The 72,089-nt window shown below is 41.2% G+C and overlaps 3 protein-coding genes and 3 pseudogenes across 3 annotated transcripts; 3 read left to right on the top strand and 3 right to left on the bottom strand.

Annotated features, from left to right (window-relative positions):
* Positions 1 to 6,085: 6,085 nt before the first annotated feature.
* On the top strand, positions 6,086 to 10,229 carry LOC100053467 (E3 ubiquitin-protein ligase TRIM68-like; annotated as a pseudogene).
* A 5,018-nt stretch (positions 10,230 to 15,247) lies between these two features.
* Positions 15,248 to 16,304, bottom strand: OR52I2 (olfactory receptor family 52 subfamily I member 2). Its single transcript, XM_005612298.4, has one exon. The coding sequence runs from the start codon at positions 16,238 to 16,240 to the stop codon at positions 15,248 to 15,250; it is 993 nt and encodes a 330-aa protein (XP_005612355.1). The 5' UTR covers positions 16,241 to 16,304.
* Positions 16,305 to 24,527: 8,223 nt separating this feature from the next.
* LOC100066950 (E3 ubiquitin-protein ligase TRIM68-like) lies at positions 24,528 to 29,645 on the top strand (annotated as a pseudogene).
* A 5,017-nt stretch (positions 29,646 to 34,662) lies between these two features.
* OR52I13 (olfactory receptor family 52 subfamily I member 13) lies at positions 34,663 to 35,727 on the bottom strand. Its single transcript, XM_005612297.3, has one exon. The coding sequence runs from the start codon at positions 35,632 to 35,634 to the stop codon at positions 34,663 to 34,665; it is 972 nt and encodes a 323-aa protein (XP_005612354.1). The 5' UTR covers positions 35,635 to 35,727.
* A 7,895-nt stretch (positions 35,728 to 43,622) lies between these two features.
* On the top strand, positions 43,623 to 46,677 carry LOC100066912 (E3 ubiquitin-protein ligase TRIM68-like; annotated as a pseudogene).
* Positions 46,678 to 51,878: 5,201 nt separating this feature from the next.
* OR52I1 (olfactory receptor family 52 subfamily I member 1) lies at positions 51,879 to 52,853 on the bottom strand. The gene has a single exon (NM_001391716.1). The coding sequence runs from the start codon at positions 52,851 to 52,853 to the stop codon at positions 51,879 to 51,881; it is 975 nt and encodes a 324-aa protein (NP_001378645.1).
* Positions 52,854 to 72,089: the final 19,236 nt, after the last annotated feature.

Genomic DNA, 72,089 nt, shown 5'->3' with positions numbered 1-72,089 from the left:
TTGCCTGCACGTCATGGTGGAGCAGGAATAAAGCTGAGAGAAAAAAGACAACAGATACAATATAAAAAGGTGGTTTTTTAAAAAAAATTTTAGTGGCAAATGATATAGAGATAAATGGAAATATAAAAAATCAGAATACTAACTGCTCCCAGCTCCCCAATTCCTCAGCAGAGACATAGTTACTAGTTACATACATAGTGAGAGGCCTTCTGTTGCCTTTTTTAGGAGTGTGGGGGCACTTCATGCCTTCCTCAGCCAACACCATCCTAATGACCAGGGGGTGGTTTAGGTTCAATTTACTAGGTGTAGCATCTATTAGAAGGCTCAGTCTTCAGCTTGCAAGAGAGCTAGTCTCCAAAAAAGCTGTACTTAAAACTTTAAACTTTAGAGCATCATGGCTGAGTGGGCTCTACCAGTCATCCCTCCCCTCAACAATACAATTAAAAAGACATTCATACTTCAACAGAGGACACTCACACAACACAAAAGACATCTGAGAGACCCATGAAGCCATATGTCAGAGGGTGGAGAGACTGGAGCCCACCCTTGGAGGAGGTGGAACAGGGTAAGAGAAACCACTCTCTCCCCAAAAGACTGAGACCTGGGATTTCATGCAGCCTCTGAGAGAGACTGAAAGGGGAAGGGAGCACCTGTTAACAGGAACATCAAATACCCCTGAGGTCCCTCCAATTTAGGGGAAAGTCCCCTACAGAAGTGTAAGCTATTGTGGGGGTGACTTCATCAAGCCAACACCCCAGGAGAGCAGATAGTGAAGGCAGAGTGAGTAAGCTTGTGAGAGCATGCAGAAGAAAGCACCCCTCCCTGCCACCCACCCAGCACTGGCTCCAGCACCTGGAATCCCAGAAGAACACAGAGGTCTCAGAATATGCCGCTCTTGACCCCAACCCAGTGGTGATAGGTAGATAGGGAGTAATGGTGATCAATAGTAACAGGATGTGGAAAAACAGAGCCATGCCCTCTAGCAATACCAAAAATTATACCAGAGAGAAAATAGCAAGCACCCAGAAATCAGTCGTGAAAACACAGAAATATGTAATCTAAATGACAGAGAATTCAAAATAGTTGCCATCAAAAAACTCAATGAGTTAAAGGAGAATGTGGAGAAACAATTAAACAAGTCCAGGAGCTACTCCACAAAAGAGATTGAAATTATAAAGACAAACCAATAAAAAATATTGGAGATGAAAGACACAATGGATGAGATAAAACAAAATATGAATTCCCTGAACACTTGAGCAGACATCATAGAGGGGCAAATCAGCATAATGAAGGATATACATATTGAAATGCTCTGGATAGAGGAGGAGACTAAAAAGAAATGAAAATAGTCTTTGAGAAATATCCACCTCAATTAAGAAATGCAACATAAGAATTATAGGTATTACAGAAGGAGAAGTGAAGGAGAATAAGCAGAAATCTTGTTCAAAGAAATAATAGCAGAGAACTTCCCAAACCTGGGGAAGAAGATGGAAATCCATGTGAAAGAAGCTATCAGATCTCCTAAACATGTCAATGTAAAAAGACCTACTGCAAGGCAGGTAGTAGTGAAACTGGTAAAAGTGAATAACAAAGAAAAATACTAAGGGCAGCAAGGCAGAAGAAAATAACCTACAAAGGAACCCCCATCAGGCTTTCAGTGGATTTCTCTGAAGAAACCCTACAGATTAGGAGTGACTGGAATGACATATTCAGATCCTTGAAGGACAAAACCTCTCAGCCAAGAATACTCTATCCAGCAAAAATATCCTTCAGGTATGTTGGAGAAATAACAACTTTCCAAGATAAACAAAAGCTAAGGGTGATTGTAGCCACAAGAAACCCCCTACAAGAAATCCTCAAGGAGGCCCTCATACTTAAAAATTTAAAAAGGGTGAAAGGGATTAAAAAGCATGGAGTATGGAGATAAATATGTAGACAAAAATCAGAAAATTATAGCTATACCTCAAAACAGGTTAGCAAGTACTCAAGTATAACATTAAAGATAAAGGGAAGGAAAACATCAAAAACAAAGATAATCTTGTCATTTTAACCACAAACTCACAACACAAGATGCAATAAGATGTGACAAAAACAACACAGGAGGGGGAGAGGCAGTGGACTGAATCAGTTTAGTCTAAGGAAATAAGAGGGCGTAAGAAAATGGACTATCTTATCTATGAGATTTTGCATAAGATAATCAAATCTTTTTTTGAATAAAAACCACTTGATCATCTCAATAGAAAGAAAGCAATGGAGAGAAAGCATTTGACAAGATCCAACAGCCGTTTACGATAAAAACTCTTAACAAAATGGGGATATAAGGAAATTACCTCAACATAATAAGGGGCTATGACAAACCCACAGCCAACATCATACTCAATGGGGAAAAACTGAACACCATCCCTCTGAGAACAGGAACAAGACAAGTATGTCCACTATCACCACTCTTATTCAACAATAGTACTGGAGGTTTTGGTCAGAGAAATTAGGCAAGAGAAGGGAATAAAAGGAATCCAAATAGGGAATTAAGAAGTGAAGCTTAATAAACAGTGAAACTCTCACTGTTTGCAGATGACATGATCTTATATATAGAAAACCCTAAATAATCCATCAGAAACTATTAGAAATAATTAACAACTACAGTAAAGTTGCAGGATACAAAATCAACTTACAAAAATTGCATTTCTATACTCTAATGTTGAACTTACAGAAAGAGAACCCAAGAATATAATTCCATTTACAATCACAACAAAAAGAATAAAACATCTAGGAATAAATTTAACCAAGGAGGTGAAGGACTTATACAATGAAAAGTACAAGCCATTATTAAAGTAATAAATGATGACATAAAGAGATGGAAAGAGATTCCATGTACATGGATTAGAAGACTAAATGTAGTTAAAATGTCCATACTACCCAAAGCAATCTACAGATTCAATGCAATCCCAATCAGAATCCCAATGACATTCTTCACAGAAATAGAACAAAGAATCCTAAAATTCATATGTGGCAACCAAAGGCCCTGAATTGCTAAAGCAACACTGAGAAAAAAGAACAAAGCTGGAGGCATCACAGTCCCTGAATTCAAAATGTACTATAAAGCCATAGTAATCAAAACTGCATGATACTGGTACAAAAATAGGCACACAGATCACCGGAACAGAACTGAAAGGCCAGAAATAAAACCACACATCTACAGACAGTTAATCTTTGACAGAGGTGCCAAGAACATACAATGGAGAAAAGATACACTCTTCAGCAAATGATGTTGGAAAATCTGGACAACCACTTGCAAAAGAATGAAAGTAGACCATTATCTCATGCCATACAAAAATATAAACTCAAAATGGATCAAAGACTTGAAGATAAGTGCTGAAACCACAAAACTCCTGGGAGACAATATAGGTAGTACACTTTTTGACACTGAACGTAAAAAGATCTTTTCAAATACCATGTCTTCTCAGACAAGGGAAACAAAACAAAAAATAAACAAGTGGGACTTCATGAGACTAAAGAGCTTCTGCAAGGCAAAAGAAACCAGGATCAAAATGAAAAGACAACACACCAATTGGGATAAAATATTTGCAAATTCTATATCCGACAAGGGATTAATCTCCATAATATATAAGGTACTCACACAACTTAACAGCAAAAAAACAAACAGCATGATCAAAAAATGGACAGAGGATATGAGCAGGCATTCTTCCAAAGATATATAGATGGCCAATAAGCACATGAAAAGATGTTCAACATCACTAATCATCAGGGCAATGCAAACCAAAACTACACTAAGATATCACTTTACACCTGTTAAAATGGCTATAATCACTAAGACTGAAAATAACAATTGTTGGAAAACGTGTGGAGAAAAGGGAACCCTCATACATTACTGGTGGGAATGCAAACTGGTGCAGCTACTATGGAAAACAGTATGCAGATTTCTCGAAAAACTAAAAATTTACATTCCACAACTAGAATGACGTGCAGCTAACATATACAACTGTGTATGGGGTGGGGGGGTTTGGGGAGATAAAAAGGAAAAAAAAAAAAGATTGGCAACAGTTGTTAGCCCAGGTGCCAATCCTAAGAAATTAAAAAAAAAAAAAAACCTAAAAATTGAAATACCATGTGACCCAGCTATCCCACTAGTGGGTGTCTACCCAAACAACTTGAAATCAACAATCCAAAGTGACATATGTACCCCTGTGTTCATTTCAGCACTATTCAGAATAGCCAGGACATGGAAACAATCCAAGTGCCCATCGATCAATGATTAGATAAAGAAGATGTGGTGTACATTTACAATGGGATGCTACTCAGCCATAAAAAAAGACAAAATCATCCCATTTGCAACAACACGGATGGACCTGGAGGGTATTATGCTAAGCAAAATAAGCCAGACTGGGAAAGACAAACACCATGTGATTTCACTCATATGTGGAACATAAACAAACACATGGATGAAGAAAACAGTTCAGTAGTCACCAGAGTGTGGGGGGTGGGCAGAGGGGGTGAAGGGGAGCACTTATATGGTGATGGACAAGTAATAGTGTACAACTGAAATTTAACAATGATGTAAACTATTATGAACTCAAGAAGAAAAATTTTAAAAAACTTTAAACTTTCAAACCTGTGGGTCCTGTTGCATATAGGATAATTCAGAGAACAGGACAGGATGTACACCTAAACAAGGACATGAAATGTGGATAGGGAAAGTAAGCAACCAAATGCATAAGGCAGTAGGGTTCCTACTTAAATAGCCCCAGCATGAGACAAGGCAGCTAAACTGTGACCAAAGATGGACCACTTTCCCCGGGATTCAAACTGGCTCCTGCTGACGTAGTAAGAGCTGTGGTGGTTCCTCACAAATCTGTAAAAGAGCAAGAGAATGACAGTTACTACTTAGAGTTGTGAATCAAACTGAATTAATCTGTGTAAAATGCTCAGAAGAGTGCCTGGCACATAGTGTAGGTTCTTAAGGAGTGCTTTCTATCATTATTAATGTATACTATGCTCTCAATTACCTAAAAAATTATAAAAACATATTGAGTTTTAGAACTATTTTCTGTCTAGCTGACTTATTCATTCAACCAATATTTATTCTTCAATAACTGCATAGCAGGTGCTGTTGAAGTGCTCAGGACACAATAGTGACTAAAACCAACATGGCTCTTCCCTTTACAGACTCTAACTGGTAACACAAACCTGCAAAATAAACAAATAAATAAATCCAAATGTGCCAAGGGACTGCCATTGACCATTCAAGTTCTGTAGCCATATGTGACCCTGGCAGAAATCTCAGATTTCTTGCTCGAGTAGTGAATTCATCAATATGGGTTTCATTATCATCAGATGACCTTTGTTTTTATCTTCCTAGGGGCATTTGTTCATATCTGCTTCTATCATATCACTAAAGAGAGTGTCTTGGCATCTTAGTGAATGTTAGTGCTGGAGGAGTGGGCAGAGGTTTTACAGGGTCTGGGGAAAGTATTGCTGGTTCCCTTATACCTTACACTTCAGTGTACAATAGAAGAAAACAAATTGAGCACATAAGCAATGGGCTTCTGGCATATTACCTTTTCTGTACCTTCAAGTATATAAATATACATATAAACATGGCAGAGAGTGAGGCTAGGGGTATTTCTGGCCTTTTTTGGATACTGAAACACCACATTTTATGTGACCTCACCAACGTTCAAGAGAAACAATACTGATTTGGAAAGCAGGATTGAGGTGGAGTGGGAATGGTCTGGTGAGTGAAACCAGAGACAATCAGAGATGATAAAGTGAATGAAAATTGAGAACTCTGAACATCCACTCACTTAGGCATCCCCACATGTCCCTTGTGTCATGTGAGTAATATGACTCAGGCAGAACTTCAGTTGAGAAGGCCACTGCTTATTAAACAAGATCAATAAAGGATCAAAAGGAGGAAGTTGTTTTGTTCAGTCGTTAATTGTCCCTTTTTCTGATCCCTCTACTTTTCTGTTACTTTTTTCTCTTCCTTGTTTTTCTTTTCTTCTTCTCAGCCTTCACTACCTCTACCTAGTTTCATTCATGTTTTGAGGAGAGTGTGAGAAGGACCATGGATCCTGCAGCATTGGTGGAAGCCATTGTGGAAGAAGTGGCTTGTCCCATCTGCATGACCTTCCTGATGGAGCCCATGAGCATCGACTGTCACCACGGCAGTCTCTCTGGACTCTGGGAGGTCCCAGGAGAATATGAGATCTGGGGTTACACATGTCTCCTCTGCCAGGCTCCTGTCCAACCAAAGAACCTGCAGCCTAATTAGCAGCTGGCCAATGATGTAGAAAAAGTCTGTCTGCTAGGGCTGCATGCAGGAATGAGGCTGAAGGGGGATGTGTGTGAGCTCTACTTCAACAGCTAAAGATTTTCCGCAAAATGGATGGCCTGATCATGTGTGAGGCCTGCAGCCAGCGCCCCCAGCATGAGGCCCACAGTGTCATGCCCATGGAGGATGTCACCTGGGAGTATAAGTTGGAAGAAGGAGTTTAGCCAGCTCAGTCTCTCATCTGCTCCTCACTTGGCTATCTCTAGATCAAGTACTTGACCAGGGGCCCCAGAGACAAAACGAGAGCTCATTCCTTTAGCTTCTCATACCCCTGGGATCCCACCCAAGGATCTTGTTAAAATTCAGATTTTAATTCAGGAGGTCCAAAGTGAAGCCTGAGATTCTGCACCTCTAACAAGCTCCCGGGTCACGTGGTTGCTGCCAATGCACTTGGGCCATGCTTTGAACAACAAGATTTCAGGAGGCCCTAAGACAACAAGGCAGATAAGAATAACAAGAGGCACAGAGAAGACAGTCCAAGGTAGTTTTCTGAGAGGGTTGGAAATGGACCTTTTCTTAAACTTTACAGAAACTTAGAGTCTGTGGGAATTGAAATGATTCTCAGATCGACAGCTACCTTGGGTGTCATCTGGGCAGGATCTATTCCCTCCATGGCATTCTCATTTCTCCCAGCATTCATCCTGGCCCATCCTCTGAGGGACACTTGTTTTCTCATCACTACCGTTACTAGGAAGCCTCATTATCAACCCAGGCTTCCCAAGGTGGCCTCACGAGGTTTTTATCTCTTTCAGTGGAAACTCCATGAGGCTTTGGAACATCTGAGGAAACAGCAAGAAGAGGCCTGGAAACTGGAAGTTGGTGAGAAGAAATGAACCACCAACTGGAAGGCAAGTGGCCACTTGGAGAAAGGAGTCCCTGTGGTCCCTGTGTTGTCCTGACCCATGGTAGCTTCCTCATCTCTGGGAGGCAGAATGTGGGGTTTGAAGTCAGATAGCCAGGGGTCCTCTTACCAGCTTTCTCTCCCAAGTGTGAGGCCTTAGGCAGGCTATGGAACCGCTCGATTCCATTTGCTTGATTATGGTAGAGGATAAATTCTGGCATGTGTCCTCATATGTGAGCAAGGAAAAGTACAAGCCTCACTAATGCAATAGCTCACACTGGTACCATTTGTTTAATGATTAGTAAAGCATGTTTTTGTTTCTCTTTCCCTAGTTAGTGCATATTTACTAAAAGTTAAGTTATTAAAATATTGGAAAATCACCTCTGAAATAAATTTGAGGCCCATAACTACCAAACTATCAGAATTTTTGATCAATAGAAGATAACACTGAACCAGCCTGAAACAGCATATTGAGTTGGTATAATACCAGTGAGAAGCAAAAGCATCTAACAGCGTAGTTACATTACACTGCCTGAGAGTCTTACGTGTAATGCTTCTGGTCTTTAGAATGAGAACACAACATATTATTCTGAAAACAGAAAATAGTCTAGAACATATAGCACCAAGATATATTTTGGGCCCTACTGGGGTCAATGAGATTAGGAATAGGGACCCAGAAGCATGTACTATAGCTTTGGGGACAGAAAGGTAGGGAAAATAATATCCTTTATCTTAGCCTCTACAGTGTCAGGCACGCAGTTGGTAACAGAACATTCCAGAGCATGTGTGTATGCATTTGACAGTGTCCTCCATGCTGAGTGGCCGTTACATGAAGAATATCAGTGCTGATTTTCAATCTTGGCTCTTCAGATACAGGTGGAAACCTGAAAGCAGACTATCATGTGGGAGTTTGAGAATTATCTAGATTACCACAGGAACAACAGCCACCGGGGCGGCGGCTTGAGGTAGAGGAAGCAGCAGCTCTGGCCAGCTTAGCATGGGAGGAGGGGGAGACCAAGCAAAACTGGAGATGAATCACAATGAGCTCCTCTAGCAGAGCTGGGTCCTGTGGAAGATGATTGCAGAGCTGGAAGAGAGGTCTCAGAGGCCTGTCCGCTGGATGCTGCAGGTGAATAGCAGGTTGTCCTGGGAAGCTTGAGTGACAGCTGAAGACAACCTGAGATTCCAGGAGGGAGAATTCCCTAGTCTTCAGTGGGGCCTGTGAGCCAGACACGGATCCCATACACCGCCCACTAATGCCTGCTGTTCTATCCCTGGGTCTGTTGATTGACGGGAAACTCCTACTCCCTGGCATGAGAGTCTGGAGATGAAGCCTGAAATCGGCCAATCCAGCCAGAGCTTGGCCCGCCTTTCTCCACTTCTAAGTCTTCTCCCCCTACATCCGCATGCCTTCCCTCCAGCCCTGCTGTCTGCCTCCCTTTCCCTTAGAGGAACCCACTCCTAAAGTTCAGTGTCTCTCTGGTCCCTCCAAGGAGCATCACTTACTGGTGCGCTGCTTTTGTTTCTCTTTCTAGAGTATTGAAGAAGTCTTAAACAGGTATGTTCCTATCCGTGGTGCTCCTAGGCAGCCCTATAAGTGATAGTGGGTCCTGGCAAGAGCCAGAAGTGGGGAAGGAACAGACCCAGTACCTACGGTAAAGTGGGTGCTGAACCATAATCTTCTCCCACTTTCGCTATATTGGCTAAAGAACTTTGTTCATCCTCCTTTTTTCTTCTTTGTACTTGATCAAATTAATTTCAAGTATTAGTAATAAGAATTTCAGATAAATTATAAAATGCACAGTTTCAAGTAAATCTCCCTAGGAGGGAAAAAGACTGCAGATGTCTCCACTATGCTCTGAGCTCTGAGTATCAGCCTTTCCACTCTGTGGCACGCTTCTTCCTCTCCTGATGTCAAGTGTACATCTGACCCTTCTCATATCACAGGAATGCAAATGCCCTCTTCTCTGTGCCACAAACTGTTTGGCTTCAGTCAAATAATCACCACATCTCTGCTGTGCCTGTTGTTGCTGTAGAGGGGCACCCCACCAACTAGGTCCCTGGTCAAACCCCTCTTCCTGTACTAAGGGAAGGACTCTATGGCAGAGCCAGGATTTTTGGTCTCCAGGCTTACCCCTCCTCTACCAGGAGCAAGACTTGGAGCCTGCAGTGGCCAGAACCAGTGTCCATGGAATTGAAGACAGATTGCCATGTGCTGGGGCTAAGAGAGGTCCTGAAGACGTATGCAGGTAATAAATGCTATGGGAGATTGTGATGGGCAGTGGGAGGGACCCTTCTAGAGAAATAAAATACTTCACTGTCCTCTGCCTTCCCCATCTAGCCCCCCCACCCAATCATTGAGAAATCTAGGCTGTATTTATTGGGGAGACCTCACCCACGCCCACTGTGTCAGTGTATGTGTATAGAGTGTACCACTCTATCAGGTCTGGCTCTGTATTGGTGTTACCACCCAAGATCTTTTTCCATAGCTGATGTGCGCCTGGATCCAGACACTGCTTATTCCCACCACATTGTGTCCTGGGACAGAAAATGTGTGCACTATGGAGACACCAAGCAGAAGCTTCCAGACAATCCTGGGAGATTTTACCGCTAAAATATCATCCTGGGCAGCCAGTGCATCTCCTCAGTCCGCCACTACTGGGAGGTGGAGGTGAGAGACACGTCTGAAAGTGTCTAAGAGTATGTAAGGAAAATGTAGACTGGAAGCTGGTGGTCTGTTTATCCCCCCACTATGGATTCTGGGTGATAAGGCTGAGGAAGGAAGTGAGTATCAGGCAGGCACTGATGAAGACCCCCTCCTGTCGTTGTGTGTCCCTCCTTACAGTGGGGCAGTCTTCCTGGATTATGAGGCCCATGATATCTCTTTCTACAATGACTGACAACAGCTGCCATAGTTTAACTTTCCTCCAATATTCCTTCCCTTGGTGCCTCCTGCCCTATTTTAGTCCTTGCTACAGCATTTGTGCCAACAACACTGCTACTCTAGCTATCTGCTCCCTGAACGGGGAGGACTAAGAGAGCCTCCATCCTAGCCAGAGTCCTTGGAATTTCACCTGGACTGCAGGGGTCTTGGAGGGCCCTGCCACTGACAAGGGTTCCGTTGAACTGAGCTGAGTCTGGAATCCAGGGATTCCACTGCCTGACTCAGTGCTCTGTTGCTCCTGGACCAAAATGTCTCTAAATCATTCAGGAGAAAAAGCAGAGGCTCCATCAAATGAGCAATGCACTCCTATGAGGGAAGTGTGGCTGATGGTGAAGGTCAGGTACTTCTCAGGATCAGGACTCTGTACTTTCTGTAGCTCATGCCCCTCTTCCCCACCCTTCTTGGTGCCATAATTAAGTTAGTAAGGACGACGAAGTAGATCCAACGGGCAGGACAGCCTTTGGATAGGGTTGACCAATAAACCAAAGAATACTGTCCATGTCCAGAGCCGTTTGCTGTGCTGATACCAGTGGGATGATGCTTCATCTGAGTTTTGCTACTTCTGAGCTACCCATAATTGACCCCAGCTCTCTGATATGCTAACTAGAGAAATAAATGCATTGCAGCATTGCCAAGACCACCCCGGGGGCCGTGGTTTCTGAGCACGAGCTAGGTGAATCACTTTATCCCACACTCTAAGGAGACCTGAGTTCTGGTCCTGCCTTTTTCTCTAACTGTCAGGATCAGAAATCTTGTGAGCCTTGTTTCTATTTTCCCTTTATGGATGAAGAAACTGAAATGTCCTTAATGCAGCAAGTTATTTCTCACAAAGCTTCTGAAAGAAGATTATAAAATATTTCACACACTCAAATGAAACAAGATTGACACACTCGCTTCTCAGGTCACATGTCTGCATGTCATTCATTACATTCAGGTCTGAAACACCCCACATGTTTGAAAGATTTTCAAGGGTCCTCAGTGGAAAAGTGAGTACAGTAGCTGCATACTCTCCTACCTCACAGGATTGTTGTGAAGATCTCAGATCCATCCTGTACTTTTGTCCTTTCTTAGGGACGGAGGAAGGTCACCCATGGATTTTGCCTGTGTCACCTTCCTATCTCAACTTCTGACAGTCAGCATTTGAAAGCAGGAACTTTGTTTCTTGGGGCCTTTCTGACAGTCTAGACCCCTTTAGACAGAAAGGTGCCCATTCCAGTGAAAACTTCAGGCCACAGTGATATATTGTGCATCTGTTATATGTGTTTGTCTTTGGATTAGAATTTTTGACAGTGACATTAGGGCACAGAATGGAAATAATAGAGAAAAATGTAAAACAAATGCATTGTTGGGAAGGCTCACTCACAAGCTAGTTGGGCCAGAGTTCATATTGTTTTATGTGATGAAGGGAATCTTCATGGTTCTGGTAACTACATAATATTCTGCCTTTCTCTTCTCTACTTTTATGACAGAAGGAAGAAAGCAGCAGGAAAGTGTGGGGAGAGAGAACTGGACTAGGTACAGAAAGCCAGTTGTGGAGCCATATGTACAATGAAAGGGAATTAAAACTATATATCTGGGCTTTTGACCTTAAAGTAGTTGTTGCACGTGGCAAAAATAATTCATTACAGCTCTTAATAGTGTTATGTGGCACTTATTGTGGCTAGAAACAAACTTCAAGGGAAGCACATGAGAACTAACGGCTTTGCCTATTGCAAGGGCTACAACATACACCTTACATATTGTCACTCTGATGATGTGTAACACAACCTCTGAGGTAGTCTATACTTGAAGGTAGTGGCTGTTGTGGGTTAGGATTGAGCAGCAAAGTAGATACTAGGTTAGATATAGGTAGAAGCAAAGTAATTTCTGCAATAAAGAATAGCAAACATTCTCATTCTACTTTTATTGTATTGGCTATTCATATATGAAGGAGGTAAAACTGGCCAAAATGGAGAAATAAACTCATTCTGCCCACCATGTTTCCAAATTGTTCCTTGACTATTAGAAGTAGAGGGAAGAAGTTTCCATCATCTTCTTGGAGTGGAATGAACTGGTAAGTCACAGACCTGGTCTTGCAAAGGGTTGAGCTGACCAACATTAGAGGGACCTTGTGTCTTTATGAGAGGCCTCCCTGGGGAATTTTTTATAGATTTGAGAAATGGATCTTGAGGAACTGCTTCCAGTTATGTCCCTGGACACTTAGCAGAAGAGGCTAAAGGTCAAATCAATGTTATTCTTTTACTACGGTTTTATTAGGACCAATCTTGGAAGTTTCCTAGAAAAGGAATATTATTAGTGATAAATTCATTCAAATCTAGAATGCATTAAGGAGTGGAATGGCTTCATTTGTAATGTGTTATTGTGGGGTTTCTTTGATTTTTATAAGCTGATGATTCCTTATTAAAAGAATTACAAGTTTAAACACATTGTTTATTTCACACTGTCTGATTGTTGAGACTAAAGAAGAAGACCAAAGTTCTTAAGTATATGTAAACCCTTTTCTCTAGGGTAGTTGCTGACACTCCCTTCTAAGAACCCCATGAAGACAAGGACCTTATTTTTCTGGTTCATCATTGTAGCCCCAGTCTAGCACTCTGCATGTGTGTGTGTTGATAAATATCTAAATGAGGACATTTTCATTCATATGCTTTGAATCAAAACAAAAGTAAGCTCTTCTTGCCTCATAGGTGCATGAAAGACTAGATGGTACTAAACCATATCCCTGTTCAGCAACTAATTTGATGGATAATTTCAAAAGTCCTCCAGAAGAGGAAGAGGCAGATAGTTGTATGGAGAGTAGAGTGCCTGCACCACCGCCTGTAATGCCTGGGGTTGCATTTCTGAATTGAAGTGATCATTAATTATAGGGCAGGGATGAGCTTGGCCCATAGTTGTTTTACTAGCAGAGAAACCAAAGGGTGAAATTCCTGAGCCTTAAAGGGAAAGGCTACTAAAAAGGTGAGATGCTTGGGTCCTGCAAAAAGTAGAGACAGAGGGCACACCCTTGGGTTTGTAACTCCCCACAGGAAATCCAGTCTCCCTTTTTTTCAAGCAGGATTGGTTGTCATCTCTTAAGATCCAAACTCTGAGAGTCCGCTGTGGGTCCCAGGCAGTAGTTAAGTGAGCACACATTGCTTCTTGAGATGGGGCAGGGGTTGGATCTGAATATACTGGGAGAAGCACAGGACTTTCTGTTTGGAGGCAGCCATGGCAGGGAACCAGTCCACTTTGGGAAATATGTAGTTCAATATTTGAGTACCAGCGGTGTGTCCCAGGTAGTTTCATGGAATACTAACATGAATGAAACACAAAACTGGCAAGCAGCTTTGTTCTGATGAAAATGCTGGCAAGAAATGTCTGTTTTGAGTGCAGGCTGGACTATACCTTTGTGGCTTTGCATCAGATTCTTTAATACGTCTAATATTCTTTGATTTAATGGGTACAGCCAATCCTTTGGGAGTTTACGGAGAAAGAATAATAGCACTTTTCAAAATCAAAATCTTATCAAATATGCTTAACCACTTCCTGATCTTGATTTGTTTTTATGTTGGGGGGGCAAGGGGAGGAGAGTTTTTTTTTTTTTACCACTTTGGGACCTCAGGGCATCAGTATCAGAGCTGTAGAGGCTGATTTCTACTCTGCTGGTATTCAGAAATAGAATACAGTCTAGTGAGTAAACAAGTTCAATATTAGCAAAAGTTGCGGGTGCTGAGTTGTTAAGCAGCTGATCTGTTTGGAAAAATTAACACTTAAGTACTTATCGACACAGGACTGCGGTTTCAATAGTGCCTCAAACTACACCTTAAAATGTTGAAAATTAGACATTTATTGTGTGTATTTTTTAAGTACATGCAATATATGAATGTTGTATGGTGTGCTTTCCACTCATTATTTTATTTAATTTTCAATACCCTCTATGATTTAACATTGTTTCCCTCATCAGTAGAAAGGAGATATTAAGACTCAGATACAATAACTTGGTATCAATATTATTAGGAAATTATCTTCTATTAACATTTTCAAATGCACCAGAGTGAAATGTCTATATATCTAATATATATGAAATCTTTTTCTTTTAACATATACTGATTACTCAGTTTAAGACTTTCTGAAAGGGGAAAATAAAAACAAAAACCAATTAAGTATCTGGTGACCTGAAGAAGAGTCATGACATTTCAGCTTCATCATTGATATTGTTCTCCACTGACCTTTTCATCCCAGAGCACACATCCTTTGAGGTGTCCAGAAAGAAAGAACTGTATCAGATTTGAACCTTGTCTTTTGTGTCTTACAAGTCAGTTACACAAACAGGACTCAGAAGCAAAGAGAAAAATATCAAAAACCAAACTCACATTGCACTATCTTCTGTTGCTTAAAATCAAAAATATCATGATTAGTACATTGACTTCAGCTAGCTTGACAATAGGGGATCTATTAAAAGGATATAGAGATATCTTACAGGACTTAATAACAAGGATGCACCCAAAATGAATCCAAATGAATTAGAACCAGTGACTCAGTTTCCTCATTCCATCTTGCTAATCTGCTTCTCTTGCTGTAGAACAGATTTTTCTTTCTAAGTTCATATGTTGGAAAATAGCCACCATCAGTGATCCAAGTTTATATCTCCGCGGATAAACTGGAATACATTTTGCATGGAGAATGACTCTGGTTCAGGTGAGAGCACATGACCCAAGTTGAGTGTATTCATCAACAGGCCAGATGGCAGGGTTTTATTTTAAATTTTACTTCCCTGTAATCACATAAGGAGATGAACTGCCAGGTGTTAGGGGACCAAACAATTGGTATCTACTGCTCAGGAACTTGTAGGATATTAAGTTGGAAATATGGAGCAGAAGTTAAAGAAATAATAACCCTACGTCTGTATCCCCTGCCCAAACTTATTTATGATTTACATGCTAGTTGATTGAAACTGTTAAACCTACTGTCAGAAAATTAATCATTTCATTCACATTCTTCGAAGAAATTAAAAACTTATGCAAAGATACACTTTACAGCTTCATCTTAGAACTTCTATGGTGCCAGGTAAAGCAAACCAGCTTCACAGATCTCTAAGGCATCCCTGAAGTTAGCTGGGATGCTCAAGGCCTCAATAGACTTTGTGCCATGAACCCATGTTGGAGTGGTCAAAGAGGCAGTACAGCAGCATGCTCCATGTACGCTCTCGTATTTGTTTGATCCTCAGGCCGTAGATGATGGGGTTTAAAGTGGGTGGGATGACCAGGTATAAGTCAGCTAACAGCACTTGGGTGTGCAAAGGCACTATGTCCTTCCCAAGCCAGGCCACATAGATGGATGCCATCCCGGGTAAATAGTACAGAGCCATAACCCCCACATGGGAGCCACATGTGCTTAAAGCTTTCAACTGAGCATTCTTTGAGGATAGACCAAATACTGCCCGGAGAATCAGATTATAAGAGACAGCAATGAAGACCACATCAGAGCCCACAATAATCGAGGAACCAATCAGACTGTAGAGAAAACTGGGCATAGGGTCAGCACATGCCAACTTGGCCACAGCTATGTGCTCACAGTAGGAATGGAGAACCACTGTGGAGCCACAGAAAGGTAGATGACTCACCATCCAACTCAATGGAGTCATGAGTATGACAGCTCTGGTGATGATGGCCACACTCATTCCCAGCATCACTTGAGGCGTGAGAATTCTCTTGTAGCGTAGGGGCTTACAGATGGCTACATAGCGGTCAAAAGCCATGGCCAGCAGCAGCCCTGTCTCCACAGCTGTGGCTACGTGGACAAAGTACATCTGAGTGAAACAAGCACTAAAGCTGATGGAGTTGTCTCCTGAGGAGAAGATGGTCATCATCTTGGGCACTACAGAAGAGGCCATAACAATGTCTACAGCAGCAAGAACACAGAGGAGGTGGTACATGGGTTCTTGTAGTGTGAAATCCATGCAGATTACAGTCACTACGATGGTGTTTCCTAACAGGGCTATGGTATACATGACACTCAGTGAGATAGCCAGCCAAAGATGTGAAGACTGCAAACCTGGGATGCCCACAAGGAAGAAGGTGGCAGGGTTTTTCATTGTGTGGTTATAGGGTGGCCCCAGCATCATAGATGAGGCTACTTTCCTGTTAATGCACAAAATGATGTAAGAAAAGGATGCAATCCTGTAAGACTTGTTCCCAGTTGTGGTGTTGGGAGAGCCTGGTGGTATTCTTAGCTCAGTGGACCACAAAATCAGAAAACTGACATTTGACGAAGTTCTCCTGCTCCACGTTCTTTTCTCCTCAGTATTCTTTGCCCTACAAATTTCTAATTGTCATTCAAAGATCAGCCTACTGGTTGCCTCCTTTGAGAAGTCCTCTGCTCTATCTCCTCCCTCATCCCATCCAAAGCTAAATTAAGTAACTTCTGAGCTTTCATAGAATCTCCCATACTGACCTCTGAGGGACCTAAATGGTCAATTCTGATACCCTAGCTATTACTTTATCGTTTTCAGTCATGTGTGTCTTGTTCATGACCTTACACCTTCTATCAAGTATTTGACCCATAAGAGTGGTGCACGAGTCCATTAAAAGAAGATATGTGTACTCATTATAGCAGTTGAATGAATGAATGATAAATCAGAGGAAAGACTTTTCTTTTATTGTTGTATGTTCAGTTCCTAATGTTTAAAAAGTGTTGAATGAAACAATGAACTTCCTGAGATTGAACATGTCATATTTTGTATCCTCAGTATAGTGCCTAGGAAAAGATAAATGAAGCATCCTTCTGATTGAAGACAGATTAATGGATACAGGAAAATAAGGTCATTAGAGAACAAAATTATAATTTTCCAAATGGATACTAAACTCTCTGGAAATATTTATAATCCCTACAATCCCTACTTTCTATTAGTTTCAACCAGATTTCCTGTTGAGCTAGATTCAATGAACACATTAAATAGCTACAAGTAAAACTTTAGGGCTCCTTTATAGATGAACCCCTCATAGGTTTTTATGGTTCTTCAATATGGATAACTTTTCATGATAAAATACCAAGACATTCCAAAGAACAATGAAGCTTTATCTTTTAAAAGGAAAGCACTCTTTAATGAGCATAGTATGTATCAGTAGTATGTTGAAAAATGTAGTATTCACAATCTAAGTGTATTTAACCATTTAAAAAATAGGACAAACATCCTTTCCATATGAATTGATCTAATTAATACGAGGTTAAATATTTTGTCCAAGATTACATAACGAGTATGTGGTAAATTTAAGATTCAAGTCCAGGCCTTTCGAACTCCTATTGACACCTGTGACTCCCAGAGTGTCCATCCAGCTCAAGACTAATGATCAAGGAAACAACTATGAGCAATGGCACATAAAATGTTAGGAGTCGGGGCCGCCGGGCGGCGCAGCAGTTAAGTGCGCATGTTCCGCTTTGGTGGCACAGGGTTCGTCGGTTGGGATCCCGGGTGCAGACATGGCACCGTGTGGCAAGTCATACTGTGGTAGGTGTCCCACATATAAAGTAGAGGAAGATGGGCATGGATGTTAGTTCAGGGCCAGTCTTCCTCAGCAAAAAGAGGAGGCTTGGCAGCAGTTGTTAGATCAGGACTGATCTTCCTCAAAAAAAAAAAAAAAAAAAAGTTAGGAGTCTCACTCAGCCAGTTTTGATGGAACAGATGTGCACTACTCTGCACAGCCAGGAGCTTGTTCATTTCTGTTTATTGCTGCATTCAGTCTCCATCTGCCTCAATCAGGAGTTACCATGTCATATAACATGTGATACTCTGGCTGGATAAACCTGAAGATAAGGGGTCAGTGTTGACTACCATTCCATTCCTGTGTGATATCCCTTAAGCTACTTTCCAGCTTCAGATGGATTGTTTCCATGACTTCACATGGGGTTTGGGCATGTGCACGTTCCCACAACCATCTGAGAACATCCTTACAAGGGGCCCTTCTTCCTCTGGTGGTATCACTCAGCCTTGGGAGACTATGGTTGAACTTCAAAGAACCTCTAGTTTCTCTTTCCTTTGACTTCAGCCTAGAAATCCTGCATATTTCGATGCACTCCACTCAAAATGTAGGGTTGGTCCTACATCTTCAAGAGACAGGATAGCAAAGTGGCTGAAAGCATTGGTTCTAGATACATATTCCCAAGACTGAAAACCCTAATCTGTCACTTGCTAGCTGTTTTGCCTTGGTCAAGTTATTTAAACTCTCCAAGTGTTACTTGCTCCTTGTTAAAATGGGGATAATAGTTCTTGATTCATAGAAATGTTTTGAGATCTAAATGAGAAGCTATTTAAAAACACTTAGCATGATATGAGGTACCTAGCTGCTGACTATAATATACCTAATAAAAAAGGAGACAGTTTTTTAATCCTGTAGTTCTAGATTGCTCTAAAAAGCATATTCAAATGGAAAAGTGTCACTTGGAGGCCAAGTTAAAAGAAAAAAAAAAAGGCAGCTTAACCCTGTATTGCCTAAAGCTTTTCCTCCCATCATCTGTCACTGAAGATGTGCCTCCCAGTGACTATAAACAGCAACGTTCTAATCTGACCATGAGGAGGAGCTCACTATCTGTTCGTTACAGGTTAATTCTCAAGGTTATGGTTTTGTTTTGTTTGTTTGAATTTTTTTGTTTGTTTCCTTGCTTTTTGCTTCGTCACTTTTGTGCAAAGTGCTCCCTTAGATTTGCCAAAAACCCATCTCTAATGAGAAAGCTAAAGAATGGTTAACACCTCTGCTGGCATAGAAAAACTCTTGCCAAATTGAAATAGTGAAAGTGCGTATGACAAATATTCTTTATCCAAGCTAAGTTGCTACTTCAATTGTTTCTCCTGTGACTATCAGATCATTTCTGTTCCTAGAGACGTGGAATTTGGCTTGGTGTCTGATCTGGGCTCACGGTCCCAAGTGTGAATCAGACTATATTAAGTACGATTGATCTTCTCCTTCCTCAAACTCTTATTACCCTAATATTGCATCTCACAAGGCTTCAGCCTAGTGGATCACCACACCAATTATGTGGCTTGTGTTGACTTTACAGTAGCCTTATAGAGCCCAAGAACTAACTCCCAATTGTCCAGGCAATCTGAAATGAAGGGTGCTTAATTACCAAGCCTCAAGACTAGCCTGCCCTCAACTATCATTTCCTGTCCCTCCCTTCAATAAGGGGCTTCCAGACTAAGAAGTTCCCATATCCCTACCCTTGGACACTCGTTCTACTTAACCATTTTTAATTTCTCATCAGGGGCCTTGTCCCTTTCTAAATAATTGGGTATATCAGAATGATGGAATACTGGACTCAGGATCCCATTAGCTGCCGTAACATTTTCTCTGTTAACCAAGCACTAGACAAACATTCACCTGGTTCTCAATCCAAACCATGTGACATACATTTGCCACTTCCATTTTTCCCCTGGAGAGGCAAGCATTGATTGACTCCACACCCAGGTACCAACAGCAGACTTGGTGAGAGTCCTCAGAAGTTTTCTAAAAAGCCGAATTTCTGGAATGTGATTACAAATTGTGATCTCTATTGAAACAGAAAAGCCACTATTGAAAGAAACAAAAAGACCCTCAATGAAAGAAACACCTTATAATGGAACAGACTGAGTAAAGTAGTGAGCTCTGCTTCATAGTCAGATTAAAAGAACGTCGCAGTGTATAGTGACTGGGTGAGACATCTTCAATGATAAATCATGAGAAGACCAGGGCAAGCTTTTTAAAGTAGAATGGTAGTGAAGTGTGGAAAAAATAATGCAGGATATCATTAACACTGCTGTGTGTCTTCTGGATGCTACAAACTCAGAGTTGAGGATCACTGCTTAAAGAGCTGAAGAAGAGCCTGAGGGTCCAGAATCTCTCCTCTCTCAACTCTCCTCTGATCCAGGGTCTTCCTCCGCTGCTCTGTATAAACCCATCTTTCTTCTGAGGGCCATTTCAGCTGGTGAGCTGACCATCTTTCCTCTCTCTAGCCCTGGCAAATTATAATTAGTAATACCTTTCATTCCCTTGAAGCTTTTATTTTCCCCATTTCTTCTTCTTGATTAACAATGCTAAAGGTTAACATATTTTATTAGTCTTTTCAAATGACAGGATGTTTGATTTCGTTGGTTGTCTTTTTTTCTTCACTCTTCAATCTACTGCTACTGATAATTTTATTGCTAAGATCAACAATGATCTCCATCAATGAACTGTTGCCAAGCCAGGGATCTCTTTTCATTCTTTATTTTACTTGACCTATCCAAAAAATTTAACATTACTGCCTGCTCCCTCAGTTTTTGCTTAACTTTTGGATCAAAGTATAACATACACACCTTAAAAATTCACAAATTGCAACTGTACAGCTAGATAAATTTTATAAAGTGAACGTGTGCACACACCAACATAGCTCTACCCAGATCAAGATAGAGACTTAATTGCTTCATGGCTGTTGAGATGTTCTTCAGAAAGCTCTGACCAAGCTCTCCTAGGACATTTGCAGCCCAGAATCTGCCTCTGCCTTCAACCCTACAGAGACATTCACATGAAGACCAGGAGGACGAATCACTAAAGAAAAGTTTAGACAAGTCACCTAATTACAATAAGTAAATAATATGATATGTGAGGATTTTTCACTGTTATTTAAAGGATAGAAGATATACAATTCAAATTAAAATTGTCCAAAAGGTAAAAGCAGTAACCCATGACTCATTTGATGGAGACTTCGTGTTCATGATAACCCTATCCCTCCCCATACAAACAAATAAACATACTCCCAATCAGCCCTACTGCATGGTCTCTTTGCCCATAACTCCCTGGAAACGTCTCTCCATCATCCCAAGATTGGACTTACCCCTTTCTCTCCCAGATTTGAACCAAAGTAGTCACATGTTCCCTGTTCCCTGTCTCTCTCCCATCCTTTCTTCATTTCCAGAAGGTGATCCTGGTATCAGTAGTACCCATCAGACCTGGAAAGCCCTTTTTAGTCCAGTCGAGGGTTTATATCCTCCTTTCTAGGGTGATTCTCACCTTTAGACACCATCAGCCCAACACTCAGTCCCCAGGTCAGTTACCTACACCCCAGAAATTTTTCTACTTGACTTCCTGCAATGTGTCTTGTTCCTTTCATTCAAAATGAGAGATATTTCTACAGGACCCTTCAGAAGGACCAGGAAAAGTAACATAAGATCAAAGATGAAAAACAGACAGTCATGATGAGGAGTATTGTCACTTTCAAAGACTCCCATTGGGGAGCTATCTTTCCCCTTTAGATTCTCTATCATCCTGCCTTTTCCCTGCACACCCTGGCTTCCCTTGTTCTCTGCCCAGCAGCCTAACACTGTAAGTTCTCCAGAGACTGGTTTTTCTCTGTGCTCTGGCCCCTAGGGCTTTCCACATTGCTGGAGGAGGCAGACGCTTAGTGGCTGAAGATCTTTGTTTCTTCAATCCTCAGAGGATACCCAGGACTTAGCAGAATACGGAGTGCATGCTGCAATGAAAAAAAAAAAGACCCAAGATGAATTAGATTTGTGAAAGCCTCTTATGTAGCAAGCACTCTGCTAAATGCTTTGCAAAGATGTTCTCATTCAATTTTCCCAACTCTCTGAAGTAGCTGAGCTACTACACCTAAATTTATGGAGGAAACTGAGGTGCATAGAAGGTCACAAAGCTACCAAGCCAGAAAGTCAGGTTTCAAATTCAACTAATCATAATTCATTTCACTTTTTTTTTTAATTATGATAACATTGGTTTGTAACATTATTTAAATTTCAGGTGTACATCATTATATTTTGATTTCTGTGTAGATTATATCATGTTCACCACCCAAAGACTAATTACAATCCATCACCATAAACATGTGTCCAATCGCCCCTCCAATACTCCTCCCTCCCCCCTTCCCCTCTGCGAACCACCAATCCAATCTCTGTCTCTATGTGAATGTTGTTATTTTTATCTTCTACTTATGAGTGAGATCACACATTTGACTTTCTCCAACTGACTTATTTTGCATAACCTAATACTCTCAAAGTCCGTCCATATTGTCACAAATGGCTGGATTTCATCATTTCTTATGACTTAGTAGTATTCCATTGTGTGTGTATATACCACATCTTCTTTATCCATTCATACCTTGATGGGCACATAGGTTGCTTCCAAGTCTTGGCTATTGTGAATAATGCTGCGATGAACATGGGGATGCATATATCTTTATGTATTTGTGTTTTCATTGTTATTTGCATAAATGCCCAGCAGTGGAATAGCTGGATCAGATGGTAGTTCTATTCTTAATTTTTTGAGGAATCTCCATACTGTTTTCCGTAGTGGCTCCACCAGCAGTGTATGAGGGTTCCCTTCTCGCCACATCCTCTCCAACACTTGTTTCCTATCTTGTTAATTACAGTCATTCTGATGGGAGTAAGGTGATATCTCATTGCAGTTTTGATTTCTATTTCCCTGATAGTTAATGATGTTGAATATCTTTTCACATGCCTGCTGGCCATCTGTATATCTTCTTTGGAAAAATGTCTGTTCAGAACTTTTGTCCATTTTTTAATTGGGTTGTTAGTTGTGGAACTATTCACACTGACATATACTGAATCTCTCAAAGACTCCTTCACTGTGCAGTTCCTCAGTTCTGCCCGGGGACTCATGGTGGGCTTCAGTGGTTAAATATTTCTCATGACACCGTGTTATAAAGTCCTATTTGAACAGAGAAGAGAAATAGAGTGTAAAGGAGACTGAGGAAGATAAGTTTTCAAACTGAGGGAAGGGCATGCACCTCAGTAGAAAGACATGACATAACATGTTTATTTTCCAGAGAATAAACTAGACAAGGTAGAGTATAGGGTACTTAAAAGAGAATAAAAATAAATGAGGCTAGTGGGGTGCATGGGCTATATTTTGAAGGTCTTGACTCCTGCTTTGGCATCATCATGGGGCAAGAAAAAAGCAGAGAGAAAGAAGACAACAAGAGCAAGATACAAAATTTCTTTCCCTTTTATTTAATTTCAAAGGTTATAGAGATATATTGAAATATGAAAAATCAGGATGCTACATGCTACATGCTCCCAGCTCCCCAAGTCCACAGTAGAGAAGAGCTATTAGTGACATGAACAGTGAAAGGCCTTCTTTTGCCTTTTGTAGGAGGGTGGGGGCGCTTCCTGCCTTCCTCAGCCAGCAGATTCCTAATGACCAGGGAGTGGTTTAGGTTCAATTTACTAGAGTTAGCATCTAGCAGAAGGTTCAGTCTTCAAGCCTGAAGGAAAACTAGTCCCCAAAACTGCTGTAATTAAAACTTTAAACTCAAAAACCTGTGGTGTCTGTTGCCTATAGGATAATTCAGAGAACAGGCCAGGATGTAAACCTAAACAACAGCATGGAATATGGATAGGAAAATTGGGCAATCAAATGCATTAGGCAGTGGGGACCCTACTTATAGCTCCAGCATGAGATGAGGCAGCTGAAGTGCGACAGTGATAATGGGCACAGATAGACCACTTTCAACCTGGTTTCTGCTGAGACATTAAGAGCTAAAATATTGAGAAGAGAGAAAAATGGAATCAAAAGAGCTGTAGTGGATCCTCAAAATCTGCAAAATCAGAACAATAGAATAATGGTCACTACTTAGGGTTGTGAAATAAACTGAGTTAATCCATGTAGAATGCTCAGGATAGTACCTGGCACATAGTATAAGTGCTTCAGAAGTGCTTGCTGTTATTATTAATGTATAATATGCTCTCAATTACCTAACTAGTTATAGAAACATTTTGGGTTTTGTAATTATTTTCTGTCCAGCTGATTTATTCATTCAACAAATATGTATTCAGCAATAACTGCATGACAGGCCCTGTTGAGGTGCTCCAGATACAGCAGTGACTAAGACCAACATGGCTCTTCCCTTTACACACACTAACTGGTAACACAAATCTGCAAAGTGAATGAATAAATAAGACCAACTATGCCAAGAGCCCGCCATTGCCCATTGAAGTTCTGTAGCCACATGTGGCCCTGACAGAAATCATGATTTCTTGCTGGAGTAGTGAATTCATCAATATGGGTTTCATTATCATCAAATGACCTTTGTTTTTATCTTCCAAGGGGTATTTCTTCATATCTCCTTCTACCGTATCACTGAACAGAGTGTCTTGGCATCTAGTGAATGTTAGTGCTGGAGGAGTGGGCAGGGGTTTGTAGGATGTGGGAAAGTATTGATGGTTCCTTTATATCTTACACTTCAGAGCTCAACACAAGAAAAGAAATTGAGCACATAGGCAATGGGCTTCTGGCATATTACCTTTTCTGTACCTTCAAATATATAAATATACATATAAACAAACTAGAGAATGAGGCTAGGGATATTTCTGGCCTTGTTTTGGGTACTGAGACACCACATTTTAAGTGGCTTTACCCACGTTCAAGATGAGCAATGCTGATTTGGAGAATATGATTGAGGTGGGGTGGGAATGGTCTGGTGAGTGAACTCAGAGGAGGGTCAGGGATGACCAAGTGAGTGAAAACTGAGAACTTCCAACATCCACTCACTTACACATCTTCAGGTGTCCCTTGTGTGGTGTGAGTCATGTGACCCAGTCAGAACTTCAGTTGGGAAGGCCAGTGCTTATCAAATAGATCAATAAAGGATCTAAAGGAGGAATTCATTTTTTTTCAGTCACTAATTATCCCTTTTACTGAAGTGTGAAATCTTGGCTAACTACTCTACTCTCTCCCCTGCCCCCGACTTGGCTATCTCTAGATCATGACCTTTACCAGGGACCCCAGAGACAAAATGAGAGCTCATCCCTTTGGTTCCTCACACCTGCAGATCCCTGGGACCTGACAGAGTGAGCCACACTCATCTTGGATTTATGATCTTCTTAGGTTTCCTTCCCTCCCACTTCTGAACCCCATGCCCAATCCCAACATGCTTTCCATACAGAGAATTTGAAGGAGACCAGTTTGTTTTACCTGAGGTTCTGGGTGCCTTGGATGAGTTTGGGTATGAAGTAGTCAAGGTTGCGCCTATCATAACATGAATTCCTCCTGGCAATGCCACACATAGTCATTTGACATTGGGTGAGCTACTTGAACTCCTTCTTTTTGTAGATGAACCTTAGGCTTAGAAATTTGAGATCATGCTGCTTGGTTTTAGAGCTAGAAGGGACTATAGCCGAGTCATTTAGGATTGAGTGAGATTATCTAATGGAACATTGTCAGGGTCCTTCTACTTTAGGTTGTAGTAGTTAAAGGAAGGTGAAAGGCTAGGACTCAGGTCGTCTTGCTCTTCTGCCAGTGTTCTCTCTCCTCTACAGGCCTTTTTTTTGGAGGGGTGAAAACTCATCTCTGCTAAACTTGCTTCTCCTTTTTTATAGCTACCCTCATCAACTTCTGGCTGCTTGCTCTTTCCTCAGATGTACATGCTGATACATCTTTATCAGAATCATTATTCCAATGATTCTGTAATTGATTAATCTGGTTTTAACTCTTTCTTGATTTTGATATTAGAAGGCAAGAATACAAGACAAATCCCATGAATGAGCCATTTTCCTACATGAGAAGAATTTCTAAAAAATTTAAAATATGTACTTACTCATTTTGTTTTGAGAGTATTTGTATAGGGAGGCAGTATAACATGGGCATAGGAACTAAAGGACTGGGTTAAATGAGAGCCCAACCACTGACTAGCTGACTGACTTTGAGTAGCTCACTCTCTAAGCTTCAGTTTCCTTAGCTATAAAATGGGGATAATACTAGTCTCAAGGAATTATGAGGATTAAATGTATCTTTAGTGCTCAAGATATATGTGGCACTTGGTATATCTTTAATAAAATGGTTAATACTATAATCAGAATACTTATGTTTTCCAGTCGTAATGTCTTGCATTAGTATTCTAGGATAGTACTTATTACCTTTAATGTACAGAGAAACCATCCAAATGTCTTGTTAAAATTCAGATTTTAATTCAGGAGGTCTGGAGTGAGGCCCGAGATTCTGCCTTTCAACCAAGCTTCCAGGTGATGCTGTTGCTGCTGACCCACTTGGACCACTCTTTGAATGACAAGGTTTCAGGAGGCTGTAACATAACAAAGTAGATAGGGATAAAAAGAGGCGCGGACCTGAAAGTCCAAGGTCATTTTCTGGCAAGGCTGGAAATGGACCTTTTCTTCTACCCTACAGAAACTTAGAGACTGTGGGAGTCGAAATGATTCTCAGATCGAGAGCTACCTTGGATGCCATCTGGGCAGGATCTGCTCCCTCTACGGCATTCCCTTTTATCCCAGCATTCAACCTGGCCCATCTACTGAGAAACACTTGTTTTCTCATCACCTGCCAATGCTAGGAAGCCTCATTATCAACCCAGGCTGCCCAAGGTGGCCTCATGAGGTTTTTTTCTCTTTCAGTGGAAACTCCATGAGGCTCTGGAACACCTGAGGGAGGAGCAAGAAGAGGCTTGGAAGCTGGAAGTTGGTGAGAGGAAACAAACTGCCAACTGGAAGGCAGGTTGCCACCTGTGGTCACTGTGTTGTCCTGGAGCTGACCCATGGTAGTTTCCTCATCTCTGGGAGGCAGAATGTGGGGTTTGAAGTCAGATAGCCAGGGGTCCTCTTACCAGCTTTGTCTCCCATGTGTGAGGCCTTAGCATGTCATGGAACCTCTCAATTCCATTTGCTTGATTATGGTATAGGATAGCCTCTGGCATGTGTCCTCATATGTGAGCAAGGAAAAGTACACGCCTCACTAATGCGTTAGCTCACAGTAGTATCATTTGTGTAATGCTGAGCAAAGCATAGTTTTTGTTTCTCTTTACCCAGCTAGAGCAGATTTACTAAAAGTTAAGTTATTAAAATATTTGAAAATCACCTCTGAAATAAATTTGAGGCCCATAACTACCAAACTATCAGAACTTTTGATCAATAGAAGGTAACATGGAACCAGTCTGAAACAGCATATTGAGTTGATATAATACCAGTGAGAAGCAAAAGCATCTAAAAGTGTAGTTACATTACACTGCCTGAGAGGCCTATGTGTAATGCTTCTGGTCTTTAGAATGAGAATACAACATATTATTCTGAAAACAGAAAATAATCTAGAACATATAGTACCAAGATATATCCTGGGCCCTACTGGGGTCAATGAGATTAGGAATAGGGACCCAGAAGCATGTACTATAGCTGTGGGGACAGAAAGCTAGGAAAAATAGTATCCTTTATCTTGGCCTCTACAGTGCCAGGCACACGGTTGGTAACAGAACATTCCAGAGCATGTGTGTATACATGTGACAGTGTCCTCAATCCTGCATGGCCCTTACACGAACAATATCAGTGCTGATTTCTGATCTTGGCTCTTCAGATATAGGTGGAAACCCGAAAGCAGAATATCATGTGGGAGTTTGAGAAGTATCTAGATTACCACAGAAACAACAGCCACTAGGGCAGCGGCTGGAAGTAGAGGCAGCAGCGGCTCTGGCCAGCCTAGCATGGGAGGAGGGGGAGACCAGGCAGAAGCTGGAGATGAATCACAATGAGCTTCTCCAGGGGAACCAGGTCCTGTGGAAGATGATTGCAGAGCTGGAAGAGAGGTCTCAGAGGCCTGTCAGCTGGATGCTGCAGGTGAGTAGCAGGTTTTCCTGGGAACATTGAATGACAGCTGATGATAGCCTGGGACTCCAGGAGAGAGGATTCCCTAGTCTCCGGTGGGGCCTGTGAGCCAGATATGGATCCATATAGCACTGTTTGAGTTCTATCCCCAGGTGGGAAGATGACCTGGCCCCTTGAAATTGTAGCCTTGTAGGTTGGGCAACACCTACTCCCTGTCCTGAGTCTTGAGATGAAGCCTGAAATCAGCCAGGCCACCCAGAGCTTGGCCAGACCTGCTCTCCTCCAGTAGCCTTCTTCCCTCTACATCTGCATACCTTCTCTCCAGCCTTGCTTTCTGCCTCCCTTTCCCTTGGGGAAACCTCCTCCTACAGTTTAGTGTCTGTCTGGTCCCTCCAAGGAACAGCACATACTCAAGTACTGGTTTTTTTCCTCCTTACAGGGTATTCAGGAAGTCTTAAACAGGAATGTTCTCATCCTTGGAGCCCCTAGGCAGCCCTGTAAGGCAAAGTGGGTACTGGACAGAACCAAAAGTGGGGGAGGAACAGAGATCCAGGACCTACAGAAAAGCAGGTACTGGTCCGCAATCTTCTCGCTCTTTCATTGTTGACTAAAGAAGTTTTGCTCATCTTCCATTTTTCTTCTTTGTACTTGGTCATATTCTTTTCAAGTATTACCAATAAGAATTTAAAGTAAAGTTATAAAATGCAGTTTCAAGTAGATCGCTCAAGGAGGGGAAAAATACTGCAGATGCCTCCTTTATGCTCTGAACTCTGAGTATCAGCCTTTGCACTCTGTGGCACACTTCTTCCTCTCCCAATGTCAGATGCACATCTAACCCCACCCACAGCACTGGAATGTGAATGCTCTCCTTTCTGTCCCAGAAATCCACTGGGCTCAGTCAAATAATCATCACGTCACTGCTTTGCCTGGTGTTGCTGGGCTGGGGCACCCACTGACTATGTCCACAGTCAAGCCCTTCTTCCCTGCACTAACGGAAGGCCCATGTGGCAGAGCCAGGATTTCTGGCCACCAGGCTTACCTCTCCTCTACTGGGAGCAAGTCTTGGAGCCTGCCGCATCCAGAACCAGGCTCTTTGGAGCTGAAGATGAATTGCCATGTGCTGGTGCTAATAGAAGTCCTGGAGAAATACGCAGGTAATGAATGCTAGGGGAGTTTGTGATGGGCAGTGGGATGAATGCTTCCTGGAGAAATGAAATAGTTCAGTGCCCTCTGGATGCCCCATCTAACCCCTATTCCATCATTGAGTAATCTGAGTCGGTATTTATCAGGGAGACCTCACCCATGCCCTCCATGACTGTGTATCTGTATACAGTGTACCACTCTATCAGATCCAGTTCTGCACTGTGATTACTATCCAGGATCTTTTTCCATAACTGACATGTACCTGGATCCAGACACTGCTTATTCCCTTTTCATCATGTTTGAGGACAGAAAATGTGTGCACTATGGAGACACCAAGCAGAACTGCCTGACAGTCCTGAGAGATTTTACCGCTACAATATCATCCTGGGCAGTCAGTGCATCTCCTCAGGCCGCCACTACTGGGAGGTGGAGGTGGGAGACAGGTCTGAATGGGGCCTGAGAGTGTATAAGAAAAGGTAGACTGGAAGGAAGTGGTCTATTTATCCCCCCACTATGGATTCTGGGTGATAAGGCTAAGGAAGGAAAATGAGTAACCGGCAGCACTGATGAACACACCCTCTGGCCCTTGCCTGTCCCTCCCTGCCAAGTGGGGGTCTTTCTCTATCATGAAGCCCATGATATCTCCTTCTACAGTGTCACTGACAACAGCTCCCATATTTTCACTTTCCCCCACTATCCCTTCCCTGGACATCTCCTGCCTTGTTTTAGTCCTTGCTACAGCATTGATGCCAATAACACTGCTCCTCCAGCTATCCACTCCCTGAGCAGCGAGGACTAAGAGAGCCCCCATCCTAGCCAGAAGCCTTGGAATTTTATCTGGGCTGCCAGGGTCTTGGTGGGCCCTGCCGCTGACAAGGGTTCCCTTGAACTGAGTTGATCCGGCAATCCAGGGATTCCTCTGCCTGACCCAGTGCCCTGTTGCTACTGAGCCAAAGTCTCTCTCTAAACCACTCAGGGGAAAAAGCTGAGGCTCTATCATATGAGCAGTGCACCCCTATGAGGGAAGTGTGGCAATGCTGATGGTGAAGATCAGAGAAGTTCTGAGCATCAGGACTCTGTCCTTTCTGTATCTCATGCCCCTCTTCCCCATCCTTGTTGGTGCCATAATTAAGTCAATGAGGATGACGAAGCATCCTTTGGGAAACCCTTTGGATAAGGTTGACCAACAAGCCAAAAGAATACCGGCCGTGTCCAGGGCTCGTTGCTGTGCTGACACCTGAGGGAGGATGCTTCAGCTGAGGTTTGCTGCTTCTGAGCAACTCAAAACTGACCTCCACTCTCTGACCTCCTAAAGAGAAAAATGCATTCCCTCATTGCCTAGACTACCAGAATGGTCATTCTCTCTCTGAGCACGAGCTGGACAAATCACTCCATCTCAGACTGTAAGGAGACCCGTATCTTAGTCCTGCCCTTTTCCCTAAGTATCAGAATCAGAAACCCTGTGAGCCTTGTTCTTATTTTTACCTGATAGATGAAGCAACTCAAATGGCCTCAATGAAGGAAGTTATTTCTTAAAAAGCTTCTGAAAGAAGAGAGGAAAGATTATAAAGTATTTCTCACATTCAAATGAAACAAGATCGACAAACTTGCTTCTCAAGTCACATGTCTGCATGTTATTTATTACATTTGGGTCTGAAATATCCCACCTGTTTAAAAGATTTTCAAGTGTGCTCAGTGGAAAAGTGGGTATAGTAGCTGCATACTCTCCTACCTCACAGAATTGTTGTGAAGATCACAGATCCATCTGATACTATTGTTCCTTTCTCAGGGACAGAGGAAGGCCAGCCATGGATTTTGTCTGTGCCACCTTCCTATCTCACCTTCTTACAGACAGGATCTTGTCAACAGGGCCTTTTTTTCTTATGGCCTCGCTGGATGGTCTAGAGCCATGTAGACAGAAAGGTGCCAACACCAGTGGCAAAATCCAGGCCACAGTAACATATTGTGCATCTAATATATGTGCTTGTCTTTGGATTAGAATGAGGATAGTGACATCAGGGCAGAGAATAGAAATAATAAAAATAAAAATGTAGAATAAATGCACTGCAAGGAAGGCTCACCCACAAGCTGGTTGGGCTGAAGTTCAAATCTTTTCATTTCACCAAGAGAATCTTCATGGTTCTGGTAACTACATAATACTCTGCCTTTCTCTTCTCTAAATCTGTGACAAAAGGAGGAAAGCAAGAGGGCAGCGTGGGGAGAGACAATTGGATAAGGCACACTAAGCTGGTTTGGAAACCACATATTATAACGAAAAGGGATTAAGACCGTATATCTGGGCTTTTGACCTTAAAGTGATTGTTGTATGTGGCAAAAATAATTCATTACAGCTCTTAAGAGTGTAATGTGGAAATGATTGCAGCTGGAAACAAACTGCAAGGCAACCACATGAGAACTAATGGCTTTGCCTACTTCAAGGGCTACAATATGTACATTACATACTGATGCTGTGTGAACACAACCTTTGAGGTAGTTTATACTTGAAAGTCGCGACTGTTGGGAGTTAGGATTGAGCAACAAAGTAGATACTACATTGCATAAGAGCAGAAACAAAGTAGTTCCTATAATAAAGAATAGTAAAAATTGTCTTTCTGCTTTCTTTGTATTGGGTCTTCACATATGAAGGAGGTAAAACACACCAAAATAGAGAAATAAACTCATTCTTCCCACCATACTTCCAAGTTGCTCCTTGACAATTAGTAGTAAACAGGAGAAGATTCCATCAACTGCTTGGAGTGGAATGAATGGGTAAGTCACAGACCTGGTCTTGCAAAGGGTTGAGCTGACCTACATTAGAGGGACCTTGTGTCTTTCTGTGGGGGGCCTCCCTGGGGAATTGTTTATAGACTTGAGAAATGGATCTTGAGGAACTGCTTCCAGTTATGTCCCTGGACACTTAGCAGAAGAGGCTAGAGGCCAAATCAATGTTGTCTTTTACTATTGTTTTATTAGGACCAGTCTTGAAAGTCTTCTAGAAAAAGATTATTAGGTGCTAAATTAATTCAAACCAAGAATGAATTAAGGAGTGGAATGGCTTCATGCATAATGTGCTGAGTTTTCTTTTTTACATTTATAAGCTTATTTGGGTGCTATGATTACTGTTAGAAACACTATTATGTTAGACACTTTGTTTATTTCACATGTCTGATTCTTAAGACCAAACAAGAAGACTGAAGTTCTTCGGTGTATGAAAACCCTTTTCTTTAGGGTAGTTGCTGACCCCTGCCTTCTAAGAACCCCATGAAGACAAGGATCTTATTTTTCTGGTTCACCATTGTAACCCCAGTTTAGCACTGTGTGTGTGTCTATGTTTCTGAGTATTGGTAAATATTTAAGTGAAGAAACTTTCATTCCTATGCCTAGAATCAAAAATAAGCTCTTTCTTGCCTCACTGGGGCATGAAAGACTGGATGGCACTAGATTATAATCCTGTTCAACAACTAATCTGATGGATAATTTCAAAAGTGGTCCCAACTGGGAAGAGCTAGGTAGCCATGTGGAAGGTAGAGTGCCTGCACCATTCCCTGGAATGTCTGGGGTGGCACCTCCGACTTGGTGTGATGGTTCACTACAAAGCAGGGATGAGCTTTGCCCATCCTTGTTTTACTAGCAGAGAAACCAAGGGGTGCAATGCCTGAGCCTCAAGGGAAGAGGTTGCTAAAAGGGTGAGATCCTTGGGTTCTCTACAATGTAGAGACAGAGGGCACATCCTTGGGTTCACAACTCCCCACAAGAAATCCAGTCTCCCTTTTTTTCAACAGGATTTGTTGTAATCTCTTAAAATCCAAACACTGGGAGTCTATTATGGGTCCTGGGCACTAGTTAAATGGGCACATATTTCTTCTGGTGATAGGGTAGGAGATGGATCTGAATGTATAAGGAGAAGCACGAGACTCTCTGATTTGCCATAGCCATGGCAGGGAACCAGTCCACTCTGGGAAATGTGTAGTTCAATATTTGAGTACCAGCAGTGAGTCCCAGCTAGTTTCAGGGAATATAACACGAACAAAACACAGAGCTGGCAGGGCAGGCTTCTTCTGATGGAAATGCTGGGAAGAAATTTCTGTTTTGAGTGCAGGCTGAACTATACCTTTGTTGCTTTACATCAGATTCTTTAATGCATCTAATATTCTTTGATTTAATGGGTACAGCCAATTCTTTGGGATGTTTATGGAGAAAGAATAATGTGACTTTTAAAAATGAAAATCTTATCAAATATGCTTAACCACCTCATGATCCTGAGCAGTAGATCCTGTTAGGGGCTGGCAAGGGGGAGAGAGGGATTTTTACTACTCTTTGGGAACTCAGTGTATCATTGTCAGAGTTTTAGAGGTTGATTCCTACTCCACTGCTGTTCAGAAATAGAATGCATTGTAGTAGGTTATCTAGTCCAATGGGAGCAAAACGTGTAGATGCTGAGTTAAGCAGCAGATCTGTTTAGAAGAATTACCACATGAGTACTGATCTACACAGGACTGCAGTGCCTAGAACTATTCCTTAAAAGTATGGAATTAGAAACTTATTGGGTATATTTTTAAGTATATACAATATGTCAGATTTTGTGTTATGTGCTTTCTATTTATCCTTTTATTTAATCTTCAGTACACTCTATATGTTAATATTGTTTCCCCCACCAGTAGAAAGGAGACATTAAGACTAAGATACAACAACTTGGTATCAATACTACAGGAAAATTATATTTAAGATTTTCAAATGTCCCAGAGTCAAATATATGTATCTCTTACACATGAAATCTTTTTCTTTTAACATAGATTATTCCATTTAAGACTTTCTGAAAGGGGAAAATAAAAACAAAAACCACTTAAGTATCTGATGACCTGGCAAAGAGTAGTGGCATTTCAACTTAATATTGTTGTTAATCTTTATTAACATTTTCATCTCAGAGCACACCTCCTTACAGGTGTCCAAAAGAAGAAAGACCTGTGTTATATTTGATCCCTCTCTTTTGTGTCTTACAGTTCAGTTATACAAGTAGGACTAGGGAGCAAAGAAAAAGATGTTCAAACCTAACTCATATGCCTTAGCTTCTGTTACTTGGAAACAAAAAGCTGGTGATTAGTACACTGACTCCAACAAGTTCAACAGGAGAGAATATATTAAACGGATAAGAAATATCTTACAGAGCATAGTAACAGAGATGTATCTGGGTGTTGAAATGAATTGGAATCAGAGAACCAGAAACTCTGTTTCTTCATTCCATCTTGTTACTTTGCTTCTTTTGCTGTGGAACAGATTTCTCCTTACAAGTTCATGTGTTGGAAAGTGGACAGCATCATGATCCCAGGTTTATATCTCCTCAGATAAACTGGAATCTATTTCGACAGGAGAAGGTCCAGGTGAGAGCACATGACCCGAGTGGGGTGGATTCATCAACAGGCCAGAAGGCAGTGTCATATATTAAATGTTACTTCCATATAATCACATAAGGATATGAACAATTCTGAGAAAATCAGGCAGGTGGAGGGAGACCAAACAGTTCATTTCTTCTGCTTAAGGACTGGTAGGATACTAAGTTGGAAATACGGGTCAGAAGCTAAGGAAAGAAAAACCCTAAATCTATATTCTCTGCGAAAGCATACCTCTGACTCAGATACTAGTTGATTGAAACCATTCATGTATTGTCAGAAAATTAATCATTTCATTTCCATTCTTCCAAGAAATTGAAAAGTTATGCAAAGATACACTTTACAGCTTCATCTTAGAACTTCTATGGTGCAGGTAAAGCAAACCAGCTCCACAGATCTCTAAGGCTTCTTTGAAGTTGGCTGGAATGCTCAAGGTCTAAATAGACTTTGTGTTCTTGAACCCAAGTTGGAGTGGTCAAAGAGGCAGTGCATCAGCATGCTCCACATTCGCTCCCGTATTTGTTTGATCCTCAGGCCATAAATGATGGGGTTTAAGGTGGGTGGGATGACCAGGTATAAGTCAGCTAACAGCACCTGGGTGTACAAAGGCACTGTGTCCTCCCCTAGCCAGACCACATAGACAGATGCCATCCCAGGTAAATAGTACAGAGCCATAACCCCCATGTGGGAGCCACGTGTGCTTAAGGCTTTCAACTGAGCATTCTTTGAGGAAAGAACAAATACTGCCTGGAGAATCAGGTTATAGGAGACAGCAATGAAGGCCACATCAGAGCCCACAATAATCGAGGAAGCAATCAGACCATAGAGACAACTGGGCTTGGGGTCAGCACATGTCAGCTTGGCCACAGCTATGTGCTCACAGTAGGAATGGAGAACCACTTTAGAGCCATAGAAAGGTAGATGACTCACCATCCAACTCAATGGAGTCACGAATATGACAGCTCTGATTATGATGACCACACTCATTCCCAGCATCACTTGAGGTGTGAGAATTCTCTTATAGTGTAGGGGCTTACAGATGGCTACATAGCGGTCAAAAGCCATGGCCAGCAGCAGCCCTGTCTCCACAGCTGTGGCTGCGTGGACAAAGTACATCTGAGTGAAACAAGCACTAAAGCTGATGGAGTTGTCTCCTGAGGAGAAGATGCTCACCATCTTGGGCACCACAGAGGAGGCCATAACGATGTCCACAGCAGCCAGAATACACAGGAAGCGGTACATGGGCTCTTGTAAAGTGGAATCCACCCAGATTATGGTCATTACGAGGGTGTTTCCTAACAGGGCTATGGTATACATGACACTCAGTGAGATAGCCAGCCAAAAATGTAAAGACTGTAAACCTGGGATACCCACAAGGAAGAAGGTGGCAGGGATTTCCATTGTGTGGTTGTAGGGTGGCCTCAGTGTCACAGATGAGACTGCTTTCCTGTTAACACATAAAATTATGTAAGAAAAGATGCAGTCTTTCAAGACTTGTTCCCGTCTATGGCATTAGGAGAGACTGGTCTCTGATCTTATGATCAGAAAACTGACATCTGACACTGTTATCCTGCTCCATCTTCCATCTTCCTCAGTATTCTTTGCCTTACTAATTTCTATTCATCATTCAAGTATCATGATGTTCATGGATTACCTCCATGTCTGTTCTATCTCCTCCCCATCCCATACCAAGGCTAAATTGGGAGCCTTCTGAGCTTTATGGAATCTCCCATGCTGACCTCTAAGAGACCTAAATTGACAATTCCAGTACCCTACCTATGACTTTATTGTATTCAATCATGTGCATCTTGTTCATTACATTATTTATACCAGGTGTGTGACCCATAACTCTAGTACACAAATCCATTAAAAAAGATATTGTGTACGCCTTATAGCAAACAGTTTTCACAGATTGAATGAGAAATCAGAAGAAAGACCTCTTCTTTTATCTTTGTGCATTCAGTTCCTAGTACTTAAAAATTGTTGAATGAAACAATGAACTTGAGATTGAACATGTAACATTTTTTATCCTTTGTATAGTGTCTAGACAAAAGATGAATGAAGCGTCCTTCTGGTTGAAGAAATAGATTAATGGATTCAGGAAAATAAGGTGATTATGTAACCACATTATATCTTTCCATAGGAAATAATAAACTGTCTGGAATTATTTTTAATCCTTACTTTCTCTAAATTTCATCCTGGATTTTCTGTTGAGTTAGGTTCAATTAGTAGATTCTGTAGCTACAAATAAAACTTTAGGGTTCCTTTATAGACAAACCACTTAGTAGGTTTTTATGATTCTTCAATATGGAAAACTCTCTCTTTAAGATAAACTAACAAGACATTCCAATCAACAATGAAGCTTTATCCTTTAGAAAGTAAAGCACTCTTTAATGAACATAATGTGTACCAGTACTATGTTAGAAAGGGTAGTATTCATAATCTAAGTATATTGCTTCATTTGTATAATAGGACAAACATCCATTCAGTACAAGACAGTGGATATAATTAAATGAGATTAAATACTTTGTCCAAGATCACATAGCAAATAGGTGGTAAATTTGAGATTCAAGTCCAGGTTTTCCCAGCTCCTGTTAACACCTGAAACTCCCAGGTGTCCATCCATCTCAAAATTAACAGTCAAGAAAACAACTACGGGAAGAGGCAAAAAATAAAATGTTATGGGTCTCACTAGGCCAGTTTTGATGAGACAGAGAGTACTATATAATATAATGTGTAATAACCTGGTTGGGTAAACCTGAAGATAAGGAGTTGGCGTTAAATGCCATTCCGTTCCTGTGTGATATCCCTGTAGTTAATTTCCAGCTTCAGATGGATGGTTTCCATGATTTCATATGGTGTTTTGGCATGTGCACATTCCCGCAACCATCTGAGAACATCCTTACAAGGGGCCCTTCTTCCTCTGGTGGTATCTCTCAGCCATGGGAGACGTAGGCTGAACTCCTTCAAAGAACTCCTACTTTCTCTTTTCTTAGAATACAGTGTGGAAATCCTGCATACTTCTATGTACTCCACTCAAAATGTGGTGTTGGTCCTACATCATCAAGAGACAGGGTAACAAAGTGGCTAAAAGCATTCATTCTAGATACATACCCAAGACTAAAAACACTCCTCTGTCACTTACTAGCTATTTTGCCTCAGTCAAGCTATTTAAACTCTTCAAGTCTTACTTTGCTCCTTGGGAGATGGGAATACTAGTTCTTAATTCATAGAGATGTTTTGAGATCTAAATGAGAGGCTATTTAAAAATGCTTAGCAAGATTCATGGTACCCAGTTGCTCAATAAAATAGAACTAATAGAAAGAGACTTTTTTTATCCTTTAGTTCTAGATGTCTCTAAGTAGAATACTCGGAAAACTGTGATTTGGAGACCAGTTTGAAAAAAGAAGGCAGCTCAACTCTGCATTGCCTAAACCTTTTCCTCCCATGATCTATCACTGAAGATGTGCCACCCAGTGACTATACACAGTTAAATTCTTCTAATCTGACCTTGATGAAGAGCTCACTATCTGTTCCAATATAGTTCTTTTCTCAAGTTTATGGTTGTTTTGTTTTGGAGTTTTTTGTTAGTTTGTTTGTTTGCTTTTCATCATTTCCACATAAAAGGTTCCCTTATATTTGCTGACAACCCACCTCTAATAAGAAAGCCAAAGAGTGGTTAACTCCTTGGCTGCCATACAACTCTTGTCAAATTGAAATGGGATTAAGAATGGAGGGAAAGCATATGTGGAAGATAAACAAACAAACACATAGTTAACGAGAATAAACTAGTAGTTACTAAAGGAAAGGAGGTTGGGGGGAGAGCAAGAGGGGTAAAGGAGAACATGTGTATAGTGATGGGTAAAAACTAGACTGTTGGTGGTGAACACAATGCAATCTATGGAGAAACTGAAATACAATCATGTAAACTTGGAATTTGCCCAATTTTAAAAGCCAATATGACCTCAAACAAATTTAAAAAATTAAAGAATTGCATGAAAGTGAGTATGACAAGTATCCTTTATCTAAATTAAATTGTTACTTCAACTGTTTTTCCTATGACCATCAGATCATTTCAGTTCCTAGGGACATGAACATTTGGCTTGCTCTCAGATCTGGACTCAAAGTCCCAGGTGTGGATCAGACCATATTAAGTACGATTGATCTCCTTCCTCACACCCTCACTGCCATAATATTGCCTCTCTCAAAGCCTCAGCCTAGTGGGTCACCACACTATTGTGTCACTTGTGCTGACTTTACAATAGTCACACATAACCCATGAACTGTTTCCAAGTGTCCAGGCAATCTTAAATGAAGGGTGCTTGTTTGCCAAGCTTCAAGACTAGCTTGCCCTTAACTATCATTTCCTGTCCCTCCCCTCAATAAGGGCCTTCCAGACTAAGAAGTTCCCATATCCCTACCCTTGGATACTGTCTTATTTACCCATTTTAATTTCTTATTAGAGGCCTGGCCCCTCTCTAAATAATTGGGTATATCACATTGATGGAATACTGGCTTCAGAATCCCATCAGCTGCAGTAGAAATTTCTTTGTTAACCAAGCATTAGACAAACATTCACCTGGTTCTCAACCCAAACCATGTGACTACATTTGCCCCTTGAATTTATCCCCTGGAGAGCCTAGCAGTAATTGACTGTACACCCAGGTACCAACAGCAGCGTTGGTGAAAGTCCTCAGAAGTTTTCTAAAAAGCCAAATTTGAGGGACATAGTTGCAAACTATGGTCTTTATTGAAACAGATAAACCACTATTAATAACACACAAAAAAAAACCCTAAACAACAGAAATACCTTACAATGAAACAGACTGAATAAAGTAGTGAGCTCTGCTTCATGGCCAGGATAAAAGAACCTTGCTGTGTATAGTCATGGGGTGAAACATCTTCAGTGATAGATCATGAGAAGACAAGGGCAAGCTTTTTGAAGTAGAACCGTAGTGAAGAGTAGAGAAAATAATTCAAGGTATCTCTCCTTAAGACTGCTGTGCTTTCTGGATGCGATAAATTCAGAGTTGAGAATCACTGCTTAAAGAGCTGAAGAACAGACTGAGGAATCAGAATTCTTTCTCCTCCCATTCACCTCTGATCCAAGGCCTTCCTCTCCTGTCTTGCTGCCCTGTATAAATCCACCTTTTCTCTGAGGGTACCCATCCCTCCACTCTCCAGCCCTGGCAACTTCTAGATGATCATAACTTTCATTCCCTTGAAGTTTTTATTTTCCTCATTTCTTTTCCTTCTTGATTAGCATGACTAAAGGTTTACTATTTCATTAGTCTTTCCAAATGACAGGACATTTGATTTGGTGGGTCATCTTTCTTTTTTTTTTCACTCTTCGATCTATTGCTACTGAAAATATTCTTGCAAAGATCAACAATGATCTCCATCAATGACCTGTTGCCAAGCCAGTGATTTCTTTTCATTTTTTGTTTTACTCGACCTATCCAAAACATTTAACATTACCACCTGCTCCTTCATTTTTGATTAACTTTTTGATTGAAGTATAACATACATACTTTAAAAATGCACAAATCTCAGGTGTACAGCTTGATAGATTTTATAAAGTAAACACATGAACATTCCCACATAGCCACTACCCCGATCAAGATACATACACAGGGGCCAGCCCCATGACCAGGTCGTTAAGTTTTCATGCTCCGCTATGGCGGCCCAGGTTTCACAGGTTTGGATCCTGGGCGTGGACTTAGCACCGTTCATCAAGCCATGCTGAGGCAGTATCCCACATAGAAGAACTAGAAGGATCTACAGCCAGAATATAGAACTATATACTGGGGGCTTTTGAGAGAAGAAGAAAAATACATATTGGCAACAGATGTTAGCTCAGGGTGCAACTTTAAAAAAAAATACAGACACAATTGTTTCCTGGTTGTAGAGATGTTCTTCAGAAAGCTCTGACCAAGCTCTCCTAAGACATTTCCAGCCAAGAACCTGCCTCTGCCTTCAACCCTACAGAGATATTCACATGAAGACCTAGAGGGCCAATCACTAAAGAAAAACTTAAACAAATCACTTAATTACAACAACTAAATGGTAGGATATGTGAAGATTTTTCATTGTTATTTAAAGGATGGGAGATACACAATTCAAATTAAAATTGTCCTAAAGGTAAACACAGTAACGCATAACTTATTTGGTGGAGCCTTTGTGTTTATAACCCTATGCTTCCCTCTACGAACAAATAAACATGCTCCCCATCAGCCCTACTGCTTGGTCTCTTTGCTCATAACTCCCTTTGGTCCCTGAAAACTGTCTCTCCATCATCCCAAGGTTAGACTTAACCCTTTCTCTTCCAGCTTTGAATCAAATTAGTCATATGTTCCCTGTCCCCTCTCTCTCTGTCCCATCCTCTCATCATTTCCAGAAGTGATTTTGGTATCAGCAGTACCTACCAGAACTGGTTAACCCTTTTTAGTGGAGTCAAGAGCTTATAGCCTCCCCTTCTGGGTGTCCCTGGCCTTGGGACTTCATCTGTCCAACACCTGGTCCCCAGAACAGTTACCCACATCTTTGGAGTTTCCTCTATTCAGCTTCCTTTGATGGGTCCATGTTTCTTTCACTCAAAAGGAGAGGGATTTATACAGGATCCTTCAGAAAGACCAGGAAAAGAGACAAAAGATGAAAGATGAACAACATAGAGTCACGGTATGGAGTATTGTCACTTTCAAAGACTTCCCATTGGGAGTCCTCTTTCCCCTTTAGATTCTCTGTCATCCTGCTTTGTCCCTGGACACCCTGGCTACACTTGTTCTCTGCCCAGCAACCAAACGCTGTAACTTCTCCAGAGACTGGTTTTTCTCTGTGCTCTCGGCCCTGGGGCTTTCCAGATTGCAGGAGGAGGCAGATGCTTAGCAGCTAAAGAGTCTTTGTTTCTTCAATCCGCAGAGGATACCTAAGAGTTAGAAGAGTATGGAGGGCATCCTGCAAAGAAAACAAAGATCCAAGATTAGTTAGATGTGCAAAAGCCTGCTATGTGCCAAGCTTTCTGCTAAATGCTTTTCAAAGATGATTTCATTCCATTTCCACAACCCTGTGGAGTAGCTGTCATTATTACATCCACATTTACAGATGAAACTGGGCTGCATAGAGGGTCACAAAGTTAGTAATCCAGGGAGTCAAGATTCAAATTCTAGCGATCGTAATTCATTTCACTTTGTTGCAGAACTATGCACACTAATAGTATACTTAATCTCTCAAAGTCCACTTCATTGTTTGGTTCCTCAGTCATGTGGGGATTTGTGGTGGGCTTCACTGCTTAAATATTTCTCATGGCACCGTGGTATAGAGTCCTATTTGAACAGAGAAGGGAAATAGAATATAAGGGAGACCAAGGAAGACAAGCTTTTCAAACTGGGCGAAGGACATGGATCTCAGCACAAAGAAATGAAATGACAAAATATTCTGCAGAGAAGAAGCCAGAGAAGGTAGAGTGCAGGGTACTGACAAGAGAATGAAAATGAATGAGGCTAGTGGGGCGAATGGACCATATTTTAAAGGTCTTGACTTCTGTCTGGGCATCATTGTGGGGCTGGAGTAAAGCCGAGAGAAAGAAGCCAATATGCACAAAATATAAAGTTTCTTTTCTTTTTTTGTTTTTAATGACAAAGGTATAGAGATATAAGGAAATGTAAAAAATCAGCAGACAATGCTACATGCTCTCAGCACCCCAGTTCCACAACAGACACGCAGTTGTTAGTCACATGAATGGGGAGAGGCCTTCTGTTGCCTTTTGTAGGAGGGTGGGGGGTCTTCCTGCCTTCCTCAGCCAGCACATTCCTAATGACCAGGGGGTGGTTTAGCTTCAATTTACTAGGCTTAACATCTGGTAGAATCTTCAGCCTTCAGCCTACAAGAGAACTAGTCCCCAAAACTGCTGTACTTAAGACTTTAAACTTTAAAACCTATGGGTCCTGTTGCCTATAGGATAATTCAGAGAACAGGCCAGGATGTAAACCTAAACAGTAGCATGAAATAGGGATATGCAAAGTGGACAATCAAATGCATAAGGCAAAAGCAATGCTACTTAAATCACCCCAGCATGAGGCCAGGCAGCTAAACTGTGATAGTGCCAGTGGGGCAGGGTAGACCACTTTCCCCTGGGAGTCAACCTCGTTCCTGCTGAGGCAGTAAGAGCTGTAGTGGATCCTCACAAATCTGTAACATCAGAACAGTAGAATAACGGTTACTACTTAGGGTTGTGAAACTGAGTTAATCCATGTAGAATGCTCAGAATAGTGCCTGGCCCATAGTGTAAGTGCTTAAGGAATGCTTGTTATCATTATTAATGTATAATGTGTTCTCAATTACCTAAGAAATTATAAAAACATTTTGGGTTTTGGAACTATTTTCTGCCTAGCTGACTTATTCATTCAATAAATATTTATTCGGCAATAACTGTATGACAGGCCCTGTTGAGATGATCAGGATACAGCAGTGACTAAGACCAATGTGGTCTTCCCTTTACACACTCTAGTTGGTAACACAGACCTGCAAAGTGAACAAATAAATAAGGCCAACCATGCCAAGGGCCTGCTGTTGACCATTCAAGATCTGTACCATATGTGGCCCTTGCAGAAATCACAATTCCTTGCTGGGTTAGTAAATTCATCAATATGGGTTTCATGATCATCAGATGACTTTTGTTTATATCTTCCAAGGGGTATTTGTTCATATCTGCTTCTACCATATCCCTGAAGAGAATGTCTTAGCATCTTGTGAATGTAGTGCTGGAGGAGTGATCAGGGATTTACAGGCTTTAGGGAAAGTATTGCTGGTTCCCTTACACTTTACACTTCAGTGCACAATAGGAGAAAACAAATTGAACACGTAGGCAATGGGCTTCTGGCATATTACCTTTTCTATACCTTCAAGTATATGAATATACATATAAACAAACCAGAGAGTGAGGCTAGAGATATTTCTGGCCTTATTTTGGATACTGCAACACCACATTTTATGTGACCTTACCCAAGTTCAAGAGAAACGATGATTTGGAGAGCGGGATTGAGGTGGGGTGGGAATGGTCTGGCGAGTGAGCCCAGAGGAGGGTCAGAGATGACCGAATGAATGAAAACTGAGAATTCCCACATCTGTTTGCTTAGGCGTCCCCAGATGTCCTTTCTGTGGTGTGAGCAATGACATAGTCAGTACTTGTTGGGAAGGCCAGTGCTCATTAAACAAGGTCAATAAAGGATCCAAATAAGGAGGCTGTTTTTTTCTGTCACTAATTATCCCTTTTACTGATCCCTCTGCTTTTCTGTTGCTTTTCTATCTTACTTGTTTTTCTTTTCTTCTTCTCAGCCTTCACTGCCTCTACCTAGTTTCATTCATGTTTTGAGGAGGGTGTGAGAAGGACCATGTATCCTGCAGCATTGGCGGAAGCCATTGTGCAAGAAGTAGCCTGTCCCATCTGCATGACCTTCCTGAGGGAGCCCGTGAGCATGGAATGTGGCCACAGCTTCTGCCACAGCTCTCCATCTAGATTCTGGGAGGTTCCAGGAGAATCTGAGCACTCGGGTTACACATGTCTGCTCTGCCGGGCTTCTGTCCAGCCAAGGAATCTGCGACCTGATTGGCAGCTGGCCAATGTTGTAGAAAAAGTCCATCTGCTAGAGCTGCATGCAGGAATGGGCTAAAGGAGGATGTTTGTGAGCGCCACAGGAAATAGCTAAAGATATTCTGCAAAGAGGATGGCCTGACCGTGTGTGAGGCCTGCAGCTGGTCCCCCAAGAATGAGGCCCACAGTGTCATGCCCTTGGAGGAGGTCACCAGGGAGTACAAGGTAGAAGATGGGGGCCAGCCAGCTCAGTCTCTCCTCTGCCCCTCACTTGGATATCTCTAGATTGAGGACTTGACCAGGGGTCCCAAAGACAAAATGAGAGCTCACTCTTTTGGCTCTTCACACCCACAGATCCCTGTGACCTAATGTCACACTCTCCTTGCATTTATGATCTCCTTTAACTTCCTTCCCTCCCCCTTCCACATCCCATCCCCAGTTCCACCATAGCTTATGGCCTAACTCAAAGATGCTTTCCATACTGAGAATTTAAAGCGGACCAGTTTGGTTTAGCTGGGGTTCTTGGTGCCCTGGATGTGTTTGGGTATGAGGTAATGAAGGCTGCACCTATCAGAACCTGAATATTCCATAGCCTATGTGTATACATGGGCCAGTGTCCTCAATCCTGCATGGCCCTTACACAAATGATATCAGTGCTGATTAAGGATCTTGGCTCTGCAGATACAGGTGGAAACCTGAAAGCAGAGCATCACATGGGAGTTTGAGAAGTATTGGCGATGACTACAGAAAAAACAGACCCAAGGGTAGTGGCTGGAGGTAAGGGCAGCAGCAGCTCTGGCCAGCCTTAAGAAGGAGGATGGAGAGACCATGCAGAAACTGGAGATGAATCACAATGAACTCCTCTATCAGAGCTCAGTCCTGTGGAGGATGACCACAGAGCCGGAAGAGAGGTCTCAGTGGCCTGTCCACGGGATGCTGCAGGTGAGCAGCAGGTTTTCCTGAGAACCTGGAGTGAGAGCTGAAGACAGTCTGGGACTCCAGGAGAGAGGATTCCCTAGTCTTCAGTGGAGCCACTGAACCAGACATGGATCCCTTACATTTCCTTGCTAATGCTTTCTGTTCTGTCCCGAGGTGTGTGGATGACCTGGCCCCTTGAAATTGTAGGCTTGTAGGTTGGGTAACACCTACACTCTGGCCTATGAGATGAAGCCTGAAATCAGCCAGTCCAGCCAGTGCTTGGCCTGCCCTGCTCCCCTCCTGTAGGCTTCTCCCCTCTACATCTGCATGTCTTCTCTCCAGCCTGGCCCTCTGCTTCCCTTTCCCTTAGAGAAACTCCCTCCCAGAGCTCCTGGTCTGTCTGGTCTTTCCAAAGAACAGTACATATTCATGTGCTGCATTTGTTCTCCTTCTAGGGTATTCAGGAAGTCTTGAACAGGTATGTCCCAATCCTTGGAGGCCCTAGATAGCCCTGTAAAGGATAGTGGGTCCTGGCCAGAGCCAGAAGTGGGGAAGGACCTACAGAAAAGAGGGTGTAGATCCATAATCTTCTCCCACTTTCACTGTATTGGCTAAAGAAGCTTTGTTCATCTTTCTTTTATCTTCTTTGTACTTGGTCAAATTCGGTTCAACAATTACTGATAAGAATTTCAGGTAAATTATAAAATGTAGTTTTAAGTAGATCCCCCAAACAGGGAAAAAGACTGCGGATGTCTCCATTAGTGCTCTGAGGTCTGAGTATCAGCCCTTCCCCTCTGTGGCACACCTCTTCCTCTCCTGATGGCAAATGCACACGTGACCCTTCCCGCAGCACAGGAATGTGAATGCTCTCCTCTCTGTGCCACAAACTGCTTGGGCTCAGTCAAATAATCACATCTCTACTTTCCCTGGTGTTGCTGGGCAGGGGCACCCCACTGACTATGTCCACAGCCAAGCCATTCTTCCCTGTAATAAAGGAAGGCCCATGTGGCAGAGGCAAGATTTGTGGCCCTAAGGCTTACCTCTCCTCTACCAGGAGCAAGTCTTGGAGCCTGCAGCAGCCAGAACCAGTCTCCTTGGAGATGAAGACAAATTGCCATGTGCTAGGGCTAAGAGAGGTCCTGGAGACATATGCAGATAATGAATGCTGGGGAAGATTGTGATGGGCAGTGAGAGGGACCCTTCCCCCAAAATAAAATGGTTTGGTGCCCCCTGGATGCCCCATCTAGCCCCACACCATATCATTGAGAAATCTGTGGCTGTATTTATCACAGAGACTTTACCCATGCCCCCTGGCTCTGTACCCTTGTTACCATACAGGATTACTTTTGCCTAGCTGACATGCACCTAGTTCAAAACACCGTTTATTCCCGCCACATCGTGTCCAAAGACAGAAAATGTGTGCACTATGGAGACACCGAGCAGAAACTGCCGGACAATCCTGAGAGATTTTACCGCTACAACATCGTCCTTGGCAGCCAGTGCATCTCCTCAGGCCGCCACTACTGGGAGGTGGAAGTGGGAGACAGGTCTGAATGGGGCCTGGGAATATGTAAGGAAAATGTAGACCGGAAGGAGGTGGTCTATTTATCCCCACACTGTGGATTCTGGGTGATAAGGCTGAGGAAGGAAATGAGTACCAGGCAGGCACTGATGAATACACCCTCCACCCTTGCCTGTCCCTGCCTGGCAAGAGGGAGTCTTCCTGGATTATGAGGCCCACGATATCTCCTTTTACAATGTGACTGACAGTGGCTCGCACATTCCCCCACTGTCCCTTTCCTTTGCACCTCCTGCCCTATTTTAGTCCTTGCTACAGCATTGGCACCAAGGACACTGCTCCTCTAGCCATCTGCTCCCTGGACAGGGAGGACTATGAGAGGCCCCATCCTAGCCAGAGGCCTTGGAATTTCACCTGAATTGCAGGGGTCTTTGAGGACCCTGCCACAGACAAGGATTCCCTTTAACTGAGCTGAACCTGGAATACAGGGATTCCTCTGCCTGACCGCATGCCCTATTGCAACTGGGCCAAAGTCCCACACTAAACTACTCATGTGAAAAAGCTGAGCTTCGGTCAAATGGGCAGTGCATGCCTATGAAGGAAGTGTAGCAGTGCTGATGGTGAAGATCAGAGGAGTTCTGAGGATCAGGACTCTCTCCTTCCTGTAGCTCATAGCCCCCTTCTCCATCCTTGTTGGTGCCACAATTAAGTCAGTGAGGACAATGAAGTAGATCCAGTATTTGGGAAACCCTTTGGAGAGGGTTGACCAACAAGCCAAAAGAATACCGGCCATGTCTAGAACTGGTTGCTGTGCTGACACCAGTGGCTGGATTCTTCGCCTGAGGTTTGCTGCTTCTGAGCAACCCATAACTGACCCCAGCTCTCTTACCTACCATCCTGAAAATGCATTGCAGCATTGCCTAAACCATCCTAGTGGCCGTTCTCTCTCTGAGCACGAGCTAGGCAAATCGCTCTATCTCAGACTTGAAGGAGACCTGTGTCCTGGTCCTTCCCTTTTCCCTAAGCATCAGAATCAGAAACCCTGTGAGCCTTGTTCTTATTTTCACTTGATGAATGAAACAACTGAAATGGACTTAATGAAGCAAGTTATTTCTCAAAAAGCTGCTGAAAGAAGATAGGAAAGATTATAAAGTGTTTCTCACATTCAAATGAAAAAGATTGACAAATTCAATTCCCAGGTCACATGTCTGCCCGCCATTCTTGACATTTGGGCCTGAAATATCCCACCTGTTTAAAAGATTTTCAAATGTCCTCAGTGGAAAAGTGGGTATAGTAGCTGCATACTCCCCTACCTCAGAAGATTGTCGTGAAGATCTCAGATCCATCCAATGCTTTTGTTCCTTTCTCAGGGACAGAGGAAGACAAGCCATGGATTTTGCCTGTGTCGCCTTCCTATCTCATCTTCTTACAACCAGCATCTTGTCAGCAGGGCCTTTGTTTCTTAGAGCCTCTCCTGATGGTCTAGAGCCCTTTAGATAGAAAGGTGCCCATGCCAGTGACAAACTCTGACCACAGTAATATATTCTGCATCTATTATGTGTGCTTGTCTTTGAATTGGAATGGAGACAGTGACATCTGGGCAGAGAATAGAAATAATAAAAAGAAGAATGTAGAAGAAATGCACTGCAAGGAAGACTCACACATGAGCTGATTGGGCTGATGTTCAGATCTTTTTATGCCACCAGGGAATCTTCATGGTTCTAGTAACTGCATAATACTCTGCCTTTCTCTTCTCTAAATCTATGACAGAAGGAGGAAAGCAGGAAGGAAGGACAAGGAGAAAGAATTGGACTAGGAACAGAAGGCCAGTATGGGAGCCATGTATTATAATGAAAGAGAAATATGACCATATATCCAGGGTTTTGACCTAAAGTGATTGTTGTATGTGGCAAAAATAATTTATTACAGGTCCTAAGAATATGATGTGTGAAAGATTGTGGCTGGAAACAAACTTCAAGGCAAGCATATGAGAACTAATGGTTTTGCCTATTGCAAAGGCTACAATATGTACATTACATATTGTCACCATGAGGCTGTGTAACACAACCTCTGAAGTAGTTTACACTTTAAGGTAGTGACTGTTGGGTTAAGATTGGGCAGCAAAGTAGATCCTAGGTTAGGTATAGTCAGAGGCAAAGTAATTAGCAAAAATTGTCTTTCTACATTCATTGTATTGGGTACTCATATATGAGGAAGGTAGAGTAGACCAAAATGGAGCAATAAATTCATTCGGCCCACCATGCTTCCAAGTTGCTCCTTGAGTACTAGCAGGGGAGATGTTTCTGTCACTTGTTTGGAGTGGAATGAACTAGTAAGTCACACACCTGGTCTTGCTAAGTGTTGAGCTGACCTACCTTACAGGCTCCGTGTATCTTTCTGTGGGGGGCCTCCCTGGGGAATTGTTTACAGACTTGAGAAATAGATCTTGAGGAATTGCTTCTAGTTATATCCCTGGACACTTAGCTGATGAGGCAAAGGGCCAAATCAATGTTGTTCTTTTACTATGGTTTTAGTGGGACAAATTTTGGAAGGTTCCTAGAAAAAGACTATTTGGTGACGAATTTATTCAACCTGGAATGAACTAAGGAGTGAAATGGCTTCATTTGCAATGTGCTATTTTAAAGGGGTTTTTTTGACATTTAGAAACTGATTTGGGTGCTATGATTACTAATTAGAAGAATTACAAGGTTAAACATGTTATTTCATATTGTCTGATTGTTAAGACCAGGTAAGAAGACTGAAGTTCCTTAAGTGTAAGAAAACCGTTTTCTCAAGGGTAGCTGCTTACACTTCCCTTCCAAGAACCCCATAAAGACAAGGATCTTATTTTTCTGGTTAACCATTGTAGCCCCAGTCTAGCACTGTGTGTGTGTGTGTGTGTATGTGTGTGTGTGTTAACAAATATTTAAGTGAGGGAAATTTCCTTCTATGCCTAGAATCAAAACAAAAATAAATTCTTCTTGCCTCATAGGGGCACGAAACATTGGATGGTACTTACTTATAATCCTGTTCAAAAACTAATTTGGGGGCCAGCCCTGTGGCTGAGTGGTTAAAGTTCTGCATGCTTCACTTTGGTGGTCTGGGTTTGCAGATTTAGATCCCAGGCATGGACCTACTCTACTCATTAGCCATGCTGTGGAGGCATACCACATACAAAATAGAGGAAGATTGGCACAGATGTTAGCTAAGGGAAAATCTTCCTCACCAAAAATAAATGAATAAATAAACTAATCTGATGGGTATTTTCAAAAGTGGTCCAGAAGGGGAATGAGCAGGTAGCTATGTGGGGGGTAGACATGGCACCTCTGACTTGGTGTGATCACTCACTACAAGGCACGGATGAGTTTTGTCCATCTTTGTTTTACTGGCAGAGAAACCAAGGGGTGCAATCCCTGAGCCTTGTGGGGAAAGGCTACTAAAAGGGTGAGATGCTTGGGTCCTGCAAAAGGTGGAGACAGAGGGCAATTCTTAGATTCACAACTCCCCATAGGAAATCCAGTCTCCCTTGTTTTCAAAGATGATTGATTGTAACCTCTCAAGATCCAAACACTGCAAGTCCACTGTGGGTCCCAAGCACTAGCTAAATGGGCACACTTTGCTTCTGGTGATAGGGCAGAGGTCAGATATGAATATATCAGGAGAAGCACAGGACTTTCTGTTTGCAGGCAGCCAGGGCAGGGAGCCAGTCCACTTGGGGAAATACATAGCTCAATATTTGAGTACCAACAGTGGGTCCCAGCTAGGTTCAGAGAATAATAGTGTGAATGAAACACAACGCTGGCAGGGCAGACTTCTTCTGGTGGAAATGCTGGGAAGAAATTTCTGTTTTGAGTACAGGCTGGACTATACCTTTGTTGCTTCACAGCAGATTCTTTAATGCAGCTAATGTTCTTTGATTTAATGGGCATAGCCAATTCTTTGGGTTGCTTATGGAGAAAGAACAGTGTGACTTTTCAAAATCAAAATCTTACCAAATATGCTTAAAAACCTCATGATCTTGACTAGTGTTTATGTTAGGGGGTTGCCAGGGGAAGTGAGTTTCTTTTCATTACACTTTGGGAACTCAGTGCATCCTTATCTGAGTTTTCGAGGCTGATTCTTACTCCACTGGTGATCAGAAATAGAATACATTCTAGCAGGTAAACAAGTCAAATGTTATCAAAAGGTGTAGACGCTGAGTTATTAAGCGGCAGATCTGTTTGGAAGAATTATCACTTGTATACTGATCTACGCAGCACTGCAGTTTCAATAGTGCCCAAAACTGCCCTTTAAAATTACAGAATTAGAAATTTATTGAGTATAGTTTTTAACTACACACAGTATGTTTATGTTGTCTTATGTTTTATGTTCCACTCATTATTTTATTTAATTTTAAATACCCTCTATGAATTAACATTGTTTCCTGCATTAGTAAAAAGGAGATATTAACACTCAGATGCAATAACTTGGTATCAACACTGTTAAGAAATTATCTTTTATTAAGATTTTCAAATGTACCAGAGTCAAACATATGTATCTCTTACATACAAAATCTTTTTCTTTTTACATATACTGATTATTCAGTTTAAGACTCTGAAAGGAGAAAATAAAAACAAAAACCAACCAAGTATCTTATGACTTGCAGAAGAGTAGTGACATTTCAGCTTCATTACTGATATTGTTCTCCATTAAACTTTTCATCCCAGGGCACACCTCCTTAGAGGTGTCCAGAAGATGAAAGATCTGTGTTATATTTGATCTCTCTCTTTTGCGTCTTACAGTTCAGTTACACAAGCAGGAGTAGGAAGCAAAGATAAAGATGTCCCAAACCAACTCACACGCCTTAGTTTCTGTTGCTTAAAAACTAAAAGCTGGTGATGAGTACACTAACTCCAACTAGCTTAGCAACAGGGGATGTATTAAAATGATATACATACATCTTGTAGAACATAATAACAGGAATACACTTGGGTGTCCAAAACGCATTGTAACCAGAGACTCAGAGACTCAGTTTCTTCATTCCATCAGGCTAATCGGCTTCTCTCACTGCGGAACAGATTTCTGTTTCTACATTCATACATTGGAAAATGGCCAAAATCAGTGATCCAATTTTATATCTCCTCAGATAAATTGGAATCAGTTTTGACTAGAGAAGGACTCTGGACCAGGTGTGAGCACATGACCCAAACTGAACAGATTCATCAATGAGCCAGAAGGCAGGGTCACATATTAATAGCTGCTTCCATATAGTCCTATGAGGAGATGAACAATTCTGAGAAAATCAGCCAAGTGTGAGGGGACCAAATAGTTCATTTCTTCTGCTGAGGGACTGGTTGGAAATACGAGTCACAAGCTAAAGAAAGAAAAACCCCTAATCTGTATTCCCACCCAAATTTATCTATGATTCGAACACTAGTTGATTGAAACCATTCAAAGTGTCTTCAGGAAATTGATCACTTCATTCACATCCTTGCTAGAAATTGAAAAGTTATGGAAAGACACTCTTGACAGTTTCATCATAGAACTCCTGTGGTGCCAGGAAATCCATAACAGCTCCACAGATCTCTAAGGCATTTTTGAAGTTAGCTGGAATGCTTGAGGCCTCAATAGACTTTGTGTTCATGAACCCACGTTGGAGTGGTAAAAGAGGCAGTGCATCAGTGTGCTCCATGCACGCTCTCGTATTTGTTTGATCCTCAGGCGATAGATGATGGGGTTTAAGGTGGATGGGATGACCAGGTACAAGTCAGCTAACAGCACCTGGATGTGCAAAGGCACTGTGTCCTTCCCTAGCCAGGCCACATAGACAGATGCCATCCCAGGTAAATAGTACAGAGCCATAACCCCCATGTGGGAGCCACATGTGCTTAAGGCTTTCAACTGAGCATTCTTTGAGGAGAGACCAAATACTACCCGAAGAATAAGGTTATAGGAGGCAGCAATGAAGACCACATCAGAGCCCACAATAATCGAGGAAGCAATCAGACCATAGAGACAACTGGGCATGGGGTCAGCACATGTCAGCTTGGCCACGGCTATGTGCTCACAGTAGGAATGGAGAACCACATTGGAACCACAGAAAGGTAGATGACTCACCATCCAACTCAATGGAGTCATGAATATGACAGCTCTGATGGTGATGGCCACACTCATTCCCAGCATCACTTGAGGTGTGAGAATTCTCTTATAGTGTAGGGGCTTACAGATGGCTACATAGCGGTCAAAAGCCATGGCCAGCAGCAGCCCTGTCTCCACAGCTGTGGCTGCATGGATAAAATACATCTGAGTGAAACAAGCACAAAAGCTGATGGAGTTGTCTCCTGAGAAGAAGATGCTCACCATCTTGGGCACCACAGAGGAGGCCATAACAATGTCCACAGCAGCCAGAACACACAGGAAGCGGTACATGAGCTCTTGTAAAGTGGAATCCACCCAGATTATGGTCATTACGAGGGTGTTTCCTAACAGGGCTATGGTATACATGACACTCAGTGAGATAGCCAGCCAAAGATGTGAAGACTGCAAACCTGGGACACCCACAAGGAAGAAGGTGGCAGGGGTTTCCATTGTGTGGTTGTAGGGTGGCCCCAGCATCACAGATGAGACTGCTTTCCTGTTAACACATAAAATGATATAAGAAAAGAATGCAATTCTGTAAGACTTGTTCCCAGCTATGGTGTTAAGAGAGCCTGATGGTATTCTCAGGATCAGAAAACTGGCATCTGACAAAGTTGTCTTACTCCACCTTCCTTTTCCTCAGTATTCTTTGCCTTACTAATTTCTATTCATCATTCAAGAATCATGATTTTCATGGATTACCTCCTTCTCTGTTCACTTTTCTCCCTCATCCCAGAACAAGGCTAAATTAGAAGCCTTTTGAGCTTTCATGGAATCTCCTCTGCTGACATCTGAGGGACCTAAATTGAAATTCCCACACTTGCCTATGACTTTATTGTATTCATTCATGTGTGTCTTGGTCATGGCATTAGTTATACTCATAAGTGTAATACACAAGTCCATTAAAAGAAGATACAGGTACTCATCATAGCAAGTATTTTCCACAGAATGAATAAAAAATCAGAAGAAAGAATTTTTCTTTTATCTTTGTATGTTGAGTTCCTGATACTTAAAAATTGTTGAATGAAACAATGAACTTCTTGAGATTTGTCATGCCACATTTTGTATCTTTAGTATAGTGCCTAGGCAAAAGATGAATGAAGCATCCTTCTAGTTGAAGAAACAGATTAATGGATTCAGGAAAATAAGGTCATTAGAGAACAAAATTACCATTTTCCATAGGAGATAATAAACTTATGGAGATATTTATAGTCTCTCCCTTCTCTTAATTTCAGCCAGATTTCCTTTTGCGCTACGTTCAATTAATAGATTAAATAGCTACAAGTAAATCTTTAGGCTCCTTTATAGATGAACCCTCCAATAAGTTTTTGTGATTCTTCACTATGGATAATTCACTCTTCAAGATAAACCACCAAGACATTCCAAACAACAATGAAGATTTATCCTTTAGAAAGGAAAGCACTCTTTAATGAACATATGTAGTATGTACCAGTACTATGTTGGAAAGTGTAGTATTCATAATCTGAGTGTATTTCTCCATTTGTAAAATAGGACAAACATCCATTCTGTACAAAACACTTGATATAATTAAAATGAGACTAAACATTTTGTACAAGATCCCCTGGCAAGTAGGTGGTAAATTTAAGATTCAAATACAGGTGTTTCCACTCCTGTAAACACCTGTGACTCCCAGGTGTCCATCCAACCTGAGATTAATAGTCAATAAAACAACTATGGGTGATAGAAAATAAAAAGTTAGGGGTCTCACTCAGCCAGTTTTGATGGGACAGATGTGCACTGCTCTGCATTACAACCACGAGCTTGTCGATTTCTGTTTATTGCTGCATTCAGTCTCCATCTGCCTCAGTCAGGAGTTACCATGTCATATAACGTGTGATACTCTGGTTGCACAAACCTGAAGATAAGGGGTCAGCATTAACTACCATTCCATCCCTTTAGCTACTTTCCAGCTTCAGAGTGTTGATTTTCATGACTTCATATGGTGTTTGTGCATTTGCACATTCCCCCAACCATCTGAGAACATCCTTACAAGGGGCCGTTCTTTCTCTGGTGGCATCACTCAGCCATGGGAGATGTAGGCTGAACTTCTTCAAAGAATCCATACTTTCTCTTTCCTTAGAATACAGCATGGAAATCCTGCATATTTCTATGTACTCCATCCAAAATGTGTTGCTGGTCATACATCATCAACATGCAAGAGAGCAAAGTGGCTGAAAGCATTGGTTCTAGACACGTACTCCCAAGGCTGAAAAACCTACTGTCATTTACTTGGTGTTTTGCCTTGATCAAGTTATTTAAACTCTCTAACCCTTACTTTGCTCCTTGCTAAGATGGGGATAATAGTTCTTAATTCATAGAGATGTTTTGAGATCTAAATGAGAGGCTATTTAAAAGTGTTTAGCATGATGCATGGTACATAGTTGCTCGATAAAATATAACTAATAAAAAATGAGACTATTATTTAATCCAGTAGTTCTAGATTGCTCTAAAAAGCATGCTTAAATGGATAAATGTGATGTGGAGACCAAGTTACATTAAAAAAGGAAGCTCAACCCTGCATAGCCTAAAGCTTTTCTTCCCATGATCTTTCACTGAAGATGTGTCACCCAGTGACTATAAATAGCAGGGTTCTTCTAATCTGACCATGATGAGGAGCCGTCTATCTGTTCCATTATAGGTCAGTTCTCAACTTTAGGGTTTTCTTTGTTTATTTGAAGTTTTTTGTTTCTTTGCTTGTTTTTTCTTCATCACTTGTGTATAAAGGGTTCCCTTATATTTGCCAAAAACCTATCTCTAATAAGAAAGCCAAAGAGTGTTGAACACCTCTGCTGCCATACAACAACTCTTGCCAAATTGAAATAGAATTAAGAATAGCATGAAAGTGGGTATGACAAATATCCTGTATCCAGGCTAAATTGCTGCTTTAACTGTTTTTCCTATGATAATCAGATAATTTCTTTTCCTAGGGACATCGACATTTGACTTGATCTCAGATGTAGACTCAAGGTCCCAGGTGTGGACCAGACTATACTATGTACCATTGACCTGCTCCTTCCTCAATCTCTCATTACCCTAATATTGAATCTCTCAAGGCTTCAGCCTAGTGGATCACCACACCAATTATGTGGCTTGCATTGTCTTTACAATAGTCATATAGAGCCCAAGAACTATCTCCCAGGTGTCCAGGCAATCTGAAATGAAGGGTGCTTAAGCACCAAGACTCAAGAATAGCCTGCCCTTAACTATCACTTCTTGTCCCTCCCCTCAATAAAGGGCTTCTAGGCTAAGAAGTTCCCATATCTCTACCCTCGGACACTGTCTCTACTTACCCATTTTAATCTCTCATCAGCGGCCTGGCCCCTCCCTAAATAATTGAGTATATCACACTGATGGAGTACCGGCCCCAGGATCCTCTCAGCTGCACTAACATTTTCTCTGCCAACCAAGCACTAATCAACTATTCACCTGATTCTCAATCCTAACCATATGACATACATTTTCCCCTTCCATTTATCCCCTGGAGAACCAAGCATTGATTGACTCCACACTGGGTACCAACAAAAACCTTGGTAAGAGTCCTCAGAAGTTTTCTAAAAAGACAAATTTCTGGGATATGTTTACAAACTGTGGGTCTTATTGAAACAGAAAAAGCAGCATCAACACCAAAAAAAACCCGTCAACATTAGAGATGCCTTATAATAGTACAGACTGAATAAAGTAGTGAGCTCTGCTTCATGGTCAGGATAAAAGAACCTTGCAGTGTATAGTCACTGGGTGAGACACCTTCAGTGATAGATCATGAGAAGACAAGGGCAAGCTTTCTGAAGTACAATAGTAGTAAAGAGTGGAAAAAACAATTCAGGATATCCTTCAGATTGCTGTGTCTTTTCTGGATGCCACAAACTCAGTATTGAGAATCACTGCTTGAAGAGCTGAATAGACTGAAGAATCAGAATGCCAACTCCTCCAATTTCCCTCCGATCCAGGACCTCCCTCTCTTGTCTTGCTGCCCTGTATAAACCCTCCTTCCCTCTGAGGGCAGTGTCAGCTGGTGCCCTGCCCATCCCTCCCCCTCTCCATCCCTGGCAACTTTTAGGTGATCATACCTTTCATTCCCTTGAAGCTTTTATTTTACTCATTTCTTTTTTTTCTTGATTAGCACTGCTGGAGGTTTACATATTGTATTCATCTTTCCAAATGGCAGGACCTTTGGTTGGTTCCTTGGTTGTCTTTTTTTTTTTTCATTTTCAATCTATTGCTACTGAAAATTTTCTTGCTAAGATCAATAATGATATCCATCAATGACCTGTTGCCAAGCCAGTGATTTCTTCTCATTCTTTACTTTACTTGACCTATCCAAAGCATTTAACTTTACTGCCTGCTCCCTCATGTTTTGGTTAACTTCTGGATTGAAGTATAACGTACGTGCTGTAAAAATGCACGAATTTCGGATGTACAGCATGATAAATTTTACAAGTAAACATGCCCACAATGCCACTACCCAGATCAAGTACAGGCACAATTGCTTCCCAGTTGTTGAGGTGCACTGTTCTTCAGACAGCTTTTACCAAGCTCTCCTAAGACATTTCCAGCCCAGAACCTGCCTCTGCCTTCAACCCTATGGAGACATTCATATAATGTCATGGACGGAAATCACTAAAGAAAAGTTTAGACAAGTCACTTAATTGCAATAACTAATCAAAGAAGATGTGAGGATTTCTCATTCTTCTTTAAAGGATGGGAAATACACAATTCAAAACAAAATTATCTTAAAGGTAAAAGCAGTATCCATGACCCATTTGATGGAGCCTTTGTGTTAATGATAACCCTATGCCTCCCCCTACAAGCAAATAAACATGCTCCCAATCAGCCCTACTGCTTGATCTCTTTGCTCACAACTCCCTTTGGTCCCTGTAAAATGTCTCTCCATCATCCCAAGATTGGACTTACCCCTTCCTCTTCCAGATTTGAACCAAAGTAGTCATGTGTTCCCTGTTCCCTCTCTTGTTTCCATCCTTTCTTCATTTCCAGAAGGTGATCCTGGTATCAGCTGTACCCACCAGACCTGGACGGCCATTTTTAGTCCAGTTGAGGGCTTATACCCTCCTCTCTAGGGTGACTCTGGCCTTGAGACCCCATCAGCCCAACACCCAGTCCCCAGGTCAGTTACCCACATCCCTGGAGGTTTCTCTATTCAACTTCTTCTGATGTGTCTGTTTCCTTCACTGCAAAGAAACGGGATTTATACTGGACCCTTCAGGAGGAGGAGGAAAAGCAACATAAGATCAAAGATGAAAAACATAGAATCATAGTGAGGAATATTGTCACTTTCAAAGACCTCCCATTGGGAGCCCTCTTTCCCTTTTAGATTTTCTATCATCCTGCCTTTTCCCTGAACATCCCAGCTTCCCTTGACTTCTACCTGGCAGCCAAACATTGTAACTCCCCCAGAGACTGATTTTTCTCTGTGCTTTAGCCCCTGGGGCTTTCCAGATTGCAGGAGGAGGCAACCTCAGCTACTCTCTGAAATAGTTGCCGTTATTACATCCACATTTATAGATGAAACTGAGGTGCATAGAAGGTCACAAAGCTAGTAAGCCAGAGAGTCAGGATTCAAATTCTAGCAATTATAATTCATTTCACTTTGTTGTAGACTATTCACACTGATATATACTTGATTTCTCAAAGTCCACTTCACTATTCAGTTCCTCAGCTCTGCCTGGGGACTCATGGTGGGCTTCGCTGGTTAAATATTTCTCATAAAGCCATGTTATAAGGTCCTATTTGAACAGAGAAGAGAAATAGAATGTAAGGGAGACCAGGGAAGATAAGCTTTTCAAATTGGGGGAAGGGAATGGACCTCAGCACAAAGATATGAAATGACAAAATATTCTCCAGATAAGGTAGAGTACAGGGTACTTAAAAGAGAATGAAAATGAATGAAGGTGGTGGGGTGAATGGGCCACATTTTAAAAATCTTGACTTCTACTTGGGCATCATCATAGGACAGGAATAAAGCTGAGAGAAAGAAGCCAATAGGCACAAGATATAAAGTTTCTTCTTTTTTTAATGGCAAAGACTATAGGGATATATGGAAATATGGAAAATCAAGATATGATACCACTTGCTCCAAGCTCCCCAAGTCCTCAGCAGAGACACAGTTATTAGCGACATGAATGGTAAGAGGCCTTCTGTTGTCTTTTGGAGGACTGTGGGAGTTCTTCATGCCTTCCTCAGCCAGCACATTCCTAATGACCAAGGGATGGTTCAGGTTCAAGTTACTAGGTTTAGCATCTTTTAGAAGGTTCAGTCTTCAAGCCTACAAGACAACTAGTCCCCAAACTGCTGTACTTAAAATTTCAAACTATAAAACCTGTGGGTCTCTTGCCTATGGGGTAATTCAGAGAACAAGCCAGAACATAAACCTAAACAACAATGTGGAATATTGACAGGAAAAGTGGGCAATCAAATGCATAAGATAATATGGATGCTACTTAGCCCTAGCATGAAATGAGGCGGCTAAACTATGACAGTGCTAATGGGGACAGATGGACCACTTTCCCCCGGTACTTAGCCTAGCTCCTGCTGAGGTATTAAGAGCAATAGCTGATCCTCACAAAGTGAGTGGCCCTAAACTCATCACACCCAGGCCAGCAGCAGAAGAGTTCCAAGAGGAACAAGAAGTACTGACAAATGGGCCAAGACCCAAGATAACAGAATAATGATACAGAAAAAAGGTATTCTATGTGGAAGCAAGAGTTTTCAACATTTATGATTCTCCCACACTTAGAAGGTCACAGCCCACATAACATGGAAGAATACCTGGGGGTTCTGTCATTGTTAGTGTCCTCAAGTTGATTCTGATCCCTAGCAACTCTGTGTATAGTATATAATAACCCTGCCTGGTCTTCCGGCATCATCCTCTCACCTTCCAGTGCTGTGTCAGACAATGCCCTGCTGCTAGTCATAGGGTTTTCATGGCCAATTTCTTGAAAGTGTGTATCCAGGTCCTTCTTTCAGTCTCTCTTAGTCTGGGGGCTCCACTGAAACCTTCCACCATGGATGCCCCTGCTGGTATGTGAAATACTGTTGGCATAGCTTTCAGCATCACAGCCACCACAGTATGACAACCAACAGACAGGTGGTCTGGTTCCCTGACTGGGAAATGAACTCAGTGGTGAGAGCGCTGAATCTTAACCACTAGACCACCAGTCCTTGGATTACATGAAACTAATTATTGAACAAAGCTGTCATAGCCTGAAAAGGAATAGAGAAAGCAGAAAAATTAGTGTGGTTGGGTTCTGTTTGCAGATATTTTAACTAGTATTTATATCAATACTTATAAGGAAATTAGTCTTTTTTTAAAAAATAATATCCAGATAAATTTTATTCTCATGGTTTTATCTGGATTTTCCACCACAACTTCAAAATAATTATACTAACAAAACTTATTTAAATGTTTCCTTCCATGTAAAGAGATCTGACTAATGCTACATATAGTGTCATTTTCTCTGTGATTTTTTTATTCAATTTATTCAAACTAAAAAAAAACAGTTCACTCATTTCTCCCAGCCCCCAACCCCCACCTCTGGCAACCACCAATCTGCTCTCTGTATCTATGAGCTTGGTTTTATATATATATATATATATATATATATATATATATATGTAGTTTCCAGATTCCACAAATAAGAGAGATCATACGGTATTTTTCTGACTTATTTCACTTAGCACAATGCCCTCAAGGTCCATCCATGTTGTCACAAATAGCAAGATTTCATTTGTTTTTTTGGCTGAATAATATTCCATTGTATATATACACCACAATTTCTTTATCCATTCATCCATCTGTGGACACTTAGGTTGTTTCCATATCTCGGGTATTGTAAATAATGCTGCAATAAATATGAGCATGCATATATCTTTTTGAGTTAGTGTTTTCATTTTCTTTGACTAAATACCCAGAAGTGAAATTGCTAGGTCATATGGTAGTTCTACTTAAATCTTTTGAGGAACCTCTATACTGCTTTCCATGGTGGCTGCACCAATCTATATCCCCACCAACAGTGCACAAGCGTTCCCTCTTCTCCACATCCTTGCCAACACTTGCTATTGCTAGTCTTTTTGATAATAGCCTTTCTAACAGGGGTAATGTGATATTTCATTGTGATTTCAATTTGCATTTCCTTGATGATTAATGATGTAGAGCATCTTTCCATGTACTTGTTGTTCATCTGTGCGTCTTCTTTGGAAAAATGTCTATTCAGATCTTCTGTCCTTTTTTAATCATATTATTTATTTTTGGCTATTAAGTTGTTTGAGTTCTTTATACATTTTGGATATTAGCCCCATATCAGATACATGATTTGCAAATATTTTCTCCCATTCAGTAGGTTGCCTTTTCATTTTGTCAATGATTTCCTTTGCTGTGCAGAAGCTTTTTAGTTTGATGTAGTACCACTTGTTTATTTTTGCTTTTGTTGCTTCTGCTTTTGGTGTCAGATTCAAAAAATCATCACCAAGACCCATATCAAGGAGTTTACTGCCTATGTTTTCTTCTGGGATTTTTATAGTTTCAAGTCATACATTTAAGCCTTTAATCAATTTGAGTTAATTGTTGTGTATAGTGTAAGATTATGGTCCAGTTTCATTCTTTTGCTTGTGGCTGTCTAATTTTCCCAACACCATTTATGGTAGAGACTGTCTTTTCCCCATTGTATATTCTTAGCTCCTTTGTCATAAATTAATTGGCCATATATGCGAGGGTTTATTTCCAGTCTCTCTATTCTGTTCCAATTATCTAGTGTCTGTTTTTATGTCAATATCATAGTGTTTTGATTAGTGTAGCTTTGTAGTATATTTGATATTATGCAGCACGATGCCTCCAGCTTTGTTTTTCTTTATCAAGATTGTTTTGGCTATTCAGGGTTTTTTATGGTTTCATACAAATTTTAGGATTGTTTGCTCTATTTCTGTGAAAAATGCCATTGGAATTTTTATAGGGATTGCATTGAATCTGTATATTGCATTGGGTAGTATGGATGTTTTAACAATATAAATTCTCCCAATCCATGATCATGGAATATCTTTCCATTTATTTATGTCTTCTTCATTTTACTTCATTAATGTCTTATAGTTTTCAATATTTGGTCTTTTACCCCTTTGGTTAAATTTATTCCTAGTTATTTTCTTCTTTTTGATGCAATTTTAAATGGGATTATTTTCTTAATTTCTCTTTCTGATCCTTCATTATTAGTGTATAGAAATACAACAGACTTCTGTGTATTGATATTGTATCCTGAAAATGTTCAATGTGCACTTGAGAAGAATGTTATTTTGTTGCTTTTGGATGGAATGTGCTGTAAATATCTATTAAGTCCATCTGGTCTAATGTGTCATTTAAGGCCATTGTTTCTTTATTGATTTTCTCTCTGGATGATCTATACATATATGTAATTGGTGTATTAAATCCCCCTACTATTATTGTATTGCTGTCTATTTCTCCCTTCAGGTCCGTTAATATTTGCTTTTTATATTTAGGTGCTCCTGCATTGGGTGCATCATATCAATACTTATAAGGAAGATAGTCTTCAGTTATTCTTTTCTGCACAATCTTTTCAGGTTCAGCCATCAACATAATGCTCACTTTGTAGGGGAAGAAAATTGATGTTTTTCTTCTTTCTCTACAATTTTCCCCTTTTTTCTGAGTCTCCTATGAAATCATCTGAACATAGTAGTTCTTATGGTACTAATTCTTAGGCAGCTTTATTTCTTTAGTGCAAATTTATTTGTGCTCTCTACCTCTACTGAGGTCAATTTTGGTAAAATGTATTGCATTGTATGGCATTGATTTCATCCAGGTCTTCCAAGTTATTTGCATAGAATTGTGTAAAGTAATCTCTAATCATTTTTATTTTATGTAATCAGTTTCAGTGGTTATTTCTTCTCATCATTTCTTATTTTATGTATTTGTGGTATCCTTTTTATCCATGATTAGATTAGCTAGTTTATTATTCTGTGTTTACTATATCAAATAACCAGAATATTTATTTATTAGTTGTGCTTTTAAATTATACATATTATTTACTTACATTAAGCCCCAGAGTGTAGACAGGAAGGGGAATTTAGAGTCTGGTGTTCTAGCTGACAAAGTGACACATAGGTCTCTACTCAATAACTAATGACTCCAACCTGTCTGGATCAGTTCTACAGTCTTCTTAGAAATGGAAATCTGACACTTAAACTGGCCTAGGACATGGATTGGACATCTCAAGAAAGTAGAGCATAAAAGGAAAAGATGATTTAGTCAACAAGTACATGGATTTCAGGCAGCAGCAGAAATCTTTGGCTGCCTGCCGGCATTGACATGTCAGAAGTTATGTTGGTGGGAACTAGGGAACTGTGTCCACAATTCACTAGACCAAAGCTTTATTTGGACATTCCACTTAGGCATAATAGCAAGTGTCAGGCTTATGTGTGTAGGTGTGTTTGTGTGTGCATACATCTATGCAGGTAAGCAAGTATTGACACGCAATCACATTTCAATCACACCAGCCCTTTTTGCTTGGGCTACTTTTCATTCAGATCCTATCATATCTTCCCAGGGGAGAATTTTTTTGTGTGTCATGAGGACCCAGCCACAATACCACCTAATGAAAACAGTCTACTAGGTTCCAGTTGCTTCTTCACAAAATTCTCTCTTTATTACAGAAAATGAGGCAGAATTTCCCAAACAGCAGAATACTTCTTCGAGTTGGATCAGTTTAATAAATCTCTTGAGGCCAGGTTTCAGATAGAGACACATCAATTGCTTAAGGTCTTTGGCTTTCTGCCATGAGAATTTATTACTTCCAACTCCCTGCATACATTCTTCCTGTTTCCATTGCTAGAAAGTTACCCAATAAGTGCAAACAAAATTTAATTGAGCATTTAATTTTATTTTCCAAATTTATCTTCTTCTCATGTTTCACTTCTAATAGTTTTATTTATGTATTTATTTCATATCTGAATGACCAGTAACAATCAAAATGGAGAAGGTGAATGTATTTGTTATAATGTCTATTTACATTGTACCTCAGGGATTTTTGTTTATTTCTTTGGTCTTAATATTGTCTTTTAAAATTATTTTCACTTTTATTATGTGTGTTTCATGATTTGTTAACCAAGAATAAGCATGATAATAACCATGGCAGCAACAATGGAAGAGTCCATTCTCCAATCAGACAAACTGAAGAGCTTATTTTCTTTACCCACCACCAAGCCACCTCAGAAGATTAATCATTTGTGAATGTTCCACAGTAGTGTAGCAGACTTTGTAGCACCACACAGATTCCCCCTTCAGGATTGAAGCCCTCATTCACTCAGAGGCTGGGAGTGTTGGCTGCTAAGGGCTCACAACCTCCAGGAATTTCCAGGAATTGCCTTCAGCCAAAGAATGCTGTATCACCCTAATTATGCAACCTCCTAATGCAATGACTGCATCCAATGCCTGGTTGATCCTGGGTATAAATTCTTGTTCCCTTTCCCAAATCAGGACAAGTGTATAGGGCCATTTCAGCTCCAGAGTTCTCATGGAATCAGCTGAGAAGTCTGATGAAACTTCATTGTAATTTACCTTCTCCCTCTGAACAATTCTTCACACCTGTTCTTCCTTCACACCTGTTTGGATGTTGTTCCTGAGCATATTCCATGGTAAACTTTCTGCATGAAAAGCTCTTAGAGTCTGTTTCTAGGACCTAAGACTGATGATAGCAAGAATAGCCCTAGAAAATAGACTCAACTGTGAGTACAGCTTGCAGGATGGAAATGAGGATCCAGAAGACTCTCTAAGCTACCCTGGGCACAATTTGAGTAGGAGAGACTTATCATGCTCGGTCATATGTTTCCCTTTTCTTCTTCTTTTACTATATTAAAAGGTCCTTTATTTAGGAGTAGGAAAAGTTAGTTAAAAGTTAAATAATATTGGTTGTGCATTTTTATTCTGAGTTGGTTCTAAATCTGATCTTAGAATTTAGGATTTAAGCAGGAGGGTGTAGTAGGCAGCCTCTAAAATGGCCCCCAATGATACCTACCTTCTGGTATTCATGCCTTTTTGTAATTAATTCCCCTTGAGGGTGGGAAGGATGTAATGACTTATTTCTAACAAATAGAATGTGACAAAAGTATTGAGATGTTACTTCTAAGATAAGGTTACAAAAAGACTGTGATTTCCATCTTTCTCACCCTCTCTCACTTTCTCCCTCTCAGATCCCTCACTCTTGTGGAATCAAGCCAAACTTCCATGTTGTGAGAAGCCCAGTGGAGATGCCCATGTGGCAAGAAAGTGAATAGCCAGAGAGGACCTGAGGCTTCCACCAGCCATGTGAGCGAGCATGGAAGCAGATTATCCTTCAGTTGAGCTTTGAGATGACTGTAGTCCTGAATGACACCTTGACTGCAGCCTTGTGAAGGACCCTGAGTCGGAGGCATCCAGCTCAGCCATGCCCAGATTTCTGACTACAGAGATTGTAACGTAATAAATCTTTGTTTTAAGCCACTAAACCTAAATTTTTTGTTTTATTGAGGTATAATTGATATGCAAAACTTTGCACATATTTAATGTATGCGCTTTGGTGAGTTTGGACACATGCATAGACCTGTGATACCATCATCACAATTAAGATATTAAACATGCACATCACCTCCAAAAATTTCCTTGTATTCTTTTGTGTGTGTTGGGGGAGGGGGATATGTGTGTGTGTGTAGTAAGAACACAACATGAGAACTATCCTCATATTTTAAAGTACACAATCCTGTCTTGTTAACTATAAGTTCTGTATTGTACAGTAGATCTTTAGAACTTTTTCATCTTGCATAACTGAAACTTTATCTCTATTCAGCACCAATTCTCCATTTTCCCTTCCCCCAGTGCTTGGCAATCACCATTCTATTCTCTGTTTTTATGAGTGACTATTTTAGATACATCATATAAGTGGAATTATGCAGTATTTGTCCTTCTGTGACTATCTTATTTTACTTAGCATAATGTCCTCTAGGTTCATCCAAGTTGTCATAAACGGTAGTGTTTCCTTCTTTTTTAAGGCTGAATAATATTCTATTGTATGCATATACCACATTTTCTTTATCCATTGGTCTGTTGATGGACATTTGAGTTGTTTTCACAACTTGACTATTGTAAAATTGCTGCAGTGAACAGAGAGGTGCAGATATCTCTTAAGATCTCATTTCAATTCAGAATAAAACTTACATTTAAATGGTATAATTTGCTACACAGCAATAGATAACTAAAACAGAGGGTTGATAGTTCTTACAGTATATCCCCTGACCTTTTAATATGAGTCTTTCCAAATCAAGTGCTAAATATAGAGCCCCAAAATCTAGTAATGAATTGTATGCTTGGAACCATATATAAAGTTCATGGCTTCAGGGGTAGGATAACAGTGGCATATTACTGGATTGCCTCACAAGTTGACGTCAATCACATCTGCCTCTAAAAATAGTGTTATTCATTCTCAAACAAGTATGAAAACAAAGTTTCCTGAATAGGACAATTTTTCAACTCTACGAAAAATTTCAAATATTCATAAATATTAAAATAGTACAATAAATATCTGTAAATCTATCTCCTAGATTAAATAATTACTAACATTTTGGCATATTTATTTTAATTCACACATAGATATATATATAAATATTACTGTATTCATGTATGTATATATACTTATATATGTAAACCATATTTACATATACACATGATACACCTATGATGACAATTTATCTCTAAATATGCTAACGTGCCTCTCCTGAGCATAAGGACATTCTCCTACACAACCATAGTATTAACTTCATATTCAAATTTCTCCAAGTGCTCTAAGGACTTCTATTATAGCTGTTTTGCTTTTGAGAACTAAGAATTATTCAAGGTTCACATATGGCATTTAGTTATGTGACTTTCGTTTCTTTTAATCTAAAATAATCCTCTCACCTTTTTCACATTCCTAAGTTTTTGCAAATTTTGTAACTATTTTGTTTACCTTTTTTATTATAAAAAAATTCAGTGCATATAAAAATATAAAATAGTGGAGGGACCCCATACATTCATCTCCCAGCTTCAAAAATTGTCAACTCATGATTATTCTTGTTCACTCACAATCCCATTTATATCCCATTGCTCTTCTCCTACATTTATTTTTATGCTTTTTGGCATTTATATTCTAGTCATTATATATTTTTAAATGAGATATAATTTACATGTAATTAAATGCACAGATATTAATTATATGGTTTTATGAGTTTTAATAAATGTTATAGTCAAGTACTACCATCACAATCAAGATATGAAATGTTTCCATCACCAAAGCAAACTTTTTCATGCTGCCTTATGGTCAACCCTCCACAAAGGCAACCACTGTTCTGATTTCTATCCTCATAAATAATTTTTGCCTGTTCTTGAAATCTAAATGGAATCAAACAGTATGTAAGTTTTGTATCCGGCTTTTCCTCAATATAATGTCTATGAGATTCAAACATGTTGTTTCTTGTATCAATAATTTATTACCTTTTATTTCTGAATAGCATCATTACAATTTGCATGTCCTTTCACCTAAAGATAAAAATTTGGGCTATTTCTAGCTTGGGGCTACTATGGATAAAGTTATATGGCCATTCTTGAGCAAATCTTTTGGTGAGCATGGCTTTTCATTCTCTTAGATAAATACGAGGAATAAATTTGCTATATGGAAAGTGCATACCAGTTATCATGGCTCAGATCTGAGTAATTTGTCTCCCTGATAATATATCACCTTTCTTAAGAGGGAAATTAAATTGTCCTACAGCAGAGAAGAGAATCTCAAAGTGTGGACTAGTGGAAGAAGAAGCCCAAGGGAGAATTAAGATAAGAACTGTAGCTAAAGGATAAAAGATAGGTTGCAGGTGTGATTCAAGCTGTACTACAGCTTCAGTCATGGTGTCCCTAAGTGCCACTCCTAAGTGGTGGAAGTAAATATGGCAGCACATTCAGTTACCAATATTTTACGGAGGGAGAAGTAGCCTAGGGTTCAAATTTACACTAACTCCTAAGCAGTGGCCTAAGTTGGATAGTTTGTCAGGGGCCTGAAAGGAATAATATTGGAGGATCAAAGACAAGTATGTCAGGAAATAGGTATGTTAATGGAGCTATGGGAGTGGGCACAAAGCATGCAGGTCTTTCTTCTTTTCTCACCTAATGTCCACTAGAGAGCATCCAGTCTTATGTAGGCTCTCAAAACAAGTTGGGCAGGATGAATCATCCAGTGATTGTCAGCCAGCTGCTCTCTCCTTGGCCACCTAATGTTAGCTCAATGTGTCCATGAACAGGTTGGCCATGTTTGCAAAGATGGAGATATTCATGGGCCTGACAACATAGGCTACTACTAATCAAGGCTGATACAGTTATTGCCACTATTGAATGTCCAACCCATCATCTGCAGAGGCTGATATCACACTTTCAAATGGCACCATCCGTCAAAGTGACCACCCAGACACTTGGTGGTAGAGCAACTACTTCACACACCTTCCAGCCTTGAATGGGCAATGATTCATCATTGCTGGTTATATTACTTTCTGTCTATATGGATTTGCCTTCTTTGCTCACAGTACCTTCTCCAATACTGCCTGCCATCGAGGTATTTCATTGTTCTTAATCTAGCAATATGGCATACCACATAACATCACCTTTAGACTAAGTGGCTGCAAGGGAGGTGCAATGGTAATTTAACAGCCACAAAATTTACTAAGCTTACATGTACTTCCTCAGAAGGAGTTGGTCTAGTTGAATGCTTGAATGGCCTATCAATGATCCAGCCAAGATGCCAGTTTGGGGAGGCCTTGCTGAGTTTAGGAGCTGTCCTCCAGAATGAAGTATATGTTCTAAACCAACAGCCAATGTATGGAACTGTGTCCACAATAACTAGAACCCATGTTCCAGGAGCCAAGGAATAGGGATAGATATGGCTTCTCTCACCATCACTGTCAGTATTCCAATTTTGGAATTTAAACTTCCTTTCCTTGCACTCTTAGGCTTTGTTGGGTTTGAGGTCATAGTTCAGAGGGAATGCTTCTGCCAGAATTCTAGTAAATTTTCTATTGAACTTGAAGCTGCAACTACCACTTGGTCTCTTTGGGTTCTTCATGTCAATGGACTAGCAGGGAAAAATGTGTATCTCTACTGATGAGCTTAATTGATCCTAATTACCGTGATGAGCTAGCATTGTTGCTACAAAATGAAGGCAGAACGGAATATACCTGGAAGCCAAGGAACTAATCAGCATGTCTCTTGGTTTTTCTTTGCTCGTAGTAATGGTATATGGGCAAATAAAGCAACTGGCCTGACAAGGACAAGATATCTAACAGTTCAGACTCCTTGGGAATAAAGATCTAGATTACCTACTACGCAAGCAACTCAGATTAGCCAAACAATTAGACAAGAAAGAGAAAAATTGATAATGGATTGTGGAGAAAGAGGATATTAATATCAAATACAACCTTAGCATCAGCCATGACAATAGAGATTACAACTTGTTTTATTCATCTCATTGCCGTAAATCATGCCAGAGAGTGCAGCTAGCCCCTACCTTAAAGGTGAAAACATAAATGACTGAATTTGTACCTTTTTTTTTCTGGAAAGAAGTAAAAGGATCTTGTTTTTACAAAAATGTAGGCCATGATGGAGGGCATGGGTAGATATGCATGATGCAAGGAGTGGAATATACCTGACACTTTGTATATACGACTTTGGGTCCTCTCATCTTCAACCGTCCCCTGGACCTTTGTTCACTTGTTTCATTCCAGCCACTACCTGTGGCAACCACTCTGTGTGGAGCCTGATCATGTCGTGCAGATACTACCAGATAGTCCTTCACCTCATGCTGGAAATGCTTATCTCTCACTTCCCACTTGTAGGCTTCCTTGTTGACACTGAGTCATAAGATTCTGTGGCACCTACTTGGTGCTCACACATAGGCAACCCAGAAGTAGGACCAGTTAACACCTAGTGCAGCCAACCTTTATTAATAGGATATGGAAGCCAGCGGGTAAAATCTCCTCCCCTTCTCCTTACTCTAGACAGATTTTTCTAATATGACATAATTCACGTGTCCTCTTACAAGGTGGTGCCATGGTGGTAAGCATTCAGTCATACTTGTTACAAAATAATGATCAACCTGGTAAAACACCATTATATTGACTTGCCTTTCTTCTCTGTATCTCTCCCCCTCTTCCTCACTCCTGCTTCCCTGAAATTACAGCCCTTGATAAAGTAATAGTAAACAAACTTTTCACTCAGTCTCTCCTTCCAGAGGAATGCAGGCAAAACAATTCATTTATTTTTCTTAAGCTTCTACTTGAGAATGTTCCTCTATGCAGGCTGGTACTGTGTCTGTCTGATTTCCTCTTTTTCCCCCCAGTGAAATGTGTGGCATGTAGTAGACAGTTAAATATTCATTGAATAAGTTCAACAAATATTAATGTTACATTAATTCTACTGGTGTAATTGAAAGGAAATGGTCTTTCAAGAATGAAAAAAGATGCAGGTAGAAATATTATTTGAAGCTCCACGGGCACTAATTCTGCTTTCTAGCCCTGGATGAAAATGTTGCCTTGTTGACATTGAGTTTGGTTCAAGAAGACAGAGGATCTGATGCTTGCAAACATTCCCTTAAAAGATACACATAAAATTAGTGTCAGTTGGTTTTTAAACTTTTTTTGAGTGATGACATAATTCCCCAATCTAAAAGGGCAGATACAACAAGTTTTGAGCTTCTAGATCCATGGGGATTCTAAGTGATTCAGGTAGATACCTACCTCAGTAGGAACTCTTCTGAAATATGCTGCATCCACTGCTTCTCTGGGTGGACTTTTAAACTCTGATGAGTTTTTGTACCCTGGGATAAATAAGTAGTGGATTTAAAACAACCTTACAGTAAGCACATATGAGATCTCTTTTTTCTAATCTGTGACCTGCCAGGAATGCTTTAAAAAATGAATTGCAGGTGGGATCTCATCAAGATGGCAGCATTGGTGGACTCTGACCTCACGTCCTCCCACAAACACAACCAGTATACAACTACTCTTGAAAAAATTACCCCGGAGAGAGAACTGAAAACTGTATAAAAAGAACCCCCGAAACGAGGGACAGTCCTGACCGAAGTGGAAGAGCAGAAATTATGTCTGGAGAGAAAAAAATCCACCTTCCTGAGCTGCAGAGCTTCACAGCTAGCTGGGAAGGAGCAACCCTAAGGTATGCAGCCTTCCCTGGAGGAGTGGGGAACTGAGCCAGGACACGTTATCACTGTAAGCATCCTTCAGACTCAGCACAGCTGAGACAAGTCTCATAATATCTGGCTTCACTGGCTATTAACCACAATGGGGAATACATCCAGAAAAACTATTGTATATAAGCCAAAAAAAGCCAGATCTCAAAGGGCCCAAGCAGAAATTGACTGGTCTCAGAAAGCAACCTAATATCACTAGAAAGAAGGGTGTACAGTCCTTTGGTGAAAAGAGACTCACTTGGTTGGCTCTGAGTGCATCTTAGTGAGAGGTGAGACCTCTCCGGCGACTGAGACATTGGCAGCAGCTGTTGTTGTGACCTAGAACAGCCTTGCTGACACAGACACTGGCAGATGCCATTGGAGTTCTTCCCCTGGCCTCTTAGCCCAGGGGTCTGCCATATTCACTAGAGTGCAGATTTAATCCAGGTCAGCCAGGGCAGACAGCCCCCCTTAGGGACTGGCCCCACCCAACAGGAAGCCCTCAGGCTACTCATTGGCCTGCATAGACTAGGTGCCTGGATCCTCTGTAGGCAAGCGTGTCCACCTCTGTGGGGCAGGGCCTGACTGAGGAGCAGATAAACTGTGGGGGGCATTGGTGGAGAGGTGGGGACCTCTGCAGTGGGGCGACTGGCCACGCTCCAGGCGTTCGAGAAGTGCACATGGGCCAGGACCATGTTGACAGTGTGTTTGGACCTGTGGGGAGTGGGGCTTATCAGTGGCATAAGACATATGCTTCACAAACAGCCACAAAGGGGATCAGCCCCACCTTCCAAAGCCTGAAACAATTGGGTGCTCCCGTGCCTGGGGCCAGCCCCACTCAGCTGCAATCCTAATAGACTAGACAACAGCTTTGCAGGCCTGAGGCCTACAGTAATTGTAAGCCCCTGAGCCTCACAACCAGCCAGACTGGGTGCCTACTCACTTAATAGAAAAACTCAACAGGAGAGTGCTATTAGGCCTTGCAGCCAATGGTGCTGGGGCTTCCAAAACCTGATTTACAAACAGCTGGTCAGGGAGGGAAAGCTCCATAGGTACCTGCAGTAAGAGCAACCCTGCCACAGCAGAAGAACACACGTAGCCCACACAGGGTTCACTCCTGGAACATTTGGACTGGTGGCAAGAGGAAAGCACACTGCTGGGCCTCAAAAGGCGCCTCTTACATAAGCCCACTTCTCCAAAATCTGGAGACATAGCTGACTCACCTAATATATAGATATAAGCACAGAGAAAGAGGCATAATGAGGAGGAAAAGAATATGTTCCAAGAAAGGGAACAGGACAAAACCACAGAGAAAGAAGTAAATGAAACAGAAAAAAGCAATCTACTTGACAAAGAGTTCAAACAAAAACTCATCAGGATGCTCACTGATCTTGGGAGAAGACACGATGAACACAGTGAGAACGTCAACAAAGAATTGGAAAGT

The sequence above is a fragment of the Equus caballus genome, chromosome 7, assembly GCF_041296265.1.
Source record: "Equus caballus isolate H_3958 breed thoroughbred chromosome 7, TB-T2T, whole genome shotgun sequence".
In the NCBI taxonomy this organism is placed as follows: Eukaryota; Metazoa; Chordata; class Mammalia; order Perissodactyla; family Equidae; genus Equus; species Equus caballus.
This window is presented reverse-complemented; position numbering and strand designations above follow the sequence as displayed.

Excerpts from the sequence above, each read along its gene's own strand:
- OR52I2 (XM_005612298.4), bottom strand. The coding sequence starts at position 16,240 with ATGATGCTGGGGCCACCCTATAACCACACAATGAAAAACCCTGCCACC.
- OR52I13 (XM_005612297.3), bottom strand. The coding sequence starts at position 35,634 with ATGGAAATCCCTGCCACCTTCTTCCTTGTGGGTATCCCAGGTTTACAG.
- OR52I1 (NM_001391716.1), bottom strand. The coding sequence starts at position 52,853 with ATGCTGGGGCCACCCTACAACCACACAATGGAAACCCCTGCCACCTTC.